At 44.4% G+C, this 70,066-nt stretch overlaps 4 protein-coding genes across 6 annotated transcripts in view; 2 read left to right on the forward strand and 2 right to left on the reverse strand.

The window, feature by feature from the left end:
• Positions 1-16,963: 16,963 nt before the first annotated feature.
• On the reverse strand, positions 16,964-23,978 carry BATF3 (basic leucine zipper ATF-like transcription factor 3). Of its 2 annotated transcripts, none has more exons than XM_074166172.1 (3): positions 23,807-23,978; positions 22,307-22,411; positions 16,964-19,809 (listed from the first exon to the last, which is right to left on the reverse strand). In XM_074166172.1, exons 1-3 carry the CDS (start codon positions 23,840-23,842, stop codon positions 19,624-19,626), a joined length of 327 nt encoding a protein of 108 aa, XP_074022273.1. In that variant the 5' UTR covers positions 23,843-23,978; the 3' UTR covers positions 16,964-19,623. The 2 variants fall into 2 exon arrangements, with proteins under 2 accessions (XP_074022273.1, XP_074022264.1); XM_074166163.1 differs by lacking the exon at positions 23,807-23,978 and adding an exon at positions 23,082-23,156 and having other exon boundaries at positions 19,178-19,809.
• Positions 23,979-27,889: 3,911 nt separating this feature from the next.
• NSL1 (NSL1 component of MIS12 kinetochore complex) lies at positions 27,890-39,939 on the reverse strand. Its single transcript, XM_074166183.1, has 6 exons — positions 39,634-39,939; positions 39,349-39,433; positions 35,157-35,287; positions 32,709-32,763; positions 29,946-30,013; positions 27,890-29,336 (listed from the first exon to the last, which is right to left on the reverse strand). Exons 1-6 carry the CDS (start codon positions 39,937-39,939, stop codon positions 29,058-29,060), a joined length of 924 nt encoding a protein of 307 aa, XP_074022284.1. The 3' UTR covers positions 27,890-29,057.
• On the forward strand, positions 39,930-45,151 carry TATDN3 (TatD DNase domain containing 3). 2 transcript variants are annotated; one of them, XM_074166204.1, is made up of 10 exons: positions 39,930-40,006; positions 40,086-40,118; positions 40,217-40,290; positions 40,490-40,574; positions 41,225-41,287; positions 42,344-42,453; positions 42,852-42,907; positions 43,123-43,235; positions 44,439-44,516; positions 44,929-45,151. In XM_074166204.1, exons 1-10 carry the CDS (start codon positions 39,938-39,940, stop codon positions 45,070-45,072), a joined length of 825 nt encoding a protein of 274 aa, XP_074022305.1. In that variant the 5' UTR covers positions 39,930-39,937; the 3' UTR covers positions 45,073-45,151. The 2 variants fall into 2 exon arrangements, with proteins under 2 accessions (XP_074022305.1, XP_074022296.1); XM_074166195.1 differs by having other exon boundaries at positions 44,436-44,516; positions 44,929-45,121.
• A 20,296-nt stretch (positions 45,152-65,447) lies between these two features.
• The window catches only part of FLVCR1 (FLVCR choline and heme transporter 1), an 11,225-nt gene continuing 6,606 nt past the window's right edge, over positions 65,448-70,066 (forward strand). Inside the window, exons 1-2 of the mRNA XM_074168664.1 lie at positions 65,448-66,107; positions 69,516-69,660. Of these exons, the coding sequence (XP_074024765.1) occupies positions 65,448-66,107; positions 69,516-69,660 (805 nt within the window). The remainder of the gene's footprint in view (positions 66,108-69,515; positions 69,661-70,066) is intronic.

Consider the following 70,066-nt stretch of genomic DNA (forward strand, 5'->3'; position numbering starts at 1 on the left):
TACAAGCTCAGAAACAGCAATGCAATTATTATATTCTGGAAACTGGATTCCCTCAAAAAGCTCATCTATCACAAGCAAAAATAGGAAAAATTAGATTCTTTCATAACTGATCCCTTCACTCAATGTTCCCAGACAGTGAATACACTATAGGATCCTATTCTCTTTGCCAAGCCTCTAGTTCTGCTGCTCACAACATATAATCAGTGTCCCAGCTGCCGAGAGGCTATCCAGTTATGTCTGGCATTTCAGACTGCTCCTTAAGAAGGAAAGCATTAGTGTATTACTCCTGTGCATGCAAATGAAAGGATATGAATGTCGCAAGGACTGGACAACACCTGCGATTAAAAAAAAACCCTGCTAAGATTGATAAAGAAACCTGTGGTTTTAAAGAAAGATTTCAAGCCCACAGCCCAGCCTCTGCTGTGTAACATCTGCATAGTCATTGCGTAAAAACCATTTGAGTGCGAACTCCTTAAGCGAGCTTTCTAAATACACACAGGCTCCCAAATATGTGCTCTCCAAATGAATGCCATATTAGATCCCGATGGTCAGACAGGCAGGCAAATTCCCACTCAGAGCATATTGCTAGAGCTATGCGTCTGTGCAACCACACAGAACAAAGCTGAAGATGATGAATCCTGATGTATGTGCATGCCCAGCTGAACAGAAATTTAGGGTTCGGCAGCAGACATCTGGAATTATAGTGACCATAATGATGCTTAAATTCTTTTGGCGATTTAAGTACCATTAAGGTGCTTTAGTTCTTGAACTAAAATTCAAGCACTAAAGAGTATTTCTAAGTAAGGATAAGCATATGCATTAGTAAGGGAACAGAAGGTAATGCCCAGTTTCCTTTAAAATTGTACTCTGTCTAAAACACTCAGTTAACGTTTTTAGGTCACCCTAGTAACGCAATCAACATTACCATAGTATATGGAATGTCTTTCTTATATGGAAAGACAGATCACTCCAACCTCATGAAAGGTAATTCTACTTCTCTGACTCATGGTAATAAATCCAGACTTGCGGAGTGAAATGGACAGTCACCAACCATCTTGAGCTCCCAGTGATGTCAGGTTAGTTGACTATTCAATATGTGTAAATTTGAAAAAACACAGTAAATGTCATACTTAAATTTATAATCCCCCAAAGTTCAGCATGTTCTGAGCAATTAGCACAAAATTACTGCCAGAGATGTGATATAGTAGAATAAATAACACTTTAAAAAGATACAGATGTTAAATGTGTATGTGCCTTCGAGATTCATGTTAAACATTTAAAAATAACCTCAGTGATTATTGGTGCATTTAGATTTTATAAGATCTAGGAGTGGCAGAGGACCCTGTGGCTCTTGCTCTGTACTGTACCACGTGTGTGATCTGCAAAAAATTTCAGAGAGAGGTCTTTTTTTCTCCCTTCCAGACTTTTACTTAGTAAGAGTGCAGTGAGCTAAATTCAGAAACGGAGTAGGCATATACATCTCCAAAAACTCTGTGGGTCAAATGTAACAGTGACCAAGTAGTGGTACAAGCTATAATCCTGGTGTCTAAGAGAAGCAAATCATTGACTTCAGTGCTTATTCTTCAGAGTCTGTAAGATGAGAATCAACTTAGAGGTAATATAAACTGTTCACAGATAGGTGCTGGGCAGAGTGACCTGCACAAATTTAACATGTACTGGCTTGTAAAATGAATATGGTGTTATCTGCCTTACGGCAGAAAGCAACAACATAGATGGCAGTAGCAGCCTCAGTAACAAACATTGGGACAGTGGGTTAAAAGTTTTCCCTCCAAGCTCTCAATCATACGTATCCACCCTCTGCAGCAGGTAAAGTACAGTTTTAAACTGAAAAACAAATACTCTCTCATTCCAAGAGTGTCACAGAAACTGTTCTGACAGAGGAAGCTGAAGGCCAAAAAGGAAATAAAGCATTTCTCTTGCATTCTGTCTTTCTGGATGAACAGAACTTGGAACTGTTACAATAAAGGGTAAGAGAAGTTAGAAAACTACAGTTTTCCCTCTCTGGCTCTTTTTCAGTCCTTGCCTCCCTTCCTACTCTAGGTCCCCACCTCCCTACTCAAAACACAAATCACCAACACATCTATCAATGGATTCTCTCTCCTGCAGCTTCCAAGACTGCCAGCTCGACCCAGAACATTACCAGTTCCTTCAAACTCAGCTACACTTCCCAATGCTGCTGCACTCAACATGCACCCATAGCTTCTGCAGAGAGGCTGAGTGCATCATTAACGGCAATTATTCCAATAGCACCTAATGCCCAACCTGTGGTGACATGAATAACTAGCAGGGGAGCTTAAGATTAAACAGTTCTTCCCAAATATATAGGTTATCTTCCCACACTTCTTCCTTTAGCCTCTCCATTACACTTGTTTTGCATGCTTGCCGAGTGCTGAATTAGCTCAAGTTACTGCATTTTATCACATACTCCTCTTTTAGGAATAATTTACATACAACGAGAAACTTACACCATGATTTAAGTCATTGTTAAACTCATCTCAGTATACATTGCAATAAGCACTGCTTAGAAACCACACATGAATTTGTGGCTTTCTTATGCCACTAAACAGCAGAAAAATACAAAGTAATGAACCATTCTTTGAAGTGCTGAAATCCTGCCTAGAAGACAGGCAGGGTAGAAAGAGTTGCTTCAATTCTTGTTTTCTGAGTGGGGACCAGGGAGGTTTGATCACAAAGTTTTCTTATTTGACATGGAAGGGAAGTCCAACTCATGAAACTTGCTGGGAGATCTACAGTATTCCACACATTCTCATAAAGTGGACCATTTCATTACTAAGAGTGAGAACTGCTTTGTTTTTAAACAGAAAAAATAAAATCCCTTAATAAAAACAAAACAAAACAGCGCCATAAGCAAAGAGTGTTTCAAACTCGTGGTACTAAAAAACCCACCACCTATTGCTATTGTCTTACGATACCAGCTTTAATTTTCAGTAAACTGTGACCACTATGTAACTGTTCCCGCTGAACATGGGCAAACAAACCCCTGTAATGTAGGGCTTCGGAAGGAGCAAGCAGCTCACTGAGCTCGAGGTCAGCTTCTTAAGCCTTAGAACAGAGAGAAAGCTTCATCTTTCATCAGTCTGCTAAGAAACAAACTAAGGCAAAGTTATGCCCCTCAGCCTTCAAACAAATTCTCACCAAATTGGACTTTAATCTGGAGAGTCTTTGGTTCAGTTCATTTCCCATAGGTAGGTATAATTCTCTTGCTAATATATATCAGAAACTTTTTCCTGCCTGTAAGTTTTTAGATGGTTACACAGGTAACTAGAGAGCCAAAATCATAGACTGAAAGTGAACAGTCATTTCAGAAAATCTGGATTCATTTTCCATAAAAAGCTCAGAGGTAGACATTTCTTCATAAAGAGAGGTAAGAGGATTCTCTTTGCCATGAATCTCCGTTTACTTAATAGAGCAAAACACAGAAAATTATTTTACCAGAGTAAAAAACAGGGTAAATGATTGCAAACATCCCTTGCAGGGCGCGTGCCAGCAATACTTACTGGGTAGAATGATACAAAAATCCTGAAATTTGGCTCTGGGGTTTATATCCTACAACCCCAAGCTGGTAAACATAGGAAACTGCCAAAAAGCAATGAGACTATTTAAGGCAGAGGAAAATATATCCATCTGTTTTTTTAAATAGGAACAGAGAGAAACAGCAACATAATCTGCAGACAAAATGCAAGGTAAAAATATAAAAAGAAAGAAAAATTATTTCAGCTCTCTCTCAGAAATTAACATTCCCAGAAGATGATTCTGAGAGAGGATTTCCCTGCAATACGCTCACTTCTGATAAATCATAAATCAGCAAACGCATCCTGTGGAAGATGACAGTTTCTTGCATCTCGACATCTAAGGAAAAGAGTCACCATCCACAGGAAGGAAGATAATGAAAATAAATATTAGGGACTGTGGACAATTAGGGGGGAAGAACATAACCTGCAAATGGTTCTTTTCATAGGAAACATGAATAATGATGGTTTCTGCCCCTAGTAACACAGACTTCAGCATGAATGAAACTGATGGCCAATTCCAACAGGTACAACAAAAGGCAAAATTCAATTCTTGCAATCTCGTCTTACTAGTTCTCTAATGAGCTGCCTTATTCTTGTACATAATTTGATCACTCAAACCCAGAAATGCCTAGCTCATACAGAGAGCATTTAATTCACACACATGCATAGCACTTCCACTGCTTCAACATGAACTGCGAGCATGCTATGAGTAGCACAACACTGACTCACAAAGCTGTGGAACATTTCATTTCTAGTACAGATAGCGAGAAATATGATAGAGCTCAAACGCAGGGTTTCTATTCACCGTTTCCTTCTATGAAATGTGGTATTTCCAGTATGTGTTTCTCAATCAAACCATCCCCAGACCAGCTCCTGCGAACAGCTCAAAGGCAGTAACCAGATACTTGCTGTCTGAATAGAAGGCAACACCAAGCAGAAGTGAAACAAGCCTTCAAATGCACTTTGCTCGGAGCAGCTCCATTCCTTCTCCCCCACTGACTGAAGGTAAGACAGTGAGTCAACACTTAATATCCAAGTGTATCCTTTCCGTTTTCTGTCCCATCCTCCAAACAACCAGCGTAATTCTTTGGAACATTAGTGTTTTGCTTCTTAGATTAACTCAGCACTGTGTCAGCAAATGAGACGTACACATACCGGTGCCAAAGAGATGCAGTTATCATGCATGGCTTGTGCAAGACCTTTACATATTTCTTGCATTAAAATATGAGTCCATCTTGCATCATCTTGATGTGATTCTTCTATTTCGGTTAATTTGAAACAGCATTGCATGTAGTAAGCTATACAGAGTTTGGCTCTTTAATGGCAAGCCAACATTAAGCAGATACTCAGACTTGTCACTCCAAGGCTGCTGGAATTTCTGTGGGAACGATGATTATTCTCTTAGAACAGTGCTGGTTTTGGCAGCTTTCGGCAGGCTGGGAGGCATCGTCAGAAGCAGATCGTTAAAGCTCAACACATTCCCAAAAGTCATAAACTGAACTGTGCAGGCTGGAAAGTGGTTTATATACTTTCTATTTTTATCTAACGATAAAAAAAAACCAAAAACACTTAAGCTGCTTTGGCCCAAATCCCGCACCTCAGGGAGGTGCCGAGCCCCCTCCACTGAGGGGTCCAGGCGGTTGGCCTGCGGGGCCGGGGCCTCCCCGGAGCTCTCCTCCCCTGCCGCACCGGGAAGGGACGCCTGGGCGAGCATCGGGTTCTTCATCGTAATCCCGAAACTCTCGACTTTAATTGAAAGGCTTTCACTTTCTGCCGGCCGCCGGGCCCGGGCGGGGGAGTCGCCGCTAGGGGACGCTGCGGCCCCGGTTAACCTCGGCCGGGCGGCTTCTCCGGCGGCGGAACGGAGAGGCGCACAGGGCCGCCGAGCGGCCAGGCCGGGCCCTACCGCCGCGGGGGTGCTGGAAAGGCCCTCTCCCCCGCCTCTGAGGCACGTTCGGCGGGGCTCACGCCACCTCTCCGGTGGGTCCCTTCCCCGCCCGCCGGTCGCTGAGGGGAAGGGGCGGCCCCCGCAGCGGGGCGGCCGTTGGGAGGGCAGGGCGGCCGTTGGGAGCGCGGGCGGCCCTGAGGGGCGAGCGGCGTTGGAGGCGCGGTGGCGGCTGCCCGCCCGCCCGCCTGCCGCGGGGTAGGCCGGCCCGGTGACCCGGGACAGCGTTCGGCTGTGCTTTCCCCGAGGCCCGTGTCCAAATCCCGGCCCGGGGAAGGCTGGTGGGAGTGGGTCGGTGTCAGCAGCCGCAGGGAGCGTGTCACTTCCAGGCACCTCCAGCCCGCGCGGGCTGATGGTACGAGCAGGGACTTCCCCGCCTTTCGGCAAGCCCAGATCCTGTAAATGAAAATTCAGGCCCTGCTGGTTGGCTGGATGGAGAGTCCCTGAAGGCAATTTATAGACCGTATTTCGTGACTAACGAAATTCAGTCACTGGGATTTTCTGCTGGCTTTCAGGTATAGCTGCCTTTAGGAGAGAGCAGAACATAAAGATGAGGGCGGCGACAGAGTTAACATTTATGTCCACTGAGCCTGTTCCACCACACGGGTAAGATACCATAGCCTTTTGTGCCATACCGAGCATTTCAGATCATATACACGCAGCTACTGCTCTGTTCAAACACCTCAGAAAAGCAGTGGACACAGTTACAGACAGCTGTTGAAGAACCCTGAGCCGACACCGTTGACATGCATCCTCGGAGCGCACGCAGAAGCGCTAACTCAAATCCCCCAAATGGGATGGCCATTTTAGCAAGCATTGGCTTTTATAGCACAAGAGGATTGCGGCACAGTAGTCTTGCTGAAGTCACGCAAAGGTGAAAATGCTGCAAAGTCACACGGTTTCCCCATCAGCACTGTGCCAATGTAGCCTGGAATAACAAGAACCCGAACAATTAGTTCTGCTACTCAGCAAAGCCAACTATCCCATCCCGCCAATCCATCTGCATTGCTTCCCATCCTGAGTTATGTCATTTATTGCACACTGTGTTGTACCACATACATATGCTCTCAGGTATATAGAGAGCAAGAAGTTACAGTGATCTAAAAAGTAAATAACCCAGAAGAGAATACGTATAACAAATCAGGTAAGCTCTCTAGCCACTTCAATACAAAGACAGGGAGGGACCTCAAGGAATAGTTTGATCATTAGTGAACAAGAATAATCTGCTTTCCTGATTTTGCTATAGAACTGCTAACTGCTGGCACAAAGGTGGTAACAGACATTTCCAAGGTCATCTTGACAGGAATGGCCCCCACAACTTAAGCCACACTGTCTTTGAAATGCTAAGCAAAGGAATGTGTAACTGCTTTTTAAAAGCAGGTATGTAAACTCACTAACACAATGGGTAAGCACTTTTGGAAAAACATTACCCCAAATCATTCTCTCTCAACTGGAAGCAGAGCATATTTTATATCAGGTGCAATTTCTCTTTTAATCAGCTTTATCTTAAGGCTTGCTTTTAGTATTTTACAGCTGCTTGTCCAATCTAGCCAGCACTGCATTCACTGCTCCTGCAGTCAATGCTTGGAGTCATCTTAGAGAGCTACATAAATCCTGGACAGTACTGATCATGCCTACTCAGCAACAATAACTGGCATTCAGGAGCTGACCACCCAAAGCCTTCTCCCCCAAGGCAGTGAGTTTCGTGTAAATTCAGGAAGGATTCCTGGGCACCACTTTTCATGTGATTGTTCCAAACCCTTAACCAATACTATGAAGGGCAAGTCGTAAAGGAATCGATACTAGCCAACTGCTTTAATTTGTTACATGATTATCACTGGGAAAATCAGAAAGAACTGAACTATGGGATATGTAGGAGAAAAGTACACGATTCAGTAAGAATGCGTAGTGTTCTGAGTGGCCTTTTGGGGAGCTAAACCTCACCTAAGAAAATGGTTAATGTTTTGTAGCTCCCACGGGAGTCCTGGGGAGCATATTCCTGCACGTCATAGACTCACATCTCGTCTGGGAGTCCTGCTTCATTGCTTGGGAGCCACTGTTATGTACATCAGATGCTGTGTAAGGCATTTTTCCGCTACTGTATATTTTTCAACTCTTTCTGTAATAAAAACAGTATGAGGAAACTACAAGAACTACATTCACTTCCAAATGACCTTATTCCATTTTATTGGTGATGGCAAACCTTTTCACAGAATGAACTGATGTATGGATGGACTGCCTATCTTGCCTGATTCATGGGATTCAAACTGGGCATATCGTGCTCATATTGCTGCGAAGGCTTAGTTTAGGGTTTTGAAATGCTAAGACCAATTATGACAAGTAATCTCTTACTGGGTATCAACCAGTACTGCTTTAGCAAGTATCAGGATAGAGATGAAAATGATTTATCACTTAAGTCCTTCTCTTGAAGGCATGAATTTCTTAAAAAAATAAAGACAAGCATGACACTACAGGTTCACAAAATACCAAAGAAGATACTACCAGAAAGAATACCTCCATATACAAAATCAAAACCTCATCATTCTCATCACAGAAAACTTTGAACACAGTCATTAATTCTTCCAATGTTGTTTGGTCCCAAAGGACAGTGGAGAAGGAGAGGAATATTTTCAGATTATTACATCTGAATCACTAAAGTTCCAGAGAAATTATGACCATTAAGAACATAGTTCTGAGTAACCAGCTTGTCTTCTTCATCTGCATGAAAGTGGTCAATGCAGGAAATGAGTGATAGCATCACAAAAGCCTATTAATGTCCGAGTTCAGCTATTACTAAAGCATGTTAACAAGCCAGCTATGTATGCAGCTACCAAATGGCAGATAATCTGTGCTGTTTATGTATACAAATGTTGGATGCCAAATGAGGGTGAAAGGGTTCATGTCACAAGTGTTTGGTAGCGTTACGTCCAGTTTCTCACAGGTAGCAAGCACAACCTACAAATCCAAGGCATTCCCCTGCCTTTACTTCTGTCTCTCTGTCATGGCAAGCTCCCCTCTTTCAGCTGTGCCATTCCTGCTGTTTGTCAAGCCATTCTGTGACCAGGATCAGGCAACTGACGCTCATAAAAAAAGGGCCCTTTTTCAAACAAGATTACTTTTCAACCAGCTACAGTAAACTGACCGGGTTTATTATGCAGCCCATAAGCGATGTGCTGGTACCACAGAGAGGGCAGCAGTACAGGAGATGGGTGGGCGTGAGCAGGTATAAGACCTACTTCAGCTGATGTTGCCACCCAGAAAACCGTGTACCTAATCTTCCTGTTACTGCTTTTACACATCCATACATCCTGCAAATATACTCAAACAGTGCTAATATGGCATGAAATTCTAGCCTATGTGGATTTCAGAAGCAACCAAAGTTCATTTTTTCCTCTGGATGTCTGAATTCTCTACCCTTTCCCTTGATCAGTAGGATCCTTTCCCTTCCCACGCTCAGTAGGAACTGAGCACCTTGGTTCTGAAACCCTGGCAGAAAGGCAGTCCCTGATGACAAATCCCACTGACTTCAGGGTGGGGAAGAGCAGGTTTCACACCATCACTTCTCACAAGTTTAAAACCAAAACTTCTCACTCTTTGACTCCATCAGTAGTAAAACACAAATAAGCATACTGCAATGTCTTACCTTAAAGCATCAGTGGCCTTTCAAAGGAACCAAGGCATTTGAGTGAGAACTGAAGTAGGTTAAGCAGGGGCATGTCTCCTTCTCTCAGTTCTGGTAAGCAATGGCAGAGGAACAGAGTGATATCCATGCAGTAAAAACTGTGGCTGCTAAATTTACCAGAGCCGATTTACCAGTGCTCTTACTCAGCTGGAATGTACCCACATGAACACCCCTACTGAAATCAGCTTGTAAATTAGAGAAATGTCATCCACACCGATTTTAAAATTCCTTTGTATTGCCAAGATGGCATAAAGGGTGGGTGTAGGGAAAGAAACAAGTGTGATGTTTTATCATATTAGTTAAGTTGTTGGGACTACGCGTTTGAAGCCAGTAAGGAAAATCGTCCAAGGGCTTGGCAACATATGCAGCGCATTTCCCATAAGATTTTGAGAAAATCTAGACTGTAACATGCAAGTTCAGAACCTGAATATGGATCCGTGCATGCAAAGCTCTTGTACTCTCACTGGGAGTATCAGCACACAATTAAATGAAAATATTTAGATTTACTAACTACAGTGCTGAAACTGTAATGCAAGTCTTGGTTTGCAATCTTAGAAGATCCACTTTCATGCCAAATATACATGAATTAACCTCACCTCATACCATTCCCTGAGAGGACTGAAGATTAAAAAGAAATCTGCTCCATTAAACTCCAGAGAATAACCTCAGAGAACTAACCCTTGGTTGCTAATTGAATGACATCAGAAAGCAACCATCAGCAGTATTCTGCCAATTTCCTAGACACTGGAGAGTTTTGGTAAGAGTTGCATTAAATGATCTGTCATCAACTGAATATTAATCTCTCAGTATTTTATTACTCAGTCTTAAACAGGGCCTTCTGGAGGGCATGAATTATTTGGCAATGGGAGGCAGTAATTACGAAGTGAGGTATAGTGTAGAAAACATGACAAGTGAGTTAAAACAGTGGCTGGGGACCATTTAATATTGTGCTGGCAAACAGAGCGTGTTATCAAACCATTTTAGAGAGAACAGATATAATGCAGGAATCTAGCTGCTAAACTACAAAAAGGAACCCTGAAGCAGAAAATTCTGTTTTTCATTTCTCACATTAAGGCATAACCACTCAGGCTACGCTCCTTTCATGGAGCAGTAGATTCTGCCTATACAGACCACCATGTGGATGCTCAGAGTTTCTTGAATGTGCTGCAAAACCGCCACGTTTTTTAAACAGGTAGTAATCACTGTACGTGGTCTGCCATGTTCCATGGTCTGCCTTTTGGGTGCCGTGTGGCTGATGGCAGTCTCACCAAACTTAGTGGTGAAGGGGCCCCAAGTAAGAGCAGAGTTAAACTGAGGAGATATTCACTATACACGTGTGTAACACTGACATAGTTCTAGTGTAGATAAGAAAATATTTCAGTAAAGTAAAAGCAAAATCACACTGAATGATTACGGTTCAAACGTCCCAACTGAGCCAAGTATGAACAGATTCTATGCATTGTGAGGGGCCGGTAAGAAAAACTAAAATCAAAGTGTACAAGAGATTAGCAGTCACAGGGCAGGGCATATGGCTGATGAAAATATAAGTGGCTTTGGAAAGCATCACTGAATTATTAGGAAGCCTCAACCCATGAGGCACGGAACCGACCATTTCAGGCCACATGATACAGCCTGATGTTCCCACAACTGACATTATTGCATAACAAAGCATGAGTAATAGTAGAGGAGTTTTGTTCAAGTGTATCAGTGCATGGAAAGACTGGGAAAGTACTGGAACATTTCCCTGAATTGGCTACTCATTGCAACAAATCCTTTGCCTTGAAGAACTCATATTCTTAGTAGGTAAAATGGGCAGATGGCGCTGGAAAGAGATAAATTTTACCTGATAAATGATCAACAGCAACGTACCTTGCAAAGCATGATGGCCCTGAAAGAAGAGCATTTCTTAATTAAACAATATTTTGAAAATGTATAGAATAATGCAAAAAAAATAAAAAAAAAGAAAGAAAAAAGTCATTATTACTATTATAATATTATTATTAGGGAAATTGGAATGTTTCTAAGCAAAGAAGTAGAGACTGTATTGACTTGGGATAGATTATTGCTTTCTCACTCATTTTTAATATGCATTCATTAACTGAATTACTGCTCTTGAAACTCTACTGTTTAGGTATTAAACAAGTATGCAGACTACGTAACAGGATTTTTATTAAGAAATAAGGCAACGGTTTAATATCCTTGTGTTGTCATTTGTAACAGTATGTTCTTGAAGTTTGCATCTGATGTCACATATTGCGATAAAAGCGAAATTGAAAACACATAATCTATTTTTTCTTTTGAATGTAGATAGCTGGTACATAAAAGTAAAATAATTTCATTTTTCCCCAGTAGTTATAAAGTCTATAACTTAAATTCAAAGTAGTTATCCACAATTGTACATTGTTTCCTGAATTTGTAGTTGGAAATGTAGGGAAAATAAATGGAAACAAATAATGATGGAAAACCAATTAATGAAAACCGTAGGAATTGGTTTTCATATGAATTAAATAGAATATTTTGAATTTTGTAATATATCAATCAAATTGACATAAAAAGATGATAATCTAATAATTTATGGGGGAAAAGTCTTGATCACATAGTTTCTTAACATGATGGTAAAAATACAGATGTGTTCACACGTGAGCATCATTTAGAATTGGTCATAAAAAGCCTGAGTAGTCATGTAACTTTATATTACAGCTCTCAATCACCCATATCCCCGTTCATACTCTTCTGCTTGAATTGTATTCTGTCCCTGCTGCAAGCTGCTCTGCGTGGGCTGATCTCACAGACTGCTCAAGACTCCCTGAGTTATCTGAAACTCCAGACAGGAGAAGTGCTGGTAGACACAGGAGTGCCTACCAGCGGGACAAAGGTTCAAACCAAAGCAAGCTCCCTCAGCATTTTATTCACCTGGAAAAAGGGACTTCTGTGCTTACATAAACAATACATAAGTTGTTGTCATCAATGTCTTCACCTGTATGATCAAAAGTCTCTTTCAAATTTGATGACTCTTGGCCATTAATCAAGTCCTTAAACACAGCAGATGGATCACCTACCCCTAGAAAGGCATGAGCAAGGGTGCGTAACCTCTCAGTGCACTGACAGAATAGGTCCTGAGTCCATACTGGAACTTAGCAAACAAATGGGATGACCAGAATTTACAAGGGAAATTTCTAGCCTATGTACTATTGTCATTTACAGTAAAAAAGAAAGAAAAAATATTCATCTCTAGAGATTATTTACCTCGCAACCCAATAGTGCACTTGGAAATTACTGTACCCTAAAACAGCTCTGATAAGCAAAGATGAAACTCAAATAGCTAAAAGGGAACTAGCAGATCTCTTGCTTAGTATCAAATCCTGTTTTAAAACCTTCTGCTCTTAAAGACATCCTGTTTATATATTTAATCAATGAACTGCGTGTAAGAGAAACAAAAATTGCCTGCAATCCTCTGTAAAATGCGTATTTGCAAAGTTGGAGTAACTCAGCTTTTAAAATAAACAACTAAACAGTTTGGGAAATTCCCCAAATTCCTGATAGATTTTGTTTCTGTTTCTCTGAACAGTTTTCTGATTTTTCTGGGAACGTACCATGGTTCAATGGCAGGCATTTAGAAAAAAAAGAAATCCCTTTGTTTTCTGCTCTTTCCTTACCTGGATGTTATCAAAGCTTTCAGTCTGATAAGAGACTCTGCCTCTCACAAAATGTTACAGCTGTGTTAGCTCTCCTGCCCAAATGAGCTTCTGATAATAGTGTGAGATTCAAGGACTTCAGAAGGTTGCTTTTATTTGTTTTGATTTGCTTGTTTTAAGACCATCTTGCTTTTAAAGATGAATTGCAAGCCTCCCCCAAAGAGAATAAGGACATAGGACAGGAGGAAATATTTTGGATCACCAGTATATTCAATTTGTCTCACATCAAATAATCAAGCTTCATCCTAAAACTAAGCAGGTTGCGTGCATGCATGCCTACCTACAAAATTGCTCACATAGTACCATTCCTGTTGAAAGGCTATTCCCAAGCATCTTCCTTCTGACAGGTAGAAACTTCTTCACATATATAGCTCAAAAATACATACAAATTATACTTATTTACTTTCCTACTAACATTATTTCTTATCTACGATAGCTCTTTCCCTTGCATGGTCTTTACTCCACTGCAATTACATAGACAGTGATCCTACCACTTCTCAGCCTTTATTTGTCCAAAATGAAGTCTCAAAAAACCAGATATCTCATTCCCCTAATCTTCTTAGTAGCCCTTCCATGTACCTGTACTAGCTTTGGTTCATCTTTCTTTATCATGGTTGAGCAGAAATGCATGCAGAATTCCAGATGAGGTTTTGCCAGGCCCTTGCATAATTACATTGAGGCTTCTCTCTTTAAGAACAGAAATACACAAATAAAGAAATAACCCCATTTCTACACATCGAAGTTCCTATTTAACGTCTTTTTTTCCCCACTGCATTGGTGCCTCAGCATCAGTTACTGAGTAATATGCCTTTGCTTGTTCAGTCCATTGTAATTTCCGATTGATGAGTCTTCACCTTGTGACAGAAATTCTTGTTAATAGTTTTTCAAGTTTGTGATTGTATACTTTGCATTGTGACAGGGTGCTAGATAATCTCATCTAGGTCCCCTTTCCCACAAAACGTAGGACCAGATGATCTTTTAAGGTCCCTTCCAACCTAGGCTGTTCTATGATTCTATGATTAATTATCATGGCATTTCTATTCTCTTCTGCAAGCTCATGCAGTTTCATGATATTTCAATCTCCTTCTGTACTAACAGTTCCTTTATATCCAAAGTCCTTACCAAAGATACCAAACGAGTGGTCTACAACCAATCCTCCATGACCTCCAATTATAAACATTTCTTTAGCCTGATGGCTCCGTTTTCAAAACAAACTATTGCCATTTTCATTCAGCTATTTATCTGTTTATTTTTCAATTCTTGGACTATTTCACGTCATCTCCAGATGAAGAAATTGTATCTTGTATGGCATTACATCAAATATTTAAGCAGAGTCTTGTTGCTTATTGCTTATCCTCAATTATTTTATCTAAGACAGATAACAGTTAGTATTCTCAAAATTTGCTTTACAATGGGAAGACGAATCCTAAGAGTTTGCTTATCCCAAGACAGATTACTTATGACCCTTGCTTAGAATCTCAAGAGTTTTGACATTTAAATAATTTAGAGTAATGAAAACGTGACAACAAGTTCATTGGAAGTCAGTTAAAAGGAGAAAGTTCTTCTATTGATTGGAGACATCTATCTAGAACTGAGTTCTGAGGGCAGTGGTCTGTGGTAGACTTAAATGGACAGTACCTGGGTAAGTGCAGCAAGCTGTATCGGCAGTCTATAAAGCTTACTAAGCACATACAATAAAACCTCTTCTAATGCAGATTTAAAACAAACACACCTATTAGAGATATCATTTTCTATTTGGCTACATGAAGAAGATGCTTGAGGATGAGATAAGGTGTGAAATTGAAGCACAGTAGTCATTCAGTACTAACTCCTCAAATGAATGCTTTCATTCTATACCAAGACAGTCCTTTGTGGTTTAGCTTATCCACTTCTAAAGAGAGCTATAATGATTCTCCTAGAGCAGACCAAACACATAACTAGTAGAGAACAGATTATTTGCAAAAACTATGCCAGCTATTTCCAGAGTAGTCAAGCCCTTACATTTGACGCCATGGTTTACAAATTCTATAGTGGGAGAAGAAATTCCTACTCTATTCTTATGGATTTTTTCCATAGGAGCTATCTAGGAAAAAACCTGAATGAGTACTAGAAAAGGAGCACGCAATCCCAGGGATGATTGTTACTGGGGTTTCCTTATTTAGAACTACCCACTTCAAGTTAGTCTGTAGTTACTCTTGGGTTAAATATTACTCAAGTTAGTGAGCATAGTGCTACATGTCCTCTGAGGCGGCTGTAGGACTGTTTCTGCTTCTAGTGAAATCAATGTAAAATCCATGTTTCTGCAAAGAATTAATCCAAATTCTTCCACTCCCTTGTGGCTGTGTGCCCAAACCACATGCCGTATGTACTTGCAAAATGTTTCTCCAGTGACCACTTGACAGTAACCCAGGGTTTACAAACAGAAAACTCCTACCCTCCTATAAAGAGAGAAACAGTAGTCTTTGTAACAGTAAATAAGCCCACCTATTCTCCTCCTTATCAGACATGCTTCCTTCCTGTGACAGGAATTATATCACTGCACTTATGGGAAGAAGAGAAAAGGGATTTTTTTAAAATGGTTGTTTTATCTATCACTTTCACTGAGGCAGAAATTCTAGACTGATTCACAGATGGAAACCCCAAATGCCATGCAGCAAAGCGTTCATCTATGGACAGGAAACAGTATGGGTTTTATAGGCTAGAGTAAAGGTTACGTCACTTTTAAGTACATTTTAAAAGATTGCACAGACACTTTCCTCAATATTCAACTGACAAAACCAGCCACACATGAAAGCCTTTAATCATATACAGGGTGTACCAGTGAAGTTCAATTTCTATATGCTCCTACAGATTAGCCTTGGTCCTCTAATACCAATAACATCAAGTGATGTTGTCACCAAGCTACATAGGAACAGAAGGAAACAGGAAGATGGAAAGTGGCATTTGAAGTAGAACGGTGAGAATACAAAACACCAAATGTGGATGATATCAGCAGGTATTACAGAAGGAGCAGTAGACGACAGCAAAAGGTACCAGGGAAAAGAACAGAAAGTCTGTAAACAGGCTGTTTAAAATATGTTTTTTAAAAGGTGTCTTTTCAGCAAGATGCTGGATGAGTACATGAAGACTTACAAATGCTCACAGACATGAATGTAAAACATCTGTGGGAAGGAGCAAGACTTTCTATCAGCTCTCTTGAGGTATAATAGTTGATCTCTGTTATACTCACACTAGCAGTTTTGGGAAGCTTGACTTTGTCTTTCGGTTAATTTTTTTACCTTTGAAGGTTAAAATTATCTTTTCAAAATATGATCAATTTAAATCTGGACTAACAACAACTGAAAGAAATGAATAGACAAATAGCTGAATTGGACCCTGTCTGCTCCCGGAATGAATACTTTTATCTGTGGGTAAATTTGCACTGAGCATTTTGCTTCTTCATTAAAGTCACAGAAAATACAAAAAGGAAACCCACACTGACCAAATCTAGCCAAACTGTAACCTTCATTGTGAACCTAAGAGGCAAAATCCAGCTTTCTTGGCAACCCTCATCTACATTACGCATCCACGAACAAGACTGCAATTCACAGTGCTCCTCACAGGAACCACCAACCGAACATAGAAAAGATCTTCCCTATATACCTGCATCTGAAAATCATGTGGATCTAACACAGACCACATTTGTAGGGAACAAGTCAAAGTAACTGGAAGCTTTCTGAAGCTAGAATACATCAAGTGGTGGTTAGCAATTCTTATGTAGGAAACATTTTTTGTGATGGTGTAATACCCTGCAGCAAAAGGAGAGGTTTGGATTTGAAAAAGAACTTTCTGTTGCTTCCTTAACAAATGGGCCTTTTCCTTTCTGTTCTCCTTTCTGGTTCCCTATTCATGTAACAATTATCCCAGGCTCCAGAACACACTTTGGGTTTTGAAACTCTCTGTAAATCAATATCCTTATTAACAGCTCCTGCAAAGAGAGCAATCAGTCTCTATGTGTACCATTTGCTTAGGGATACATAAGCCTGTGCTTTAACAGTTCATTGTCCCTTTTGACCCATGATTCAGCTATGACATTAATTCTATAAATGTATCAGAATGTTGGGTTTATTTGGCTTACGACACTCATTTTGCTCACTTCTTTTGCTTAGGGTTCCCAGCTGCCGTTGAACATTAAGCACACAATATGCTGTTTGTGAGAGATGCCTCGGTTAATCTGTTAAACGGAAGAATGATGCCCTTTGGAGATAGCGCTGGGAAAAAAAAAGAAAAGGTGATGCAAGAGATGAAGGAGGAAGAAGCAGCCTAGGCGCCAGAGTGTTCCAAGCCCTCTGTTACTCATGGACATGATGCACAGGCTGGAGCTACATCCTGTGGTTGTGGGAAGGAACTGGTGGCAGTGAGGGCCCCTGCAGGGCTCCCAGCCCTTCCAAGGAATAGCAGCATAACCTTGGACTTAGGCTGGTGTTGCCAGCACACAACATTGCTGTGAATTCAGCTGTCTTCCCCTCTACACTCTGCATAGGCATTATACAGTTAATAAACCACTAAACTCCAGTGCAGAAACGATGGACTAAAGCTTGCATTGCAGAACAAGAATTGTGCTTACTCATGAAGAGTGTACAATAGAACTTGGACTACCAAGTATTAAGCTGGAGCCAGTTTCTAGACAGATGTTTAGAAGAATAACTATGTAAGGAGAAGGATTTTACACAGGGAACTAGATCTCTACTTTTTTGAAGCATCTGCAAGACAAAAATCTTTAGAAGGATTCTGCTGGGATGGATTTTCTTGGACAGGGTGGTTGTTCTTTCCTCTCATTTTTGAGGGTCTACAGGGCTCTGTGGGAGAGACCACACTTTTGCACCAGCCCTGACCTCAACTAGCTGCTTTCCATTCCAAGCCTCAGCTCAGTTGCACGTACCTTGTTAAGAGATGGGAGACATCCTCTTTCGCTCTCCCTCTGACTTAAGGTATAATGAATTTTCCCAGAGTGAATGTTGTTCATTTCCACTATGCTTCTCCTTCTCCATTACACCTCTACCCTGCCCAAATTACACAGTGGCATCCGCGGCCTGAAGGAATGCAGGTGAGTGGATGAAGATGCTTAAGATAGCTTCCTTTCTTAAGGGTGACACAGGGAATTGTATCAAGGACATTATCCCAAATGCATATTTTGAAGTGTCCTGAAACTTGCATTTTCATTGGCACCAGATTTTCTTTGCGGGATGACTCAGTTCCTACCGGATCATAAGAAATTTTGAAGTTTGAATTTAGGCCATAGATAGCTTCTGCAAATGCTGAAAATTCTCTTGGGGACAACCGAATAAAAAATTTTAAAGAAGCCAACAGCTCATGCCTGTTATCTTGAGTTTCCAGCCTGAGACGATGGCATGAGAGGGCCTTTTAGAAGGCAAAGTTGACTACACAGTTTCCCCCAATCTATCTTGGCAGTGATCATTCTACTAAAGAAGTTAAAACAGAAAAAAAAAATCCTTCAGACATTTCAGATCATATTCTGCTGATACCTACTACAATCCTGGTGAGGGGAAAAATTAATCCCAGAGTTGAACTGAAAAAAAATCCAAATGCTGACATGAGAGAGTTGGCAAAGGAGTGGAGCTTTTTACTATCTAAAGGTGCTCTTTGACTGGGAAATACTGGGAGAAAAATACTCTTTGCTGGATCCCAGGCTACAGCATACACATTCCTAGAGCTTGACACTACTAAGAATCTTCAGAGAAAGTAAACGCTTTTTCTTTTGCATGTTTCTCACTAACATTGTCTTAATTGTTCCTTTTTGTGGAAAAAAAAAAAATTAAAGAAAACATTATGTTCTTCAGTGTGGACGTAGAACAAAATGCTTAGCTGAACTCAATTTGTTCTATCCATGGATATCATTTACCAGAAGCAATATGCAAGATGAAGGATCAAGATTTGTTAATTTCCAGTGGGTGTATTAAAACAGTAAGTTTAAAATCTGCTTTTTAAAACATGTAGAACCAGTAGAACTCTGTTTTGCTTTTCTTCCACCCAGAGCAGACAATCATCATTAGAAATTGGCTGAGCCATATTTTAGGATATGAAACACTTCAAGAATCAGTAGGGCTGACAATCTGGGTTATTAAAGAAATAAAGACTGGGAAAACTCATTTGTTACACACTTCCAAAGAGGAACCAACAAAGAGGAGATAAGCAAATAAAACTGACGAGAGGATTAGCATTAGAGTTTGGATTTTGCCAGTAATGAAAAAGTAGAGATGTTATAAAGGCATCGATTGTTGAAGAAGGTGGAGAACATGGTAAACATAGAACATCGCTTTTATTAACCAAACCTGCTTAGATTAAAAAACCCCAGCAGCTAGAATGCGATACAGATGGATGACAAGTGACAAAGGGTTACTGGCAGTGGATGTGTGGGAGAAAGGCATCCCAGCCCAAGGTTGGTACTTTTCCCTGTCTACATTCCATCGCGCGATGGTGGGCTGCACCGCGCTTTGACATTTCTGAATGCAAAGACGTGGCTCAAAGATTCTACCAAACAAGAAGTCGCATTTCAAATTGTCTATTTTCTGTACTGGTGTTTTCCTGAGATTCAGAAGACTATAACACTTCAACACGGAGAAGAACTGTGTGGTCAAGTCCAGCCCTCTTCAATGGAAGACCTGCACCATAAGTAGGCAGTTCTTCAAATCTCCGCTGTTAATGGCACTTTCACACATCACATTTAAAGGCGATCAAGGAGAGCTCTCATCTTGGCAGGCAGCTGGTGAGTGCATCGGGCCGTGGTACGGTCACAAAGTTCATGGTGCAGTGCAATAGTGGACAGATCTTTTCATGATCCTTCAACACTTCACTCAAGTGTTTCATTTCATCTGTTAGCTTTCCAATTTCTCTTTTCAGGGAGGTATTTTCTTGCTCAAGAGACTCATATTCCTGGAAGGAGGCAGGAAAAAACAAAAGCAGCCTAGTCATAGTCAAAACATTCTTTTCAGTGCTTCCACCTTGAGTATATTCATGTAACTGTAGAAAAGCTGTGCAGTTTCTTATTATAATGTGCAAAATTCTAAGGAAAGACAGACACAGCCTGGGTGCTGGACCAGAGCAAGTGCTTTACAACCTGTACCCTGACCACACTATGACTCCTTTTGTGGCCCTGAAGACCAGAAGGTGCTGCTGGCCCTCGGGGGGTCCCCAGTAGCCCAGGGGGTGGGGCTGTGGGGAGGTTGTGTCCTTGTGGTGGCCTCTTCCAGCCCGAGGCCACCTCTGCTAGGAAGGGTCAAGCAGGGCAGCTGTCAGCAGAGCAAATTAAAGCACTGAGCTCAGGTAGGTGCTGGGAAAACCAGGTGCCTGGCATTGCTGGTGAGGAAAGGGCAGCCCCAGCCCCAGGCCAGTGCGGGAAAAGGCCATTTACTCAGGTGCTGGCCGAGACGGACACCTAGCACAACACTCCTGGTGCCAGCTGGGCTCCTCCAGCCCAGCCAGGGCTTGTAGCCACCTGCTCAGATGCCTGGGAACTCAAGAGCAGGAGGAGGGGAGCATCATGCCAGCTTGTTCCTAACCTGACTTTGTCACCAGAAGGCCTGACCACTGCCTTGGTTATCTCTGACCCAAGCTGCTTTTGAGCTAAGGGTTTTCTGGCAATGAATAAGCTGCTATTAACTGCAGGGGAGTTTTGAGATGCTCTGCAGCGTACGTCTGTGACGGATGTGAGACTCGCGTGTCACGTTTTTTGATAACTGCATGTTTCAAGTGTCCCTTCTGTCAAGATTTCTCATCCCAAAGAGAAGAAAGTTAGAGGTTCAGAGCCAGCCCACAGACAAGCTGCAGGTGTCTGCACCTCGCTGCTGGCCTAGGGCTCAACACTCACCCACTCAATCTCACCTCCCTGGGAAAGCTTCAGACCAAACTTCAAAGCCTACTCATGCCTTAAAAGGCCTGTTTACCAGGCAGCAGGGAGAGTCTCTCATGCAATGCTCCTCTGGGCAGCCTGGCACTGCCTCTGCTGCACGAGTTTGGATCCCCTTGCTCTCCCTCACACCCTTCCACGACCCACCACCTCTCAACCACAGAGCAGAACAGGCACAGTCCTTTTACCATATTGTTGTAGCCAACTCCAGCAAAGTTGTCCACCCCTGACTCTGGCTCTGCTCACCTCTTGTTGCCCCAGGCCCCATGGGGTTTTGTTTTGGAGCAAGTGTTACTCTCCCATTTCTCTGTCCGATTTTCAGGGATGAGACTCTCAAATTGTTCTTGCTAAGAATGAATGACTATTCACCCAGATCTGCCTGCACCTGGGAAAACCTGCATGCCCGAGAATGAAGATTCCCAGCATGAGGAAGATCAAGTCCAGAAGGAACATCAAAGAGGCTGCAGAACGAAACGATTCCACAAAATCATTTCTGCCCAGAAATGAGTCCACAAAAGCCAGCGGTTACCCCTTTCCAGAAGTACCCTGCACCTGGCTTTCTCAGGCGCTGACTCAGATGAGATCTGGGAAAAACCAAACCCAAAACTCCCCACGCTGTCCCTCTTGGCCTCTGCTGACTATCGGCAGATCCTTCCACACTGAGAAAGAGTAGAGCCTGTGATGAACCTCCAGAACTGAACAACTGACTCAGCCACAATTGCAGCAGAAGAACTAACACTTACCCCAACAGCCCCAGCTGCAACAAGAGCGCTGTTGTGTGAGGTAACATCCAAAACCAGAGAAAGGGGATTCCTGTCCTCCAGCCTTTGCACTGGGGACACGAGAAAACTACACCACATTGTGATATTGAGAAGAAGTATTAAGAGTTTCTGGAATAATAAGTTACTTTCATGTTTTTTTTGGAAACACCCACTGTTACTTATCAGAGCATACAAGTATAACAGCTAACTGAACTGAGCTCTCACACTTGGAGGTTTTGAAGTTCCTAAGAAACCTTTTCAACTGGGTATTTCTTTCTCACACCACAGTTTTAGAATTGACTTAAGCCAGCGCTGCCACTAAGCAGCACGGTCCCCTCCTCCTCCATCGCCTTCTTTCTCGTAAGGCAGCGAGCATTCATCTACTGCCACAGCGAACGTGACAAGCTTAACACTAACCCAGAAGAAAACAGGTTTTTTTTAGCCCAGAGGAGCCCTGTGATCCAGTTCACTGGGTGGTCACGGGAACAGCAGAAGAGGGCAGGTGAGGCGAGGACAGGACCACGTCTCTCTATCCCTGGCAGTGTTACCGATGGCAGAGCTGCACCATCCAACATTAGCATCAGATGTCCGGCAGTTCCCGACCAGGCACCCCACAGCACGCCTGTCTCTGCCTCACACCCACAGCTCTCTGAGCTGGATTAGCGTGAGGACAAGCCCACATCTGCTTAACAAGTCCCATTTATTGTAAAGTCCCACGCTCGGTACCCAAGCCATGCCTGTAAAACATCAAGTACCCATTCACCTCGTGAAGTTTATCTGCCTTCTGAGTTTGCTTCTTCCGGCTCCTCTGTGCAGCAACTCGATTTTTTTCTCTCCTCCTTACCTTCCTGTCATCTTCTTCATGACTCTGGAAGAGACATAAGTCAGAAACACCTCGCTGATTTTTAAGGGGCACACAGAGACACCCGAAGTCAGGTGTATAAGGGTTGCTGAGCACATACTCCCAATTCCACAGCAGCTGCCCCACAGACCGCAAGGTGCCTGCAAAGGGCAGCGCATCTCCCTGCCCTGCTGCACAGGTGGGGCCCGAGGCAGAGGGGTGGGAGCCGGCAGAGATGCTGCAGAGCCCCGCGGGCCCTCGCTATACCGCTGATGGGAGAACCTGGCGCACCCCAGCCACCCACGGAGGGGACCTGCGCTCCCGCTCTGCCCGACGGGCAGCGTTTTACACCTGCCTGGCCCCAGCGCGAACGGGGAGACGGAGGTGCGAGGAGGAAAGCCGGGCTCCCGCTGTGCCCGCACCGGCTGCCGGCAGAGCAGCCCCGCTCCACTCCCGCCTGCCGGCGGCGGGGCTTTTCAGCCGCTGACCGCGGCGTGTGCCGGAGAAGCGCAACTTTCCGCGCACCGCCCGCTCTCCTACCTGGAAGAACCGGCACCCTCCGCTCCCGGGAAGGGAAGGGAAGGGAAGGGAAGGGAAGGGAAGGGAAGGGCCGATGCCCGGGGGAGGGGGGGGAGAAGCGGGAACCGGCGCTGCCCGGCGTGACTCAGCCCCATGTGCCCGCCCGCCCTGCCCTTACCTGCTGGCTGCCCTCGGCCGCCGCGCTCCGAGGCAGCGCGCTGCCCCCCGCCGCCGCCGGGACGGCGCACGACATCCCGCCGGCTGCGGAGCCGCCCCGGGGCGCCGCTGGGCTCCCCCGGCCCGCCGGGGGGTGGGAAGGGAAGAGAGGGCGGGGCGGGGCGGAGCGGGGCAGGGGGACGCACCGCCCCGGGACTCCCCGGCACCTGGCGCCCCTCGGCCCGGGGGCGGAGCCGCCGTCCCACCGCGGGAGCCCCGCTCCGGGCCGCCGCGCCGCCCGCATGGCCGGCACATGGCGCCCGGCGGCAGCCGCGCCGCGCCCGGGGAACAGGGAGCCCCGGGACCGGCCGGACCCCCGGTCCGCACTGCACCCCCCCCCCAGGCCGGCCGCCCCGGCTCTGAGCCCCCCGCGCCGGCGAGGGTGCCCCGTCCCCCGGGACGGCGGGGTCTGCTCAGCCCCCGGGAGCCGGGGGAAAGCCCGCACCCCCGGGGCACGGCACTACCGGGCAGGAGCCGCCTGAAAATCCCCCGGAGAGCCCCAGCCCCCGGCGCCCCTCCGGGCGGCCTGACTCCTCTGCTTTCGCCTGCAGAAATAATCGCCCCGCGCTTTCTCTTCTCCCCAAATTTCCTGCCGGCGGCAGGGCGGGGAGGCCAGGCTGCCCCCGGGAGCCGGCCCACCCCTCCAGCGGCGACCCCCGCTCCCCCCGGTGCTCGGGATGGGCTCACCCCCGGCCGCTCCTGCCCACCGCGCTGCTGCGACATCGGCTCTCAAAAGCGGCGTGATCTCCAGCGAAGTGACAGCCGGCTCGGCCGGGGGTTCACGGGCGTGAGGACACGGCATGGGTGCTGGGATACAGCCATTTTCACTTTCGCTACTCGCCCTGTTCCTTTAAATAATAAGGAAATACCACAGGCTTCTTGTAAAGGCGAAGCCAGACGAGGATCGCGGAGAACACAGCTGCTGCAGACAAAAATCTCTCTGTGCAACTATTCCGAGGGACTGAACAATGTTTCTTTTACCACTCCAAAACGCTTTCCTGACATTTTAATTGAAGCATTACCTTGGCCCCTCCGCTCTGAAGGAAGGGAAGGTGTCTGCACCTCCAGGTACTTCAACAACATCCTTGCTGTACTGTAGGTGCATTGTGTATGGTAACTAACGAGCACTCCTGGCTGTGCTCAACTCACAGGGGCAAATCCATGCCAGGAGGGTGAAGCGCCACCAAACTGCAGGGCAGTCAGTCATAAAGCCCCAGGTATCTTAATAAATCGGATACTTCCCTATTTTTCTGGTTTCCCCAGAAGTTTGAGTCATCCAGCTGAGATGAAGATGAGGTTACAAAGTTTGTAAACTGAGTAAATATAGACTGTCCTTTCAGGAAGGTCTGGCTCACGGTTCATGCTGAAGGCGAGAGAACCACGCTGCCCGGGAATCCAAAAGTCAAACCAAAGTCTGTGTTCTGCCACAGCTTTCCCGGCAGGCTCCGGGACCATCAGCATTACTGGAAAACCTGAGCAGGACTTCCCTGTCATTCCACCTCCAAGCAGCTTGTGTCTCCATCTTCCAGGCTACCCACACCTTTGCTTTTGCACTTTCTCAGAGCACCTCCAACCCCTCAGGACTAAGTACCTGAGAGCCTTCCCCACCCTAATGGCCACAGGGACTCAACTTGGATGGACACCTTTGCCAAGGTGGCCTGACCTGCATCCCCAGACTGCACTGGGTCTCTCAAGCATCTTACAGGATGTTCCCAGCCCCCTGGTTTCTTTAAAAGCAGTCTTTGCTTCTCCCTTCCTCCATCATCCAATGTGCTGACACAAGGATGCTCACCAAGGGGGTGCTCGTGGAGGTGGCAGAAGGTGTGGGTTCAGTGCCGTTCTCCAGCCAAGGGGGAATCTCATCTCCTGGAAGGCAGCCCTAGCCACCTGGCGGCAAGTGATTAAAGGATGAATTGCTCTCAACCGCTCCTTTGAAACAGTCCGACCTTGTGTTAACTGCACATCACGCAGTTAAAGAAAAGGAGTAGAAGGATGGACGTGAGCAGAGACTTAGTTGGGGGGTAGTTGCTTAAAAACACAGCACAGTTGCTTAAAAACACAGCACTGGGCTCCTTGCTGCCTTTGTAGCTTAAGCACAGCTGAAATAAACACGACCGGAAGCCGGTATTTTCATCAACTCAGGGCACAGGTATATTCTCTTGCAATAAAATCTATGAACCATGCGGACAAAATACCTCAGCAGCCCTTTGGAGCGATACGTGGGGAAAAAAAGCCCCCTTCCACAGAGGGGCTTCGAACTGACCCCACACAAAGCTCTTGTGCTTTTCCGGGAATGATGCAGCCGTTAATGGCACCTGCACAAGCAGGCCATCTAACAGCATCCTCTGAGCAGCTTACCAAGAATTTATTAGCATTGAATAAATATCTACTTCATCAAATAACTCATGGCAGCTGTAAAGTATGGTTTCCAGGATCCCATGAGTACAGGACAAGTCATGGGACGGTCCCCTTGAGCCTGGGTACAGTCTGCTCTTGTTCAAAGTGGCAAAGGAAATGAAAAGTCAAAATTTGCTTGTGGGAAAAAGTTTTTGCTCAGTATTAAAGCTATCTCTGGTACATCTGCAGAAATGCCTACACAGTAATTCCAGGTAACGCAGCAGTAGAGGCAGTGTGTTTCTATGCAGGAGAGAAAACAAGCCCAGAAAGCTGTCTACTCAGCTGAGTCTACATTTTATAATGGCAGTTTATCAGTGACTTTTGTCTGCGCTGAAGCAGCCTACACACACTCAGACTGAACGCAGCACAGCACAGCCCGGCTCTTCTGAAGAACGGCACGTATCAGAACCGGGTTTCAGAGCACCAGCACTCCCAAGCTTCCAAACAGATGTCAGTGTCCACATGAAGATTTCTGGAAGAGGAGCCTCCCGGCATGCTGTTTGTAGTCCCTTTTGTTCAGAAATTACACGCATCAAAAGCGTGCGTGGATCCCGCTCCAATTTGCAAGTTTTTTTCGGGTAGGGATGGCCCACCCTCACAAGCAACAGCACACGCTAACGAACACTGAGATGTTCCACCTCACCCCAAAAAGCCAAGAAATCCAAACTCAGTTTGCAAACGTTCCCAAGCATCCATCACCATTGAGCTGTCTTGCAAAATTCAGAGGCTATATAAAGAAAAACTACCAGACATTTCTTGATGCAATACTAATTCGCCTGGAGTTAAAAATAAGAAGTTTGGATGTTGTGACATTTCAGTAGAAGCTCGATTAGACGCCTGTCTTGCACAACACCGCTGATTTCTATGAAAAGTTAACTGAAGGACAAAAGGCTACTGGAATGGGAAAAAAATGAAGTATTTTATATCTTTCTGCTAGTGGGAAGAACAGATCCCATGCACAGTTAGTTGCAGGTATTACTTGTTATAGAAATTTTTACTGGTAACTTGAAAAACAGTTGAACATTCAAGCGCCGAGTTTAGCTCATGACAGAACTTGCATTTAAAGGGAGGTCCTCCGACACCTTCCATTGCTGCTTGGTAAAAAGTAGCCAAAGATTTGTAAATTCACAGTTTATACGCTGCAAGTGGAACCTTGATTGTTTTATCCTTCTTTACACTATTTATTTGGCCAGCATTTCCAGATGTATTCATTGGTTTTCTTTTTTGACCCAGCGGCAGTTGAAACCAGGGCCAAGGAACAAGGCCCCCCTGCCCTTGTTCTGGGCATAGAATCATAGAATTGTCTAGGTTGGAAGGGACCTGTAAGATCATCTAGTCCAACCATCAACCTAACTCCAATAAAAAACCATCACTAAACCACGTCTCTAAGCTCTATGTCAACTCGCCTTGTAATTGCCTCCAGGGATGGTGCCTCAACCACTTCCCTGGGCAGCCCATTCCAATGCTTAATAACCCTTTCACCGTAAAAATTTTTCCTTATATCCAATCTGAACCTCCTCTGGTGCAACTTGAGGCCATTTCCTCTTGTCCTATTGCCTGTGACTTGGGAGAAGAGACCGACCCCCGCCTCTCTACAACCCCCTTTCAGGCAGTTGCAGAGAGCAATAAGGTCTCCCCTCAGCCTCCTTTTCTCCAGGCTGAACAACCCCAGCTTCCTCAGCCGCTCCTCATAGGACTTATTCTCCAGACCCCAAATCCCATGCACACCAACCGTCCTGCAGTCTAACGCTAACATGCACTGTGGGGTGAATTAATTAATTCGCTTATTAAGTCTTAATCCACGGTGCTCTCCCTCCTTATTTCTTAAGGCATTTGTCCTACCTTGGCCATTTTTGATGGGACCTCTTCCAAGAGATGTGCCTATTCCTAGGTATTTTCTGGACTTGCCCATCGTTATTTGCAGAGAATAGCAGAGAATCTTCCTATTAAGACAAGAAACATTTAAATACTAAATGGTAGCCATGCAAAATCTTGCAGGGGTCATCTTAGTCTAGGAACACTCAGACTAAAGAGCATCTGTGAATCTTGGTGAAGAAAGCCATAATGGGCATTTTCAACGCAGCACGGAGCACGCGTACTCAAAGCCACTAGAATAGCAAGTCACTGTGTGAAAAACCATCCCAGTCACACGTTCCACAGCTTCGCTGCTCCCGTCCCTCTCACATCCTGTCCTCTCTCACATTAGATGCTTTGTAGCCCTGAGATTATCAACAGTTGTGAGTTCAAAGGCGGTAAATGAAACTACTTTAGTTACTCGAGCCAAAATTTAACACAGATGTCTTCTGAAGTACACTCACTGTTCAGTCACCATCTATTCCAGGATTAGAATAGACAACATTATCTGAAACTTTGATCTTCCTTAATTGATTTAATTTATTTTGTATAAAAATACACATTTGTATATACAAGAGCAACGGGAAACAAATATTTACCAAATGATGCTAAAATCTATCATGTTTTCTTGAAAATTTTCAGTCTCTTAGACGTTAAGTTAGACCTATCTTTTTACCACAGTACATTTCATTAATAAAACTTCTAAAAAACCCCTCCATTTACTGTGTGAGAAATACGTTACATACTATACACGAGTATTTACTGCAAGCACATGCAATCATAAAACAGAAAAAGTTAGGAATGGTTAAGGCACAACACTCAATTTAGTACTTTGTGCAGTCCTCTAGGTACTAATGTGTAAAGAAAAAAAAAAAAGTAGTAAGCTAGCTCAACTTAATACCATTTACTGGTAGCCTATACTGCTCTTTAAAGCTCAGTCAAACATCACAAATGCGTACGTGACCCAAGTCAAGATCCTGTAATGTGTAGAAATATTGTCCAGGAAACCCCCAGACTGCATAATTGCATTACGTGAAATGAAATACCAGATGGTAAGATGTGGATGGTCGAATCCTTGTTCAGAAGAGCACAGTGCAAGTAAACACATCCAATTACTAAAAATCCAAGTTTAAAGAAACATAAAGCCCAGTTGACCTAAATTCAGGCAAGGTGGAATAGCAGGGACCAATCTCACATGTGTGTGCGGATTTTCTAAGAACTGTAACATTGTATCAAATTCGGTGTTTTCAATATACTCCAGTATGAATTTTTTTCCTTTATTTATAAAAAGATAGCCACCCAACTCAATAATAAGTGAAGGTGTACACTTCATGTAAATGAGCATTTAGTGGTTTACTAAAAGATTGCCCACATACATAAAGCATGCACACAGCTCTGAGAAGCACGAGGACTCCAGCTAAATGCTATAATAAAAGAGCAAAAAATGAGTTGATCAGCAAACATACTTGTTGGATATCAGATGCTACTGCTCCGCATAGGCTTTCATATACCATCAGCATGACAGTAAAAATAGAAATATTTAAGAGGATCAAAGACTAGATAATTAAGGGAGCTCCCGTGTATAGCACTAAAATTAGAGGAGAGATGAAGGTTTAAGAAAAAAAGACTGAGCACACTGAACAAGAGTACAACTGAGTTTCCAGTCTGAAAATACTATATGAGAAATTCATGCGCTGAGAACAATTTTCCTCCGCCGCAGTGGGTAGCGTCTTCTTTCTGGTGAACCTGCAGCTTGCTTTCTTTTTAGCAAAACACAAGGATTTTTACTGGTACCAGCGTCTGTTGGTGTGACTTCTCCCGGTGCTATGAAATTTTGGACATTATTTTCCTCCTTTGCCTTGCACCCAGCAAAGACTTCTTGCCGCAGCCTGCTGAGTTCCAGGGTTGGTTGCCAAGTTAACGCTTGGGAAAAACCTTCTGCTCTTTCTATTAGCGCTGGGAGAGACTGCAAAAACAAACCCAAGTACCTCAAGTTACAGGGGAAAAGTCACGGTTACAATGAATGAAAATATGTTAATTAGATCTGACAAGCACAACAGCTTCAGTGTAGCAGAGGTGATCCTTAGGAAGGCAGGTGAAGGTTGGGAACTCAGAGCTACCAGCCTAACAGTGACCAGGGTCCGCACTCAGAAGCCATGCAAAGAGTATACCAAGTTTGAATGTTCCTTCATTACATCTCTAAGCTGAATAAATATCACGGGAACACCACAGTTCATGTCTAAGCTGGTACTGAAGTAATAAATGTCATGTGCTATATGAAGTTGTACAGGTCTCCAAAAGATGTTTTATTTTTCAGATGCCGCAGGTTCTAAAAATCTCTGTAAAAAATAGTTCCTACAGCCACAGGGTAATCTTCCTGACTACCATGTGAGGATGAATGCTTTACAGATACAACTTCAGCAGTCCAAACCTAAAGACGTACTTGCTTCCAAGCTACACACGCAGGCTTTTTTGTACAAAGCTATAACCAAGATAAGCTAGAACTCCTGTTTCATGACATATTATCAGATCAAGAAAATAAAAAGTATCCTCTTGCAGCTCACAGAGATCTCACCTTCATTGCCCCGCTGATCTCTTTGGATGCCATTTCTGTCACCTGCTTCAGATCTGCGATGTAAGCGTCTACAGAAAAACATAAAGCCCAAATAAACTTCTGAAATGTAACTCTCTCCCCCCAAGACTTGCCATTGACTTCTTATACAGGGACTCTACTGCTTTTCTGTCCAATTTCTGACACTTAAACCTACAACACATCCCTTTCATTACAGCACTGAGGATAACAGTTTGTATATTTCATCTTACTATTGTTACTCTTTACCACTCAAAACGCAGTAGCCTCAACTACAGCAAGCCACAAAGTTCTTCACTAGAAAACCTACAGCTTATACAAAACATGAGACACAAAGACAGCATCTGACATAAAGGAAGAAAACACTTATAAAGAAAAAAAAAACAGAGAAAATATCTGTTTTCAAACCTTTCAAGCTCATATTACATTTGATGATAACACAGAAGAAGTAGAATAAACACAACTGTGGACAAAATGAGATGAAAGAAACTCATTTTGGGGGGTGGAGAGAAATAATCTTACAGCTCCAACCAGTCAGCTTTTACAATAAAGGCTACATTTTTCTCCTGGCTTAATTTACCAAGCATTAACACCAAGAATAAAAAAGAACAAAGTGGAAATAACATGAACTGCATTCTTTGGGATTAATAAGAAAAGAAAGAAAAAGAAGCCTTCAGGAACAGTGAAGCAGGCAGGAGGTACAGAATACTAGGGGGAAATGGCATGTATTTGATTGCAGTAGCAATATGGTAAGATCTTCAACACAATATAATTTTTTGATGATCAATTCTGTACTCAAGAGTTAAACTCTAAGTTATTATAAAACTGTTTTGCATGTTTTCCACCATTATTGTATCTGCAATGGACTAGATGATCTCTAGAGGTCCCTTCCAACTCTGAAAATTCTGTGATTCCGTAATTCAGCAGATAAGTAAGCCTGCTCCTGGGAACTGAGCAGCCTCACCTCCACTACTGTTATTTTCCTGCAGGATTTCACCAGTGCCCGCAGTAGGGTACAATGTCAGTCAATCACTGTATTCTAGCACAGGGTGACAGTGATCCCCTGCTGAAACATAGTAAGCAACAAGAGATGGTGTTCTGTTAAATTGTCTCTCCGCACGTCCAATGTGCTGATCAGACATGGTTTAGGAACGCATAATCCGTGTATGAATGTGAATCCTAAAATGCAACATCACTCAAAGTTTGGAAGGAAAAACAGTCCAAAAGCAGCCTCTTTGACCACACCACAGAGGCCTATGAATGGACATGCTCTAAAAGAAGGATATGTCTATAATGAAGCATTCTTAAGAGTATTGAGATTAGAAGACCGGTGACCCTATGAAACGGCAGGGAAGGAGTTTAGTAAAAGTAAAAATAATTAGTTGGATTATTCCAGTTATACATAAAGACTGACACACAGTTAAATAAAATTTGCCTGCAGTTCAGCTTGACATGGACAGCATTATATTCCTCAGTGTTCAAGGCTTTCCAAAACATAGGGAAATGAAAAAAGGAAACGAAAGGTATTGAGTAATCTAAACATTTTTGGTTTCTGGCCACTGTACTTGCTAAACTGGGATACATAAACTTCCCAAAGACTACATAATACTAAAAATTCAGCACAAACTCTATGCTATCTCGGCTAGGACTTTGCTGGTACCAAACCTAAAAAGACAATACCATGGTGTAAGCTGTTACTATCTTACAAGAAGCAGTTAATTCACATCAGGAAAACATGGATCCGAACACTAGAAACCAAAAGAAACACAGATATGAAGTGACACTGTTTACTGCTCCCGTTAGCTGCTTTGCTGCACAGGCTGGCATTTCTGGAAGCAATGTCTTCTGTTTACAAAGAGGAAATGATGCCTAGGGTGAAGTCAGATCAGCAGGGTGAGAAATGGAAGATTAAGCTCAGCTTCTCTAACACCTCTGCTCATTACACCAGCTTTACAGCATGTGCAGTAATCCATAGTGAGGGTTCTGCAACCATGCTTCTCAACTTAGAACAGCATTGATAAATTCTGTCTTTTTTCAATACTTGAGAACAGGGAAGACATAACTTTCAATTTCTTAAGGCCAGCCTCAAAAAAAAGCACATCCCAATCACCAACTGCAAAATACACCACCTTGTTCCAAGGAGTTTGTATATGGAATCTTTCGAAAGCATGTAGCAAACTTACAATGTTGTTTGCAGTTTTGTTTCTTCATCAACCCTTACAAATGACACTGGCAGGACAAAACCTGATGCCTACTTTGCAAGTTAGGAGTGTCAACACTGCCATCACTAAGTACTACACAACTGCTTTCAATTCCCTGAAGAAACTGGCTGATTGGGAAGAGAGACTGCAGCATTTCTAGTATTCATGTAAAAGGAACACATGAATGGTCAAAGTATAATGTCAGCGATCCATCCAGTTCCCCATCTGGCCTCCACTAGTGGTGATTAAAAAAGTAAGAAAACCTATTGAGGGTAGCTCTGTGACAATTTCTACTCAGCATCACACAGCGGCCAGCTTTTGCCTTTAAGTGCAGTGCCTAACAGCAGACAGCACTTAGAAGAAAAACAGGTAGAACAAACTGATGCCACAATACATTCAGTTATGACAAACTTCTAGCTGTTTTACTTAATTATTCAAACAGTCAATAATTTTAAACAAGTTTAAAGCGAGCTTCTTAAACATTTACAGCTAGGCAGTAATGTAGGCAGTTTCCTCAGTATAGTTGCCCTCCCCGCGAAATCTTTACCTTGAGAAGGCTGTGATCGTATCTCTTCTGGTGCTACAAAAGGCTGGTAGAGCTTCTGCATGTTCAAAAAAAAAAAAAAAAAAAAAAAAAAAAAGGAAAATTCTGAAATAGCCTCTTGGTTTAATAGATATCTAATATACACACATCAGTCAGAACAATGGAGAAAGGCTAATACAATGAGATGGCAGCGGAATTATTTAGATAAAGAATGTATTAGAGGTACAGTTATAGATACTCAATTACTGGAAATAGTGTTCTGGTTAATACAGTTAAAGTTCACTGCAAGCACGTCTCCAAAATCAGCTTTAGTTTGCAGAACTGTGATTATTAAAGCATGAGAACTAAACTGAAATCCAGGCATTTTGGAAGAAGCATTGCCACCTGCTGCATCACTGAGGAAAAAGATCTGCTCTGGCTTCTAAGGAGCCATTCAGAGAAACAGTACACTTTCACGCAGGGGCAAACGCAAACAGAGGGTACATTAAGACAAAAAGCTAAGAAAAAGAAAACTATTTAAATGACTGCATTCTAGCCCTGCAATTATTTATGCACGAATAAGAACACTCTCCTTCACAGACTGGGCTCTCTGGCTCTTTGGTCCTACTGTGAGTCTTGTGACTTGACATCAGTTAATTGTCACGTGAAGTTAACTAATAATAAATAACGAATACAACTAAGATTTAGTTATATGAAAGGTGGAATTAGAAGTAACTCCTGTGGAAGGAGAAAATACAGCAAAGACATGGAAACCTAAATTGTATCATCTGCAAGTTAGTATTTTTCTCCACTTCAAGAGCTGTCCCTCACCTTCTTCAACCAAAAACAAGTAGGAGGAAAGTTAAATTATTCCTCCCTGCAGTTTTTACCAGAGTAATTTTTTCACAGTTCACACATCTTCTTAGCAAGTTTACAGTAACTGCTCCAAGCAGAAGAACAAACATTGCTTGCATTATCCTCAAACATAACAAAACATACTGACTGAAAAGCTACAGGATGATCTCTTGCTTTGGCAATTGTAGTGAGATGACCACACTAAATGAGTGGTTGTCTCCAGGTAAACTGCAGTTAATTACCGTATCTTCATAGCTGCTCTTTATGCCTCAAAAAAGATGTATCACAAGAGTAGCTAGGGTCAAAAAAGAAAATTAAAATTCCTCAAGCAAAAGTAGAGAAACCGCTAGTACCTCTGCAGAAGTAGCTGAGAGAGGAAAAAATAAAGCCACTTCATTGACAGAGATAAACTAAAAACTTTCTAATTTTGCAGACATATTTAGTTAAAATAATCACCTAGCTGTGGTGGTGTAAAATTTGAAGAGATCGGCAACAGAAGAAAGGAAGCGTGAGAGGCATTCTAAATACCTAATCCACTTTGGGACTCAGGTAGAACATAGTTTTCCTTTTGCAGAAAGATTAAAAGGTTTTGTTATATCTTGGTGTTATGTAATAGTGTATTTTATTTTAGTTGATTTTTTGTTTGTTTGTTTTCCATACTTGATATATTGACAAAACAGAGAGATCACAAAAAGCCATATATGTTAGAAAACATCTGAGGTTTAAGACAAATACTACACTCATGCACTTTTACTTACTGTAAATCATCTATGCTTGGCTAACCTAGGGAGTTACTTTTGTCAATTTTAGTCCTCAGAAATACAATGCAGTCTCTTAAACGACTTTGTAAAAAAAAAAAATTCCTCATCTTCTTTAGTATGGAATCATAGAATAGCTGGGAATGGAATTTCCTGTATTTCCACTTGTGCCCATTGTCTCTTGTCCTCCCCCCCTCAAAGAAAATTGACTCATAATTAATCAGCAAGTAAGCAAAAGGCAGGCCTAACGTAACTGCAGGAGAGACATTTAGCAACCAAGGACATGACTGTGTTGTTTAATGCCAGTAACTACTTCACATTCAGTGTCAAAAAAACCAGAGAAATTACCACACCTATTCATTAATCCCCCCCTTTTTTTTTTCTTTCATCACTGAAAGAAAGTACTTACTCAATGTAGTCATTAGCTCAACAAAAGTGCTTAGGAAAACACAGACATCTTTTTAACAGTCATCTACTGTACGTGATATTATCTCTCTGTATGTATCATAACATTTAGTATTTCAAGAAGCCTTCAGCCAAGGATTTCAGAAACCTGGATTTGACAAGATAAATATACTGGCTTGCAAACCAGGAGTCATCATGCTGAAGCAATATGCTTAAGCAACTTGCTGAACTGTGCCACAGGTCCAATTCGCTCACAGTCACAACACTTTGTAGTAACACTCATTTTGCTGAAGAGCAAATTAATGCAAAGAAACAATTTCATTAGATGACAAAGAATCAAAAGCAACTATGGTTAAAGCTTGAAGATCAACATTTGAAAATTTACTTCTCTCGAGTTACACATAGCCAGCAGCTCCTATATGCAAAGGTCTTCTGAAAAACTTAGGTTACTCACCAACATCTCTTGCTCTGCTTTCATGGCGTGGACAGCATGCACCAGTATCTTTCTAGGCCACTGCTTACGCTTTGTTGTTGTCTCTACTATTAGTTCATCAAACTGATCTTCAAGAATTTTGATGCTGGAACCTAGAAATGACAAATACACCAAGTTATTGTAGGATTTCTCCTAAATTTGGTTGTTTGGTTTTTGTTTTTTTAATTTGAGACAAAGGTATAAGGAAAAGGACAGCTTTAGATATGAAAGGAGAAACCATGCATGATTATCAACAAAGAAATAAATACATCTGCCTTGGATCTCCTTGTTAAGGCAATATAGAAACTGGAGTGCAACTCAGTAATGGCCAGTTACTTTTGAAGTAAATGAGGTAGGGGTGGGGGAGGCAGGGAACCATCTGGGGAAAAAAATCCAAAACTTATTTCTCTATGAGCTCTGAATCTACGAAGAAAGTCTTACAAATAAATAGTTTTTCTTTTGCAATAATTTGTGTTTCAACTGACAAGAAGCAGTGCAAGATACAGCAGGTTTAATCTGTGTAATTCATAACCCTTCAACAAACACCAACTGTCCCAACAGTGATTTGAAGCCTAACTGATTTCATATCATGGAGAGCACATATCTGCAGTTTAATTTTAAAATCCATCTATGAATTTTTGAGAATACATAATGCCACCTTAATGAAACCCGGTTCCTGGAAATATGCTGCATCCTGAGGACATCTGCAATTACTAGTCATATGGAGTTTGCAAAAAAACCAAAACATGTCTGCTTTCAACATGAGGCCCGAGAGACTGTATGTGGTAAGAGATAACTTTCATAGCTTGCTTTTCCAACTACAAGATCAAACTAAATACCTGGAACGTATTTTCAGCTCCTTACTGAAGTGTTTTGACTACTGCTACCCTACTACAGGTATACAGCTTCTCCAAGATTGCAATCAAACTTAACAATTTTAAAAGCTTGAGATAGTAATTTAAAACTGGTTTCAAAGTTTATACAAGTAAATGCCTGCACTGTCCTGACATCACATGCCATCATTACAAATTATAAAAATTCAGAGTTACAGAAGAAAACAGAATTAACCACTCAATCTTACATCCTAACTGTGTGTACCTGAAAGGTAGTACATATCTCTATATTCTTCCATCTGCACAGTTCTGTAATTTTTCTCCCCTGGTGGAGGTTTGAAATGCTGCCTTTTGATTTTTTAATTTAATTTTGCAAACTCATTAGCATTTAAGTTCACTCTCCCCACTAAGGTGTTGAACACAATTTACAAACCCTGTAATGTTTTCAATCTAGTGGTAAAGAATGGATTTTGAGCACCCTCTCTTGGTCAATCTGTGCAGAATCAGGTGACTGTGAACCTCAGAAAGGTTTTACGAGTCTGTGGGTCTGTTTTGTTTGTTTGCTTTAGGATCACTATAAAATCATTTAAGTACAGAGATGAAAGACTTGAGCCACTAGTCAACCTAAACACCAAAGGCACGAAATCCTACATCAGTTGGTGATTCAAACTGGATCAGAGATAGGCAAATGAGTAAATTAATCTCAAATTAAAAAGCATGATACAGTCCCTACACCCCTTTATACCAGCTGCATGCAGGTGACAGTATCTCAGTTAGCATAAAGTTAGACTTGTACAGACAAAGGCTAACTTACTGAAAATAATATCTACCTAGACTACCTAGACAAAGTTTTCCTGTTAAGAAATCCTCTCCAGAATTTTTGAGCAAATTGGAACTAGTGAAGTAAGTCTGAATTAGGTCGCATTTTGCATCACAAGACCAGTGCATTTTTGATTTTGTAGTCAAAGGAGCTGGAGTTTCATCATTCTAGAACAACAACTACAGAATCCTCCTGACCAAAAAACAGCTCAAAGAGCTCTTTCTCCACCGCTAGTTCAATGTACTTGTATTTTTGGCTTTGTACAACCGCAAAAACCATCAAGTTACAGGCAAAGAATAATGAATTGCGCTGAAATTTTCTTTGAACACCCAAGACTACCAAGAATCTCCACTACTATTGTTCAAAAGACAGTAATTATAATAAAAATATTGTATATATTACATATAAATAAATGACTACATAGAAATAATTATAAACATTTAGTTAATTTCTATATTAAATAGTAGTAAGAGATATACCACTAGGGTCTCTTGATAGGAAGATACCTTGGCCAATGTCCCTGGCTAAAAATCACTCAGGCTGGGAGGGCCCTCAGGAGGTCTCTCCTGACCCAAGACTCCTGCTCACAGCAGGGTCAACACCCAGTCCAAACCAGATTGCTCAGGACTTTCATCCACTTGGTTCTTGGAAGCCTCTAGCGCTGGAGACTACACAAGCTCTCTGGGCAACCTTTTCCAGTGCTAAGTTACCCCAATAGCGAACCATTACTTCCTTACATCAAGTCAGAACCTCCCCTTTTAATTTATGACCCTTGCCTCCATGCATCTCAATAAATAGCCTGGTTCCATATTCTCAGTAACCTCTTCATAGGTACTGGAAGGCTGGCTTGTCTTCTCTGGGCTGAACAAGCCCAGTTCCTTCAGTCTCAACTCACAGGGCAAGTGCTCCACACCCCTGACCATCTTGGCAGCCTCTGATGAACTCACTCCAGTTTATCAACAATTTCCCTATACTGGAAAGTCTAAAAATGCATGCACTACTCCAGATGTGCTCTAGTAAGTGCAGAGTAAAGGCAAATAATCACTTCCTTGGATCAAGTGACTACACTCCTGTTAACACAACATACTAGGCTGGCTCCCGGTTAGCCTGCCAAGACCTCCAGGTCCTTTTCATCCTGTACCCCTGCAGGTGGTTATCTATTCCAAGACTTAGGGCTTCTCTTTTTGTCCTTGTTGAATTTCATGAGATATCCATAGGTGCGCTTCTCCAGCCTGTTTACGTTCCCCGGAATGGGCCTGCTCTTGAGTGTATTCACCGCACACCAGCCTGGTTGATGTTAGCTGCAAACTAGGAGAAGGCACCTTCCATCTCCTCCTCAGTCATGGATAAAGACATTAAAAAGAACGGGTCCCAGAATAGACACCTGAGGAACTTTGCTTGGAATCAGCCCTGAGGCAAAAGGATGAACCATTAAATGCTACCCTCTGAGTTCAATGATCCAGCCAGGATTCTCACCTACCTGGACCATACCACTTCGGCTTGGATGCTCTGGAAAACTGTCATTGAATACTGGAGCAATTCCAAGGAAGAACACCAAGAGGGTTGGCATCTGGAGTACATGATGTATTAAAAGCAGCTGAGGAAGCTGGGCTTGTTCAGCCTAAAGAGAAGGCTAGGCGGTAATTTAACTGCTACTCTCAGCTATCTAAAGCGTGGCTCTAGAGAGGACAGAGGCAGGCTTCTCTCAGAGGTATGCAGCAAAAGGATGAGAGACAACAGGTATGCTGCAGTACATGAAATTCCAACAGGCCACAGGGAAGAAAATTATCAGCAACACGGCAGTCAAACACTGAAAATGACTGCCCTGAGAGGTTATGAAGCCTCCAAATATAGATCCCGTTGCAGTGTTCTAGCTTTAAAAATAGACCAACTTATCCTACTCCATTAAATTTTGAATACTCCCTTTTTTCTAATAAAAGAAACTGATTAAACATAACACGGTCTTTTTCTAACCTCCCAAATGAAAAATCTTGCTTTGCAATACCAACTTTCTAAAAGCTTGCAGTAGACTTTCTGGCAAAACAGATGCTATTAAACTTAATGGAACCTTTATTTTTCCTGTGTTAATACCAGATTCTTCAGGAGTCTAAGCTACTTTTCTCTGGTAGTTAAAAGCAGATTCGTTAAGCTTGGCAGGAACCATACTAGTGATAGCTGGACCTTGTGCCTCAAGATCTGTAAGGACCTTGACAGAAGTGTCCAACAAGCACCAGTCCTTCAGATAGAGCACTTTCCCCTTTTCTCCTGGATACAGGTCCCTACACGTCTTGGTTACCCTTCTTTTCCTTTATGAACACTGCTCTGTAAGAATTGTGGTCCTGCAGCGCAGCACTTCAGATCTTTATGTAGACATATCTGAGCTGGAGTGAGACATTACCTGCTCTGTGAGCATCTTTACCACCACTTACAGCTGAGGGGAAAAAACAGCCAGTTAAAAATACCACACGCAGAAACCAAAACAAAACCACCCGGCAGGAAAGGAATGGAAACCAACGCGTACTGCTCTGCAGCTCGGCGTCGTCCGAGGTCTCCTCCCAGGGCTGCCCGTTAATGGTAACGTTCTCCCGCACCGCTGTTTCGAAGTTCTGCAAGACACGGGAGAGCTTGAGCCGCCATCCCTCAGCCAGAGGCACAACACAGCTACACCTGGAGAGGCCCCTCCTGCCTCAGGGAAAACAGGGCCGACACCACGGGACGCCTCAGCTTTGGGCCGGGCCTATGGCCACAAGAGCCCAGAGACGAGTCCCGGCGGCACCGCGCCTCCCCGCTCCCCCCTCAGCCTCACCCAGAGCGCGTCTCCCTCGGCGGCGGGCCCGCCCGGCTGCCCCTGGGCCAGGGCTCGCACGAAGGGGGCGCAGAGCGCCATCACCTCGCTTAGGCCGCGCCGCGAGCAGCACCGCACCCGCGGGTCCCGCCGGCCGGCGGCGGGGCTCAGCGGCGGCGGCGGCTCCGCGCCCGCCTCCCCTGACAGCGGCAACAACAGTGGTGCCGGGCCAGCAGCCATTTCCCGCCTCGGACGAAGGGAAAATGCCGGCCCGGAAGCAGAACGCGCCGTATCCCCGCCTCTTCCCCTCTGGCCGCAGCGCGGCATGGCGGCGGCGATGGCGATGGGGCCGGTGGACTGTCACTGCCACCTCGCCGCGCCCTGCTTCCAGGCGGTGAGGGGCGGAGGGGTGGGAGGGGGCAGCGGCTCGGCTCGCTGCGGCCCGGCGCTTAGGCGGTGCGTGTCTCTTGCAGGACGTGGCGGCCGTGGTGCGGGCGGCAGAACAGGTGAGGCGGCCGGCGGCGACCCTCTCCCCCGCTCCTTCCCGGCCCCACCGCCCGGCCCGGCTCGGCCTCAGCGGGGCGGGGGTTTCTGTCTGCCGCAGGCGGCGGTGTCGGCGCTGGTGGTGGTGTCGGAGCGGGCCGGGGAGTTCCGCAGCGTCGTGGCGCTCTCTGAGAGGTACGAGGACGGCGCGGGGGGGGGTGGGGGGGGTGTGACCCGGCGCCCACCCGTGTCCCGGCCGCAGGGTCCGGGCCTTGGCGGGAGCTGGTGGGGGGACGCGCCGCCCTCTTCCTTGGTCGGGCCGGCCATTCTTTGTGAGTTTAAACTCGTTTTCTCTATGGTTTCTGCCATTCCCGATAACCTGTTCCGTGTCCAGATTCCCAGGGTATGTTTTGCCCTGCCTGGGAGTTCACCCCGTTCAAGAGGTTTCGCCGGAGGAGCAGCGCAGCGTTACTTTGAAGGTAAAACACGGGAAAGTTAGATGAGCACAGCTATAAAACACGGCTGGGGGGCGGGCCACGGGATGCTCTGCTCTGCCTGGTTGAACTTCAGATCTGCCCAATGATTTTTGTGCGCTCCTGTAATGCAGGGCACCCAGCGGACCAAATCCCAGGGTCTCTTAGCACATCCATTTGTCCGCATTAGTCCTAAAGCAGAATTGCTCACTGGAGTCATCTGGTAGCATTGCAGTGAAATGGTTTTAAGAATCCCAAGCGAGTGCTTTGCTTACAGCAAGCAGCCCAGGTGTGTGTCTGCAGATGTCCCTTTGTTAGCATGGGAAATGGAAGGTGACCCTTCGTGTCCTTAGCCTGAAAAACTTGGAGAGCTGTCTGCGGCCGTTCAACGTTACCAGGCTTTTTATGGACCTTGTTTTAATTACCTCTTCTGCTCCCATGGAAAGATAACTTGAAATGAAGGGTCAGTAAGCAAAAAAGGGAAATCCTGCAGGTTTCTATAATCTGCCTGACTGCACAGCTCACAGTAATGGCAAGTTTTAAGGTACAGCATTCAAGAACGATGAAGGAAACTCCAATTTAATCATAATGCTGAGTTCATACCTGTTCCATTTTGTAAGGGAAGTGAGAGTTGTATCTTTAATTTGTTCTTCCAGGACCTGGATGCTGCGTTGCCGCTTATAGAACTCTACAAAGATAAATTGGTGGGGATAGGAGAAGTAAGTGGAATTCTGTAACTTGTTTAAATGTCTATGGCTTCGGCAGTATATGTCACCAGAATTACAAAAACTTAGTGAATAAATCTAGTGAACTCTTAATGTGCTTTCCTTCACAGATTTGCCTGATTCTCTCTTTTTCTTCATTATCATAATTAGGAAATAGATGGCATTTATGCTGGTGGATTTAGTAGGAAGAATGGCATAATTATGCTATATTGTCTTATACTCCAACATCTTTTGACCTATTCTCTGGCACAGTGAAGTGTCAAGTCACATTGTTATCCTCATTCAGATCCTTCTTGCCTTCTTCCCTGACAAAGTTAGGCCAAGTTACGATTTCAGTAGACTTCATCGACTTCTACAGTCCTTTTTTCGTGTGATGTCTCATCTGTCTGTATTCATGTGTTGTCTCCTATCTAATATTTGTTTAAAAACTAATTGAAGCTTGGAAGCCTTAGGGTAGAGTCTGCCTCTTTTGTGTGTTTGTACCGGAGGGGCTTACGGCTGGTTCTGTTCTGGCCGCAGAAAAAGCGGTTATTGGCAGAGCTTTGTAGCTAAACTTGCTATGTTGTTCTTGCACTGCATATCAAGGACTTTGGTTGGTGTAACTGTGAATGGGGCTGCTTTAACAACTTTAAATTTTGCCTGCGCATGTTTAAATCAAAAAAGTATAGAATTAATGGGTAATTTTTGCTAGAGATAGAACTAAAGCTACAGGTTCAGGTCTTTTATTAGAAATCCAGAGTTGAGATTTACTCTGAAATAATAGTCAATAGAATATAAAACCCCAGAAAAGCAGTTCCAGATTAAAATGTTAAATACACTTGTTAGTAACTATGTGCCCATAAATGTTTTCGTAGTTGAAAAGCTTATGGTTGAGAATGGATTCCTTCTGAGTTAAGCTACAGTTGAGCTCATTTTAATTGCAGTCTCTAGTATATATATTTCAAAATGCCTTGCAATTTTGAAGCATTTTTTTGTCTTTATGTATGGTATCGTGGTTTAATCAAACGTTAGTTCTGTAAATTTTTTTTCACTTCTCTTCTTGTACTGTAGGTTGGACTAGATTTCACTCCCAGGTTTGCTGGCACGAATGAACAGAAGGAAGGACAAAGACAGGTTTTGATCAAGCAGATTGAGTTAGCAAGAAGACTGGATTTGCCTTTGTAGGTTTTGTTTATGCTAGTAGGAGAATTTGCCAGATCTCAGTAATACGTGGAAATACTCCCCAGGATTTACAGTTACTAAGAGTCCACAGAACTTTTCTTAATATGGATTAAATGGGCATTAGTGTCCCGACAGTCTCCAGTCTGCGATTTAATTATGGAATTTTCTCTATGTTTGCACTTGAATACAGTGGTCTTCTGTGTCCTGTCCTTGCTATGTTGTTGCTATATCTTCACTGTAGCTAAAATGATTCATACATATGTCTCTAGATTATTTTTTTTCTGATAAAAGGTGTAATACAGATTAACTGTTTTCTTCCCATGCTTCTGTTAGACTGCACAAAAAAAAAAAGTATTTTGCTGAATTTCCTAATGTTGGGCCTCTCCTTGCTGTGCAGAAATGTTCATTCCCGCTCAGCTGGAAGACCAACAATTAATCTCTTAAAGGAACAAGGTATGTTATTAATGCATTTGCTGTGTCATGGCTTTTGTCAACAGAATTTCTTCAGTTGTTCAGTGTCCTCACATCAGTTTGTGTACATGAAACTTAGGAGGAATAGTGCAGAGATTCTGTATTCATTCTTTATGGGACCGAGGTCTCATTGGAAGCTGACACCACAGACCTACTGTAAGCACTGCTAATGATTTGGTTTGCTTCTTTTCTCTGAGGTGCTACAAAGGTGTTGCTCCATGCATTTGATGGGAAGCCATCTGTAGCGATGGAAGGGGTGAAAGCTGGGTACTTCTTCTCCATTCCTCCTTCCATTATAAGGAGTGAACAGGTAACCTTTAAAGGCATTTGCTCCTTCTTGGTGCTTGTGGGTTGCAGATGATAGCTGGCAGCTTATCGTGATAGCAAACATGACTGTTTTTACTGTGCAGCTCAAGAATATGCTGGTGTTCTAATCTGTACAGTTTGAAGTGGGACTAGCAGTACTCATGTATGGTTGCTGTCACCTGACGCTTCTTGATAGAAGTTTCAGTTGCTTATAGCATTGCACATTTTTATTTTGGCTAAATTTCTGCCTGGGCCTTTTGCCTTAGCTAGACTTTTTGAGGGAAATTTTGGCTAAAACAGTTCGTCTGTTCCTGAGAAACAAGCATTAAGAAAATATGCCTTTTTTTTTCTCATTTTAATGTGATTTCTGGTGAACTCTTCTGTGGAAACTTCTCTCACTGTACTGTCTTAGAGTAGGGACAAGACACGTGGAAAAGTACTAGTTTCTATCTTGCTGCTATGGTACTTTCTGTGTAAAATGGAATCTGCTCACAATTAGTTACGTTACAGACCTTTGAAAAATTGTGATTATCACAAGGTATGCCCAGCAGAGAACCAGCTAAATTGCTTAAAGACAGCATTGTTTGGGTTCAGTCATCAATTCGATGAGACTGCTCTCTCATTTTCTACCCTGGGCTGCCACAAGCTATGCTAACTTCTTATTTTGGGGTAGCATCCTGTTTCCAGGATGCACCATCATCACTTTCTCTGATAAGCTCAGGAAATGTAAGAAAGGAAAAGGCATGATTGAAGTGGAGGTGTGAGGGATGGATATAGATGGGGATGAGGTTACGAACTTGGGGAAAGGAAAGCAAACTGGAGTTGAGGGGTAAAAGCAGAGGTGGGAAAAAGGTAGGCAAATATATATACACAGAAAAATAGCCAATTAAAATTGCATTGGCAACTCTAAATATAGGGTATTTTGTGCAATATAACTACATGATTTAATAAATAACAATGGATTCAGCGTTTAGATAATAGTACTTCAGATATTTAGAAAACAGGATAATCCTAATTTGAAGGGACTTCTTGAGCAGCTCCTGGTACTCTTGCTTCCATTCTGAAATTGTTGATAAAATGCAGACAGTAGCAGCAAAGTCTTTCAACATTGCTTTTAAATGCAAGGGGTATCATCCCTTCATACATTTCTTTCCCACAGATCTAAGTGCATAAAGCGTTTAATGGCTGTCTTATTTTCTTCAAGAAGCAGAAGCTTGTGAAACTGTTACCTCTGGAAAGTATGTGCTTAGAAACTGACTCTCCTGCTCTGGGGCCCGAAAAACAGGTAAATGTTGGGGGAGAGGGACTACTGTGAATGTATATCCAAACCCAGCCCTTACAGAGGTTAGTCATTGGCACGGGAGAGTGGAGTAGTGTAAGCACGGGCAAGGGACGAATGAGGTTGCCAAGTGAAAACTTCGAGATGAACCATGTTCTGAAGGCTGGGAAAGGAGAAGAAATTGCAGGAATGGGTGTGTAAAAGGGAACATAGTCCAAGAATCATAGAATCATTTAGGTTGGAAAAGACCCTTAAGATCGTTGAGTCCAACTGTAAACCAAGAAGAATAGATACATGTAATTTCTCTGTCAGGGATGCCACTATCTGACTGAAGTTGTGTCAGTATGTACTGAGTCTGAAACACTTGTCGTCTGCAGGCATCTGTAATTTGGTCTGATGTTTTGGTTTTTTTTTTCAGGTGAGAAATGAACCAAAAAATATTTACGTTGCTGCAGAATATATTGCCAAAATTAAAGGAATTCCAGTTGAAGAAGTTATAGAAGTGACTACACAGAATGCACTGAAAGTGTTTCCCAAACTTCGGAACTTTCTTCGGCTATAGACTTAGAAACTGAAATTTATAACACTGTAGAAACTATTATTTATAGTATAATAAACAAAACCAACACACGTCTTGTCTTAAGGTGGAGTTTTGCTGTGGAATCTGTAAACCAGCAATGAATGAGGTGAGTTGTATATGACACTCAGTTGTTCTCAGGGCCACTAGGGAAGCGGACGCTTTGTCTCTTTAGGGGGAGTTCTACTATCTCAGTGAAGAAAATACACAAGTATTAACTTAATCCTCAGGTTCAAAATCGCACATCATACCAGTCCATGGTGTGAGCATTTGGCTTTAAGATTTGGGCACGTCTTCTATGTCTCAGATGCCTATGTGATTTTTCAGATTAGAATCCTTCCTGTCTTCTCAGTTAAAGCATCTTACCAGTTGCGCCTTTGGAAAATGGTTTGTAATGCCCTAGTCTGAATTTATCTGATGTCAGCCTTTTGGGGTGTGGGACTGTAAGGCAAGGGTTTGGGTTTTTTTCCTGTCTTCAGGAGGATGTAGATGGAGAAGGTATCAGCTCCCAGACAGGGGTAGGGAGGGAATTGGGGGAGCAAAAGCTTGTAATGTAAACGACACCCATCTTAAACTCTTGGTTTCCTCTATATTTTCTTCCTCAGTTTCTTAAAACCACATTGTCAGGAGTTTTTGGGGGGTTGTTCTGCTGTCTTTAGCAGAACAGCTATGGTGCTCTGCTTTTTGCCTAGAGTTAGCTTTTTAAGTTTAAACATGTTCCTAAACAGTTTTTGGCCTGCAGAAAACAACCAAACTTGAGTGTTTTGTCTCTCTTACAAGGTGTATTCGGAACAGCAAACACCTGAATCTTTGCTGAATGTGTGACCCAGAGTAGTTAGAGCCATTTGTTATCCTCAATCTATAGGCACCGTTTCCACTAAATTGGGTGAAGGACAGAGTTTGCCTCCAGGTGGTGCTAGGGAACAGGTGTGCAATGGTCTTGGAATATTAATTTGGTTGACATTAGCGATTAATAATCATGTGGTCATTGGAGGTGCTAAAGAGGTGATACCAGGCAGCCTTACCCGAGCTTCCTGCTGCCTGTGTGACAGGAAGGCTCCCAGGCTGGCATGGGAATGCAATTATGTATGGAGATGCTCCTGGTAAAAAGTCAGGCAGCGTCCAAATGTTTGCAAAGTTTTTGCCTTATTATTACTCTCTATGAAATTCTTAGCCTTGGATGAAAACGCCAGTCTTGCAAAAAGGGGAATATCAAGTATTTAGTCTGCTCAAATTCCCTCTCCCTGCAGGGGGGTAGCATTGCTCTGGTTCAGGCTCAGCCTCCCAGTCAGATGATACCTGGCCTGAGCTCCTGAATCCCTTTTTTCTGCTGCAGTCCTGCAGAAACCTGTAGTGTGCTGTTGTCCTGCGGCTCCCAGCTGGGCAGGGCACTGCTGAGGGCGGCCAGCCCCGGGTGGGCCCTGGGGGACACAGCCTGTCCCCTCTGTCCCTGCAGCAGCAAAGCCCAGAGGTGCTTGCGGTGGGGTGGGAGTGGGGTTGGGGCTGGGGAAGGAAGCATGGGGTTGCTTCATCCCCCTGGGCAAGAGAAGCCTGGCATTGCAGCAGCCGTGGGCAGGATGAGCCTGGCAGGGCGCCCACCACAAAACAGACTGACTTTGTCCTCTCCTTAGACCTGTGGCGCCTGAGCTAAGTCATGGTCGCTCCAGAAAAGGAAAATGCAGTGTCATTCCCACCCCATCTTGGCATCCCTGAAAGCAAACAAGGGTCAGAAGTAGCACCCTTTCCCTGGTGATGTTGGTTTGCTGGGTGAGCTGTGCCCAGCCCCCTGCAGTCAGTGCCGTGGGGGGAGGTCAACAGGCTCCGAGAGATAAAGTGGTCACTTTGCACAGGAAACCCAAATTTTTAAGGTGTTCACTGGGGAATGGTGGTAATGTCCCTAATGTGCAGGGACAGGAAGTGTGGTTTCCGAGCTGGAAAACATTGTTCACCCCTAAGCAGTCATCCTGTGTCTTTACCTTGAAAGGGGAATTTAGCAGAGAGTTTGCATTTCTGCCTGCAGTCTTGGGCTGATGCCTGGTCTGGAGGGGCTCAGGAAAGCAGGATGGCTTGTGGGGGAGCTGTGCGGCTGCACTCCGTGAAACCCTTCATCCCCACAAAGGCCATCCTTAGCAATACCGGTGTGTGTGCTGAACCCTGTTGCAGCCTCTCAGGTTGTCTGGACAAGCCGTGTCCTCTCCTACATAGCACAGGACCCAGGGATGTACTGGGGGAAAGACCCAGAACAAATTTAGCTGGCTGCCCTGTTTAGCTTTCAGGAAACCTGAGGGGAAATGAGAGAGAAAGCACAGAGTTAGTGGAGACCCGTCTTCTTTTCAGTCATGTCATTAATTTTGGAGGACACTAACAACCCTGGTGACCTCCCTCTCACAGAGGTGGAATGGCACAGATGGTCCGCAGCAGTATGGAAAGCAGTAGGTCCCAAGCTCCGTCTGATACTTTTAGCCATCACCTTTCCCTGGATGCTACAAACAGCAGATCTGATTGCACTCTGTATGACTCCTCATGTCTCTCTACCTTGCAGGGTGTACATGATGTGATAGAAAAATCAAGAAAAGTTTGTGATTTCTTTGACATAACTAGTGCCTTCAGAGTGCCTCGCTCATTAGTCAGTGCTCTGTTAATGATGCAGCTCTGGCTGGTACAGCTTCCGCCAGAAAAAAAAAGGCCCATGTCACTCGGTTCTTTCCAGGCCTAAAATAATGCATACAGATGCACTGGGCGCACTAGGGACTCCCACACCTGCAAAGGCTTATAGTGAGTGCATAGCATACCACCAGGCGTAAATAATGAGGGGGATGCAGGGTGATGGTAATAACGTGAAGGTACTTTCCATAGGCAGAGATGCAGAGCTTGTAGATCTAGAGAGCTTCTAAAGTGGATTTGTCTGTCGATAGAGACAAAATAGTGGACCGGTGTATGCTGTCAATGGCTACCAAATCACACAGAGGTACTTTGCACCTTCATTGTTGAACGAGCACCTTGAATCAGTAGCAGGAGCTGGAAGGACGCTGAAATTGCAATTCCTCAGCTGGCTGGTGTCGTTGCCCTTTCACCAGCCATGCCAAGCTGTTTGCAGGACTTGCATGGAACAAGACCAAAGTGATAGGGAGGGTGTCAAGAGGATGGGGCCAGTCTTTTTTCAGTGGTGCCCGGTGACAGGACAAGAGAAAATGGGCACAAACTTGAATGTAAGAAGTTCCACCTTAACATGAGGAGGAACTTCTTTACTTTGAGGGTGGCAGAGCACTGGAACAGGCTGCCCAGAGAGGTGGTGGAGTCTCCTTCTCTGGAGACATTCAAAACCTGCCTGGATATGTTCCTGCGCAACCTGCTTTAGGTGGACCTGCTTTGGCAGGGGGGTTGGACTAGATGATCTCCAGAGGTCCCTTCCAGCCCCATGTGATTCTGTCATTCTGTGATTCTGATTTTGCCTGAAGGCTAAGTGACTTGCAAGAGTGGAGTAGGTATCAAAGAACTGAAAGGTTCAGCGTTTAAGTCACTTGAACGCCTCAGATCCTGGAAATCCCCTGTGAGTTCAGGACTAACAGCCAAGAGTAGGTCTAAGGGCGGTATCTGTGCTCACTCAAATAGTTTTTGGAGGGCTGCAGGTGGATCATCCTTCTGCGGCCTTTGTTCTGAAACTTGTTTTTAGTCACGGACTAACAGGCCGTGAATCTGCTGAACTCTGGGACGAACTGCAAGGGTGATGAGTTTCTCCGGATTTCAGCATGGGAACAAGGGAGGAGATGGTGATGAGGCCAAGTGGATGATATGCTGTTTAATCCTGCTGTTTGTTGTGATAAGAGTTTAAACAAATTGACCAAGGACTTTTACTGGAGGTGCTTCCAACAGGCTCCTATGCAATGCATAGATAGGCTCTTTAGAGGCAAAAGCAAATAAATAATTGGTGGGAAATGCAACTTTCATCACTAATGAACTCCTGCTTTTGTTTGTTTTTTCATTAACGCGGGCTGGGGTTCAATCCTCTGTTCCCATTACAGAGCAGGAAAGTGAATTTGAGAGAGTCACTGGCTTAGCAGAAAGGCTTATTGTTCTTCTCTTTGCTTTCTATACGCAGTAAAAAGATACAGCTGAGATCAAAGAAAGGATACGAATTGCCAATAGCACCTAGTTGTCTCAGCATTTTCCTCTTCAGCAGGTGGTTATCCATCCGTTCATTTCCCCTGCTGGGGCTGGATTTTCTGCCAGTGTGAATGGGTTGGGGTATGATAACCCTCACTGCCCTGTGCGGTGGCCCCACCGCAGTGAGTACAAAGTACCCCCTCCAGGGCCTGGCAAATTTTTATGCCCTTCCTTGGGCTGTTGCAAATGATAAAACAGTGAGAAAACATAGTGAGGATCACGGCCCTGATGAACCCCTGCCTGGGGCAGGAACTGACACCCGTCTCCCCAAATGCTCGGTGCTGTGCACGGGGAGATGCTGCCAAGGGTGTGCTTAATGCAAACACAGGAGACTACTACTGTGCCTGGGTCTGCTGATGAAAATGGGGATGTGGTTCACCTGAAAAAGCAGAAACAATGAGGCACTGCATCCAGGAGTCTGTAGAAGCGAGGTGTAGCCCCTCTCTGCCCTAGAAAACAGCATAACGAGCAGTGCCGGCGTTTGGCTTGGCTGCCGCAGAGGGCTTTGGTGCACAGAGCCGCTGGCGCACAGAGTGCTTGTCACGTAACGAGTGCGCAGGTGGCATCAAGGAACTTAAGGCAAAGCTGAAAAAAAGTGAAGTGGCATACACACAGAACAGGAAGATCTGGCCTGTTTTCAAAGGCCTGTGGTCTGAAGAGCAAGCTACTTCTGCTTGGGGATGGTGCTTGGGGACATGTCTGATATCCTACCAAAGCGACAGTTGACATCAAAATATATGGATTTTGTCTGCAGTGCCTCGGTGAGGTAACATGTCTATGTATCCTGCCTTCAAGGGCAGGTGAGGCGGCTGCGTGGTGTCCACAGTTGGTGGCTGCGTAGAGATGAGGCCAGCCTGCCATGGCAGAGCACCGGCGCCGCAGCATGGCTGGGCAAACCTTCAGCCTCCCAGCCCGGGAGTGAGTACATCTGCCTGAAAGACCACGAAGCAGCACCATCATGGGGGGAAGCAGGGCCACATCCCCCTGTTTTGGAAGTGGAGGGGGTGAGACATGGAAAAGTCAGAACGTTGGCAGTGTGATCGAACCCCTGATGCCCCAGAGGTGTCACCTGGCAGGCAGGCTGGGCCAGCGCGTGGGCTGGGGCTGGGGCTGGCTGTTATAGCCTGCCTGCAGGGGCAGGAGAGCTGTTTGTGCCCCTCACCCTGCTTAGTCCCCATTGACAAAGCCTGTAATGCTAAAACAGCAGCAGAGCTCTGCCCCGTGGTGAGTGTCGTCTCCATCTGTTGCAAGGTCCCCACAGCTGCTGGTACTTACAGCACCTGGGCCATTCTTGCTGCTGCAGAATAAGAGCTGACATGTCCCCACCTCCTCCCAGCCCCAAAGGCATCCTGACTCCGTCACTGTGTTTTGGGGTTTGTCCGATTCGGAGCAGAGCAGATGGGCAGGGCGGCATTGTGGTCCAGGTGAGGTGCCTGGCTCCTTCCCACGTGTATTTTGTATTTCTGTGACAGGGTGTGGACACTGGGTTTAACTTCTTTAATACGCACATTCAGATTTTGCATCTGCTATTTCGGCTGTGCCGGGGCTGTGTGCTCCGTCACCAAAGAGTACAAACAGACTCTTGCCTCCTTGTCAGTGCCCAACTGTAGCCGACATAAGTGCATGCATCCCACGTTGATAGAAGCCGTTATCTCACAAGCGGCACAACCGATACAGCTTTGTTTCCCCCAGGGATTTATGACTTCCTCGCCACAGCAATCCCAGTCTCTTACCCATGTCTTGTGATGCTCCCATTATGGCCCAGTACTCCCATTTCCAGCTCCCTGTGTGTCTCCCTGGTCCCTGCCATGGTACCACCAGTTGCTCTGCTCACCACAGGACCTCGGCTTTCTTCTGTGGCCCCCCTGTAATTCCCCAGCTCTCTCCCATGTTGCTTACCTGCACTTGTTGGATGGCCATTTAGGCAAGAAATAGCACATGCTGAGATTAGCCCAGAGCTGGGTAGCTCATGTTTGGATAGCTGCTGGTGTCAGACTAGGCAGCTGGGTGTGTGCCTCCTCCTGGTAACCTCAAGGGGAATGGAGAGGGTCAGTGTCATTTACCTGGCCGCCAACTCTCACAAACTGTATAGGAGCTTTGCATCTCCAAGAGCTCTGTCTGTTTGCCAAATTTTGTTGACTGTTGTCAAAAACTGTGAGTTGTGGATGTGGACTAGGAGACAGCATGACCATGTTAACTGATTTCTATAGGAATGTGTGTATGTCAGATGCTGCATTTCCCAGGTGGATTTGGACCTGCTGCTTGGGGTCTTCTAGGTCTGCACAGTACATGACCACCGGTGAACCTGTGAAATGGAAAAGACCTGGGATTATCTAGCAGGAAAGTCTGTCTTTGTGAAGTGCACTGCCTGAGAGGGCAGCTTTGAAGTCCTGATTGGCACCAGCTTACTGCTATAAATACATATAGAGAGCATTTTTTGTGCTCAGAACATTTCTGGACACACAACAAAGCGGGAGGAAGCGAACAAATGGAGCACTGTGGGAAGAAGTTGAATGGAGCAATATGTGGGGAGCTCCATTCAAAGCATCGCTGGATAACTTCCCTTCTCTTTAGGGATCATTATTCCTGCCTGGAAAATTCAGGGTGGAAACTCAGCTCTGTACTACACGGGACCTCTGTGCTGAGTCAAGGCAACGGCAAGTGCAGTGGGCTAATGTGGTATATAATATGCATGAGCAGATGTCAGCACTCTCTGAAATAATCCCTTCTGCACTCCCAGTGAGTGTGTGGCAGGGGGTGACCATTTATCCAAAGAGGTTGTTTCTTGACCAGCATGTGGACGCTGCTGTGGTATCAGGATGATCAGAGCTTCCTCTTGGAAGGAAGACTAGATTGCCCTTGTTTTGGAGAGGTGCAGCTACATACAGTGGTCTTGCTTCATCCCTGCTGTTTTAGTGGATGCAGACTGTTGCAGAGGAGGGTGAATGCTCGGGCACAGCTCGAGGAGGGTAAGTGCTGACCCTGTTGCCACAAGTGGCAGATAGAGTTGAGGTTCAGCAGGAGTCCTGCTGGTAGAGGCTGTCTTGCCTGCATCTGGCAGGGATGGGGAGAAGTCTTCCTCCCTCCTAGCCTCTGTCCCACTTGGCATTGGATGGGAGTCTCATTGCTGTAAACCCACAGTGAAGTTTTACCAAAGCTGAGGACAGAGTGCTTGGGAAATTGTTGTGTCTTTGTGCTGTTTTCTGGTACAACACAACCCTGTACTCTTGAATAGCCCAGAGTAATGAAGGGCTTGGCTGAAAAGGTAGAGATTCGTGGGACTGGTCTGGTAGGTTCGTTCAATGAGACCTGTTCCCTGGCACTGACAACTGCCTTTTCTCTGGGAAGGACAACACCCAGGACCAGGCTCCCAGGGACCTATTAAGTTGCCAAGATGTCTTTCTCGAGGTTTCCCTGCTTTTAGAAGATGAGATTCAGTTCAGCCAAAATAGGAAGAATGGAGGCTTTCTTCCTCTGCTCATTAGCAAAGTTACCTGGACTAGCATCCCTCCAACCCTCTTTTCATTTTCTTCTCAAAGGGCTGAGTAATTAGGTTATTCAGAAGCTGTTAGTAACACAGTAGACTGATCCTCTCTGTCCCAAACTGTCATTTTCATGATTTGCATTTCAAGATGCACAATAATACAGTTGCACATGGTTTTGTTTGCCATGGCTCAGGTTGGCATGGTTTATAACAGGATGTGGAATCTGTCCTTTTGCTCTTTGAGAAATACAAAGATAAGCTGGTGGCCATTGGCAAGGTAATCTGCTCCGATTTCTGCATAACTGGAGTTTGCTTGATTTGACTATGTGCAAACTGTGTTAAAGTGCACATAACTCATTGTAACCTCTGGCTGCTTACATTCCTCTGCTTGGATAGACATGAAATAAGTTGGGATTAAACCCCAAAACTTTATTTTCCTGGCTAACCATCTGTGCAGGAGTAAAATGAAAATTGCAAAATCCTGCAAGGGTAGTGTATTGATAGATGTCTGAAATGTTGGTTTCCTGCAATGAAGAAGCTAGGGAAGCTGTAGGGAAGCTAGAGAAGCTACTTTAGCTCTTTACCAGGAGTATTTTCATAGCTGATACCACATTTTCTTTATTTTTATTATACATATGTTACTATATTTCCACGTATGTTGCCTTTTTGAGGGTGCTATTCCTTCATTGCTAAGAACTTCCATCACTCTCCTGAGAAAATTAAGCTAGCGAAGGCATTAAATCCCCACAATTTGAAGTTCATTGCATTTTGTGAAGTCTTAACTGGCTCTTTGTGCGGGTTGGGCTGGACTTCACTCCATGGCTCATGTCCACACCTCAGCAATGTGGGGAGCAGCAGTTCTTGCGCTGCAGCTGGCCAGAGCAAAACAACTGGACTTGCCGGTGTGGGCCAGAAACTTTTCACACAGTGTCTCCTTCATACACCGGACTTTAACTAGGCTCGACATCTGTTTCCTGCACCACAGCTCCACAGGCATCCTCTAAAGAACACTACTGGTTGTTTTGAAGTTTGAGTTTATCCAAGTGTTCAATGGCTTGGGATGAAAAAATAACAATACTTGCAAGCACTTACATCTAGGAGTGTGGTGTCTTTGCCAAACATGAACTAGAAAAACGTTCCTTTCCAGCTGTGCTTCTGCTGAGGATGTGGGAGACTTCCTAGCCTTTCTCCCAAAGGAGACTTGTTTTTACTGTTCTACACATTTTTCTATTAGTACCTACATCATCCTTTCAGTGATAACTGGGTTATGCTGCCCTAAAAGGACCACTCAGGATTTAGACTTCTGATAATTACTCTCAAGGCTTCGTTTTCTCTCCCACGCTACGTAACGTAGCAGAGGAAAGGTTCTCATTGAAACAAGGGGAGAAAAATGAAAGAGGGCCTGTTTTCACCTCCAGGGAACTAGGCTGGTGATTTGCCCAGGAGCAGCAGATATGCCTCCTGTCAAGTTATTCTCAAAAACTGCTTCTTGACTCAAGTTCAGGATTCAGCACTTGATATATGTAACTTGCAATGGAGGAGGGAGGACGGGACAAAGAAGCTTATCTTCTTATTGATATAAATAAGCATGCTGCATGCAGTTTATATACACGGGCAAGCTGTATTCGCATAGGTGCTCAGGGCACTGACAGGATAAAAATGAGTTAAATTTAATGCAACACTTGCAAAAGACTCTCTTAAACTTCAGATGGATGCAAATAGCCACAAAAATGAAATAACATAAGGCCAGCAGTGATTGCTGGGAAACAAACATTTGGAGGAAATCAAAGATCAGATTTTCTGGAGCACTACTGCTTTGCTGTGCACTGTCCATGTAATCTGGCCATAAGCCAGTTCGAGTGATCAGGAGAGGGTGTTTTGGGTATAGTCCATTGCCAGCTATTCCGCTTACACCCTTTGGAACCGGCATAGCAGATACAAAGGTATGGCTGGAAAAAAAAGTGTTGAGTGTTTATCCCAGCCTGCTGCATTTGGTCTCTGTCCGCTCCAGGGCGAGTCAGAGCAGCCCCTGCTCATTCTGTGCCCTCTGGCTGTAAGAACCTGTTCAAAACAGCATCAGGAGAGAGTCAGTGTAAAGGCAGGCTCGAAACTACTTATGCATGTGACTTCTGACATGTCTTAAGCTGCTATATCCACAGAAAATAGGGATCTGGATCCACGGAAAGGGAGATCTGCCTATGTTTGGTTTGGGAAATTGTTGTAGGACACTACTCTTCCCCCAGACTGCCTGCTCTGGTGAGGTCCTTTCCCTTGCACTTCTAATAGCAAAATGATGCAGATCAAGCAGTGCCCTCCACGGTAACTGTTCAGTGCCATCAACTTCGTGTGTGTTTGTAGACGTGCACCGCCGCCAAAACTGGTGGAAGTTGAAGGAAAGCTATCAGGAAAAAGAATAGGTCTGTCTTTCTTTATGACAGCTGTCGTGGCTGCACGCAGCGAGTGGGTGCAAAGCCTTCCTCTGACCCACACGTGGCTGTCTTCTCGAGTGACCTGTGCTCCGAGTGCTGAGTGCTCTGCTCACCTCCACAGCTGCTCTTCATTGCTAATGGAGAGCTACTGCTTTCTAAAAGTAAACAAACTAATATTTAAGATAAACCCGATGAACTCACTCAGTGTCACTCTGCTTTTCTGAGGCATGTGTTTGCATTGAGCAGAAATGCGCGTCCTTGCTCAGCTCCCAGACAAGCAATTGCCTTCCTGAAGGAGAAAGGTAGAGGTTGCTCCTGGTTTGTTTGTTTTTTTGGGGGTTTTCTTTTGTTTGTTTGTTTGTTTTTTGTTTTTTGTTTTTAACAGTGGGTACAGGACCCAGGCTTAGAAATAATTTATTTTTTAGAAGTGAGATGATTCTGCCGGGTCCTGCATTTTGGTCACAACAACCCCAGGCAACGCTACAGGCTTGGGGAAGAGTGACTGGAAAGCTGCCCAGCAGAAAAGGACCTGGGGGTGTTGGTGGACAGCCGGCTTAACACGAGCCAGCAGTGTGCCCAGGTGGCCAAGAAGGCCAACGGCATCCTGGCTTGTATCAGGAATAGCGTGGCCAGCAGGAGTAGGGAAGCGATCGTGCCTCTCTCTCGGCCCTGGTGAGGCCTCACCTCGAGTGCTGTGTTCAGTTCTGGGCCCCTCACTACAGGAAGGACATTGAGCTGCTGGAGCGTGTCCAGAGGAGAGCCACCAAGCTGGTGAGGGGTCTAGAGAACAAGTCACATGAGGAGCGGCTGAGGGAACTGGGCATGTTTAGTTTGGAGAAGAGGAGGCTGAGGGGAGACCTCATTGCCCTCTACAACTACCTGAAAGGAGGCTGTAGAGAGGTGGGTGTTGGCCTCTTCTCCCAAGCGAATAATGACAGGACCAGAGGAAATGGTCTAAAGTTGCGGCAGGGGAGGTTTAGATTAGATATCAAGAAGAATTACTTTACTGAGAGGGTGGTCAGGCACTGGAAGGGCCTGCCCAGGGAGGTGGTGGAGTCGCCATCCCTGGAGGTATTTAAGAAACATGTAGACATGGCACTTCAGGGCATGCTCTAGTGCCCGAGATTGTTGGTTTGTGTCTGTTTGTGGGTGGGTGTGGTGTGTGGTTGTGGGTGTTTGTTTTTTGTGGTTTTTGTTTTTGTTTTGTTGTTGGTGTTTGGTGGGGTTTTGGGGTTTTTTTTTTTGTTGTTGGACTCGATCTCAAAGGTCCCTTCCAACCAAGAAGATTCTGTGATTCTGCTCACGTAGAAGAACTGCACCCATTGCCTCTGCTTACACAGAGGTGATGGTAATGCATCTCTGCCTGGAATGTACATCTCAAGACTCAGTAATTCAGGAGAGCTGAGTGGAAAGCACAGGGGTGCTACTTGCTACTGACATAGTAACTTACGTAATCACAAAGTACATCCAAGCAGGTATGTCAGATGATAGAAAATTAGTAAAACAGAGACCAAGGAAAGCACTGTAAGTTTTTGGGGAATGGTGAAGGTAGTGGACCAAAACAGCTACTGCCTCAGCATTACCCACTATAGTGGGTTCTTTTGAATTAGGGTAAGAAAGTATAATTTTAGGAGGTTTTTTCCTCCCTATGGACAATTTTAGGCACATGTTTATGTTCCAAATGTTACTTACCTAATGAGGAAAAAATGTATATCCCTTTCACTCATTTAAAAGCAATTAGGCCTTTATGCATACCTTAAAATATAAGCATAGCAGAAGACAACAGGAACTAAAAAGGGGCTGTGGACCTGGAAGAGAGATAGCTGAGAAATTACATGAAATATTTTTCCTGTATTTGCAAGTCCCAGTATGGACCAGGCAGGTGCTAACTGAAAAATGTGTGCATTACCAGTCCTCTGGTGACTGATAACAAGTTAATTTGGTGGTACTTGCCTACCTACCCGTGGGCTGAGGGAATCTCAGCTGCCATGTCACCATATGGAGGGCAGGGTTAACAAATCCAAACTTTGTATTTTTCAGTGACTGTAATCTTGGAGTCGTCTTGTCCTGCCATAAGAAAACCTGATACACAGTGTTTGGGTTGCTCAACTCCGCAGCCTGATCCCAGCTCCCTGGATTTCTTACGTACATTGTAGGTGTTCAGGACGTACTGCTCCCTAACTTTGCTGAGAGACAGTCTGTCCCTCTGGAAGGGGTACAAGCTGGCCATTATTTTTCTTTTCCTCCAGCTGTTACAAGGCATGATCAGGTTAGTCCTTGCGGAGTTCCTGGAAGCCATTTCAGCAGGGTTATAATTGGATTGCACAAGCCTTGGCCCTTTGCCTTCTCTTCCAGCTATCATTTTCCAGTACCTGAATCAATGCAGAAGGAAAAGTGATACGAGCAGGGATGAGGGGTTGGCTGTGGCTGGCTGGGGGGTGACTTCCACACCATGAAAAATATTAATGCCCCTGTAAACTTGTTTTCCTTTAGAGTGAAAATGAGATATGGATTTTTTGGATTGTGGAAAAAAACATGAGAAAGAGACTTCATGTAGCAGTTTGAAGCTGAGCCTCCCACTGTTGTTTTCAAACAAAACTGCCCATTTTGAAATGAGACTGATTTTTTTTTTAGTATTTCCCAGGTAAAACTAAGCATTTCAACACTTCTTCACTGAAAGCTCAGTATGAAGTTCACATCGAAATGTTTTGGTGTTTATAAATGAAAGAAAGTTTCCCAAATGTGTAAGTAACTGGTTCCTCAAAATGCAGCTTCTCCCAAGCCAACCCCTTGTCAGGGAGTGATGGGAGCTTCACCTTCACCACCACCCATCCAAACATTGTCCAGCTCTGCTTTTGCCTCAAGCTCTGGCTGCTCCATCACCTCCCTCTGGCCTGATAGAGGCACAAAGTCTTTTGCTTCCAGCACTCAGACATTTACCCTGGGAGAGCTGAGCTGATAGGAGAGTCATCGAGAGTGCTATATCTGCCTAGGTAGAAGGAGGCAATAATGAGGTCTCCCTCTCCGTTCACTTAGGCTGGGAGGAGGGATGCTGGGACGCTTCTGAGCATGGTGCTCTGAGCTGCCAGCAGAGTTGTGGCTGTGCTCTTCTTTCACCAGCGTGTTAAACTGATCCATACCTTTTCAGCAGCTTTGTGAGTCTGCTTTCTGGCATCCAACGTCACTTCTGTAGCTCCTAGGAGCCCAAGGTTGTTGTAGAACCAGTGGAGAGAAGTAAGTACCCAAAGCAGAGTTATTCTCAGGACCCAAGTTACTTCCTCCTCATTCCTCTCCTAAGGTTTCTAAATGCTATAAGCTGTTGGTACTGTCTGAGGTCTTAAGGGACATAAATACTCTGTTCAGCCTGTGTTTGCAGTTCATTGGAAATATAGGATTATCTCCAATGGCTTAAACAGTTTGCCATTCTGGCAGAGCTGGTACTTACTTTGCATGTTGCTATATCGATTGCTGTAGTGAGCCTGACCTTCTTATGGGCTACTTTGTCTTTTTAATTTTCCTGGCTGCACCAGTGAGAGAAGTTTAATTAAGCAGATTTCACTGGAGAACATTTGCTTGGAGACTGATTCCCTTTCCCTTGCTCTAAACAAAGAGGTATAGTCAAAAGCATGTAGATTAGTCCCTGCATTTAAGCTCCTTTAAAATCCTTTTCCTATATTCTCTCTAAAGTTTATGCACTTTGAGAGCCTTAGTGCTATGTAACATTTACATATGTTCTTTTTTACTGGCTTGGTCTTATTATTAAAAAAAATAATATGCATATATATGTATGGGTGGGTGTCGTGGGTGTTGGTCTCTTTTCCCATGTAACAAGTGATAGGATGAGAGTAAGCAGCCTCAAGTTGTGCCAGGGGAGGTTTAGACTGGATATTAGGAAAAATTTCTTCACTGCAATAGGCTGCCCAGGGAACAGTGGAGTCACCATCCCTGGAGGTTTTTAAAGTGTAGGTGTGGTGCTGAGGGACATGGTTTAGCGGTGTACTTGGCAGTTTTATGTTAACGGTTAGACTCAATGATGTTAAGTGTCTTTTCAAGCCTAAATGATTCTATGATTCTATATATATGTAAGAGCCACAGGGATCTCACAAGATCGAGAAACAATTTGTAAGTCAACACTTCGGCTGTAGGGCCGACATTATATGACTGCCGCTCCAGTAAAACACACTGAGGAATGTATTCGTGGACACCTCAGGGATGTCAGGTGTTGGGTGAGTCCCAGAGGTGCTGAGCGTCCTCTGTTCCCAGCAGTGCCATCAGCAGCTGCATGCACTGTGCAGGCAGGAGATGGAAGCAGAAGGCCAGGCTCTCCCCTGCTCTCTAAACGTCTGGATGATGTAGATGTTGTCCGTCACATGCAAAAAGCTCTGGATGCTCTGAGGTTGTCCTAGCAGAGGAGATGCCCACTGGCTGGCAGCTGTGGCAGTAACAGCGTGGCTGATAGGGGTAGTAGGTTCATCTCCCCGATGATAAAAGGGAGGGAATTTTCTGTGAGAGATTCTGGCTTTTCAGCTAATCTGAAATAGTTTGTGTCTTGCTACGTGTGCTGCAAAATATAACTTTTCAAAAGGGTCATTGGAGAACACTGGGGGTGCTTTCCTGACACAGGAGCTCCAACAAGGAGAGTCCCTCTTGGTGTCTGTCTGTCTGAGTTCCTGTTGAAATGATTAATGCTGCTGGAATGTTAATGCATTTTTAATAATGCACTGTCACAGCCAGAGGCTTGGGCAGGCATCTTTTATTGTTATTCAGTCTAAACAAAAAAAAAATTCCTGCTGATTTTTAGTTAACCTGAGGTCAGCCAGCATCTTCCCTATCGAATAGATGTAGACCTTTAAAGAACATGGTTCTCTTCCTGCTGATAACCTCTTCAGAGAGAAATTGGGAACTTCCAGCTGTTACTAAATATTTGATTTTCCTTAATAGTAAAAGTAGCAACATTTCTCAAGCTTGGGTGAGCAATCTGTCTTTAAAATACAAGCACATTTCCATACAAGGCTCTTAATGGCTCCAAATTCACATGTCCCTTCCATTTAATTTTCAAAGGATGTGTGTGCATGGACCAGGCAGGTAAGTTGTAATGAATCAGGTAGTGAGAGTGAGTTGGAAAATTTAAGTTACGTTATGGTGTTTTTTCATGAGTATAGTGCTTTAAATTGTTGTAACTCTTAAGTTATCTGACACCTCCTAGAAGTGGAGAGGATATTTTATCCTTGTTGCTCTGAACGGTGGTTTCACCAACTAATTGCTTCAACATTGCTGTATATTCCTATTGTAGACGGGGCAGGGAGTGGGAGCTCTCAGTGGATATTCTGCATCCACAGAAGGCTGTACCTGAGATAGTCACTTGGGATCCTGCTACAGCCAGTAGAGAAAACTCTTAGGGAGCAATTCCTCTCACATTACTGGATTCTTATATGCTTATATGAGTTGATAAATGAGTTGTGATAGTGGAAACCTGCAATATCTCTCTGGTGTACTCTTTAGATGGGATGAACTGCAGCCTAGCTGACCCTCTGGCTATAGGCGAACCAAAACAACCCGCTCAGACGCAGCTGGCTGCATCTGCGTGGCTTCTCTAGTCACTTCTGTCCCCCGGCTCTTTGATGGGTACGGTTGATGTCACTTCATCTCTCGCACAGAAGAGCTTTGTCGATTATCTTTTAGGAAAGGCATGGACCAGAGAAGATCGGGATTGTCTACCAGCACATTGTTGCAGTGAAAGGCAAGTATCAGTGGAAAGAGTTTGTGAAGTAACAACAAAAAACGCCTCAAAGCTTTTCCCCAAAGTTAACCAGTGTTTGAGTGACTGAGTGCTTGTCAAAAATGAGAATGTTCATCCAAGATAACCCTTCTCCAGATCATGCTTTTTCTTAATTTTTTGTGGGCATATACACTTGTCTTACTACGTATAAAGGATTCAGATGCAGGTTACACTTTTTGTAATATATGAAGAGTCTGTTAACCTCAGTGACTAAGAACCCAATAAATTTTACCAACTGGATTTGTTCACATGCTTATTTTATTGTACACAGAACTTATTTTGTGTACATATTTTTTTTCCCCTGCTTGCTTTGATAGCAAACTCAGGGGTAAAATTCCATTACGTATATGAAATTGATAGCTAACTACAAGAGGAAAACCAGATGGCAGCCTGACAGAAGTACCAGATGTACATCTCTGCATCTTTTATATGGATTGAGACACCCAGAAATGAAAATTTATATTGTTTACAGTAGAGGAGTTCATTACTCATATTTTAAAATTCATAATTTTTCTCTGATATTTATACATAGAGTATATATAGATACTTATATATTCCTGTCGGTACATCAAAAATTGAATCTAGATCATTGGAAAACATGTCTACTGTGAGCAGTCATATTCCAAAATTGAGGTGGACAAACATTTGGAGCTACAAACAGATTTCAGTTAAGTGCCTTATGTTGCAAACGCTCATTCTCTGGCTGGGATTATAGCTTTATCTTGTGGGAAAAGTGGGCAAATGTTGCTGGAATGAGGAGTGCATAGGAGGAAGAGGATGTTTACATCTTCCCCTGTAATCACTAATAGCTTTCAATCAAGAAATTTAAACGTGATCCTGGCTATTTTGTTTTCAAGTCCAGCTTATTGAGGTTTGTTTAATATCCTGCTAAAACAGTTCATTTCTAGCTCAGTTGGAGCTTCAGATCTTTTGTTCTGAAAACTCTTTCTTAAGCTGCTGTTAATTTTCTTGTTTTAACAACTTGCCTGGAAGACAAGTACCTGCTGCACTCCTGCCATGTAGGTTTTCTCTGCATCGAGGGATCAACTTTTGCACTGAAAATCACAACCAACAGTTAAATGCGTTATAAAATAATGTTTAATTTTTTTTCCTTTTAGAGACTGAAATACATGGTAGAAACTTCAAAGGAGGAAAATCTGGAAGTCTTAAATGTGTGCCTGCTGTACATAAAAAATTCTAGTTTTATTTGTTGTTATTTTGGCAACATTCTACATTGTTTATTTCAGAGTCCTAACCTTGGTCTCAGGTTTTACAAAGATGGATTGACTTGTGTGGATTTTTTTGGGGATGGCTTAGCTACCATTTTGAGGCTTGGAAAGCCATAACTAGGAATTGGTATCACTGAGATAATCCAGCTAGGAGTGTCCAAAAGCTAATCACACCGTGAAAGCACCACTCTGTAGCTTGGTTTCTTTTATTTTGTGAAATGCCGTGGACTGAAACAAAAAGGCACCTTCTGAGCCCATTTTTTTTTGTACAAAGATGGAATTATCTGCAAGATAAAATTAAAGTTTGGAAATAGTTATGAAAAGACATAATTCTTTCAACAGAACATATGCTACAAGAGGAACAATAACACTACTACAAATAAGGATACTGCATTTCTAATCGCTTTTTAACTTTCTCCAGTCTGAAAATTTGAGTGCTTGGCCTCTGCCTGACTTCCAGAATTTGGGCACAGAAAAATAATTGCTGTGAGTAAATTAGTATCAGCTACTTCCCAGTGACTCCCTGATACAAAAGACATATTTTAGCCTTTTCACAACATTCAGGAAAACAACTTTGTTAGTATTTGGGTGTACATGAGCAATTTGTGGCTCTATCACTAATAGGAATATTCAGGAGAGCCTAAATTTTCAGTTAGAGAGGGTAGATTGAAAAAGGATAGCAGCGGTTTTAATCTAAACTTGTGCTGTAAACCTTGACATCAGTGTTCTGTTTTTAGCTTGATAAATTGTCCATGAAATGTAGAAATCCAAGGACGCACATTTTAAGTGAACTCCCACAATGGCTGTTTCTAACGGGATAACTTTCTCTCGCTGAGCAACTGCGTCCTTGGCCCTGCTTCTCATACATATGGGTGTAAATCAGAAGTAATGGTTGCGAAGCCTATGAAATACAGCAGTGTAAAAAGTCAGGAGATAAGCATCAAAGTTCTTCCTTGATGCTGACAATTTGGTTTGCCTTTTCCTTTCTTTTTTAGGAGGTTACTTCTGGAGATAAATGTCCCCAAAGATGGAATTGTATTGACCCTACCTCGTCAGAATCAGCCTAGTTTTACTTCACCAAGGTCAGTGCAGCTGTAGCAGAGGTGGATTTGGCTTCGTGTTGATATGTCGCAAATAAACTTCTTTCTGGAAAAAGCCTCCTCTCCTTATGGGAGGTAGTTTTCATCCGGGTGCTCCTTCCACTGCCAGGCTTTGTCTCTTTTTCTCTGCAGTTCCCTGATATTTAGTTATTTCTTCCGTGCGGGATCCCTGTGCAGGAAGCAGGGGACGCTTTGTGTGCTGAACCGTCAGGAGGACAGAGGAGACGATGCTCTGCGGGCACTGTGGCAGTGAAACCCAAGGTGTGCCGGCCATTCTAGAACAGGCTGAATTCCGACCTTACCCTGAGGGTACTCGGTGGCAGCAGCTCTGCCTGCTGTTGGAGACAAGGCTGTAAGAGTAGGAAAAGGAAGAATGAGAGAAGAACAAAGGCTATTTCCCTCTGTCTTTAAGGAGTAAGCGTTATCTTTGGATGGACTTTAAGGTCATCCAAAATTCAATGGGAAAAAATGTTGCATGCAATCAGCTGTAGATTAATGTTCACACCCTCTTCCAAGAGTTGTTTAGGACGCTAACGCCACATCTACATGACCCAACCAAAGTGTCACGGTCCTCTCCCCGGCCCCAAGGCCAGTCCATAGCCTGTGCCAGGGATTGCTGTGGCAGTTCAGCAGTGTGGATGACTGGGATGACCCAGCGACCATGAACGAGCACTGCTGGAGGTACCCACCTGGACGTAGTCTCAGCTGTGTTTTCAGCATATTTCTACCAAGGTGTAACATGAACGTACATTCCTAAAGTGAAAGCTGGCTATCCTGTTGCTTTGATATGTTAGTTTCAGTTCCCACTACACTTCTTCCTATTGAAGTCCTGTTTTAAAAAAGGCTTTGTTGCTACAGCACGTAGCACTTGAGCTGCAAAGTCAGACAGAGGAATTCAGAAGAACTTAAGAATTTACCCAGCACCTGATCTTACACAGGAAAAGTAAAAATAAATCAGGCTTTTTCTTGGTAAGAATGAAAGAGGCAAGAAGAGTCCGAATCTGACATAGGTAACTATTTTTAAAAACACGTTCTCTAAGGCATAGCTGTGATCTGCAAATTCAGGATTCGCTTCCAGTAGTCTCCGAAAATCCGTGGTGCCTGCAATCACTGCTGTTGCTCAGCTAAGTGCTCAGAAAAAGCAAACACAGCCAAATTAATTTTCTGAAGCATGTGCACATATTAATATTCACGCTGTAAATAAGATCAGGAACTGTGGCTTACATAGATCACCTGATCTTGAGTGAAATACCAATTCATAATTAGTGAAGGGGCTTAAGGCTGGTGGCTCAGCGCATCTAGCACACAGACGCACACCTGGTTAGGCTCTGACACACGTGTGAGCAACGTGCAGGGTGTTACCTGCTGCACGCGCATACCCCAGATGATTTCCCACAGAGGCCAGTAAAATACTTCTAACATCGCTAACAAACTTGAATATTTTCCCATGGCCCTTTGGAGAACCACCTGTCTTTTTACTGCGGTACGGCGTCCCCAGCAGCAGAACTGCGAGCGCTGATGGGGTGCAGGCGTGCAGCGAGCGGGGTCTGAGGGACCATTGCTTACTGCAGCGATGCCTAACCGCCTCCCCACGGGAGCCGGAGGGCCGGTTCCCTGGGATACGTGTCAAATCAGGCTTCAGAGGCCGGCTGGAAAGAAGGGACGCTTTGCCGGCGGCAGCGGAAGGGCGGGGATGGCCGCACGACGCCCTGGGCCACCCTGCGCCGCGGTTCGGGCCTACGCCTGGGCCCATCCGTCTCCCATCACCTCAGCACGTTTCCCCGCGCCGCCGCAGCGGAGGGACAAGCCCGCCACGGCAGGGGAAGCCCAGTGACTGTCCCCGAACGTGGCGAGTGCGGCGCGGCCCGTGTGCCCCCGCCGCGGCCAGCGGGAGGCAGGCGAGGGACGAGCCGCCCACACCCACCCTCCGACCCCTCAGCCTCGCCTGAGTGGAACACACCGGCCATGTCACTACCGCCCCGCCCGGCCAGACACCACCCGCTCCCCGGTCCCGCCTCCCGCTCCGCCCCGCCGGGCCGGGCCGGCCGAGGCGGGGCGCTGGTGGCGGCGGCGTGTGCTGGGTAGCGGAGCCGGAGGCTAGTGACCTTGGCAAGCGGAGCCGGGCTGCGCTCGCCGCCGCTACAGCCGGGGAAGCTGGGTGGAGAGACGACCGAGATGGTGGAGGACGGCGGCGGCGGCGGCGAGGAGGAGGAGGAGGCGGCGGAGGGGGAGATGCCGGCGACCGCCGGCGTGCCTGCCCTGCAGCGCTGCAACGGCTTCCTCCCCGGCAAGGAGGCGGAGGACGGCGGCGGGCGGGCGGCCCCGGCGGGCGGCGGGGAGCGGGCGGCCCCAGCGGAGGCCGAGGCCATGCTGTCGGCGGGCGGCGGGCGGCTGGAGACGCGGCTGTCGCGGCGGCGGCTGGCGGTGCTGGCCGTCTTCAGCTGCTACTCCCTGGTGAACGCTTTCCAGTGGATCCAGTACAGCATCCTCAGCAACGTCTTCGCCGGCTTCTACGGCGTCTCCTTCACGCAGATAGACTGGCTCTCCATGGTCTACATGGTGGCCTACGTGCCGCTCATCCTGCCCGCCACCTGGCTGCTGGACGCCCGTGGCCTGCGGCTCACCGCCCTGCTGGGAGCTGGCCTCAACGGCCTGGGCGCCTGGCTGAAGTGTGCCAGCCTGGCCCCCGACCGCTACCCCATCACCTTCGCCGCCCAGGCCGTCTGCGCCGTCGCCCAGGTCTTCATCCTGGGGCTGCCCTCGCGCATCGCCTCCGTCTGGTTCGGCCCCACCGAGGTCTCCACCGCCTGCGCCGTGGCCGTGCTGGGCAACCAGGTAAGGGCGGCGGGGAAGGGGGTCAAGGGAGGCTTCGGAGCAGTGAGCTTCCTTAGAGCTTGGCATGGCATTGATTTAAAAATAAGTTGTTTTAAGTGGGAAAAAACATTCCCCAAGAAATGATTATGGGCAGCAGCGGAGAGACGAAAAGTGACGGAAAGGGGACAAGTACAGAGGTGATCTTACATCCCACCCTCCCTGACCAGCCTGGCTTTGCAGGACCCTGGTTGCATACCAATGTGTAGCAGCTTGTACACTTCTGCCAGCTGCCTGGTGTACATCAGTCAAGACCCTTTTCAGAAGCTCTCCTGCTCCTCTTTCTTTTCCTCTTGTGTTTGGCATCGTTCATCTTACTGAATCTGCCCTCAGCTGGAGGGGCGTGAAGTACCTGAACTTTCATGGAGAGCCCCAATGCCAACGTATGTTACTAGTTCCTGCTTTTTTATGGCCTCAAATCACAAAGTGCCAGTACTTGATGTCCTGGTGACTCATGAAGTTTTCTGTAATGCTATGATAGTTCACATCACTGTGGGGAGCTGACTGATAACTGAGTCATGGATTTCGTCAAGCTCCCTGGTCCTGGTGGGTTTCAGAGAGCTGGAATGGGTGTATCTGAAAGCACAGGTGAAGATATGATGCTGATGGGGTTTTCTTTTCCTCTCATAGCCTTGTTCTCGCCCCTGGCTGCTCTCCCTGCTTTTCTGTGGAAACAGAATGTTAAGATTCCCATCAGCATCACTGGTGCAGGCTAAGGTTATAGGTACAGTTTAATTAAGGTAACGAGGGCTTTGGTTTTCCTCATGTGAGTCTAATAATTTTATGTTCGTGCACTTTGGATTATTACAGCAGTAATATTAGTGTTACATATTTACAGTTAGAGTTGCTCATTAGCTCATACCTGGCTGTGTACAGTTTTCCTAATGCTTTTCCAAAACAATTTTTTTTTTGGCATTGAAGTGTTCAGTGGATAAGTCAGCTGTCCCTTTTGAACTGAAGACTTTAGGAGTTGTTAGTTGATTATTTTAGCAGTTGAGCAAAAAATTTTGCATCCTGGAATCAGGTTAGAGGTTTCTCTGGCAGCTATATTTCTACTCTTCCTGACGTGCACCAGTCCTCCCCAGTAGCAAGGAGTTACTGAGGACTGAGTTCTGCAGTACAGTGCCAAGGATCCAACTTGGGGTCTGAAACTGATGCTTCGTTCAGATGCTGAGATGTAGGTGTTGAAGTGGTGCAGGATGGGAGCAGGAGCGCAGGGATTGCGCGGATAGGAACCATGGGAAAGACAGACAAGGAAAACGGGAGCAGAAGTGTGAACAAAATAAACATTAGTTATTTCTGGAGCGTATTCCCCTCCAGAAGCTAGGACTGATCTTAGTGTGCTGATGTGCTTGATGGTCCTCTGCCAGGGCAACACCTGTGAAAGCCACTGACAATCTGTATTTCGTCTCCTTCTGGCAGTCCTGCCCAAAGGGTAATGGCTTGTTCTGCAGCTATGCTGTGCCCTGCTAGCTCAGAGCTGCGTGCTACAGAAGTCTTAAGATCCCAGTCCTGCTGATACGTTGTCAAACAATAGAATTTCTCTGGTCTCAGTTTTTGGTTTCATAAAAAAAAAAAAAACAACCAACAAACCTCTCAAAAGCTAGATTGAAAGAGTAGCGGGATGACAAATTAGGCACTTGCGAGTTAGAAGTAATGTTGTCTGTATATCCCAATGCAGTTCATTCTGCATATGCATTGTGATACAACCTCACTATACTTCTTTAATTGCAGAGAGTGAACTACGTAACAGAATCGGGTAGCTATAAACAAATGGGCTGTTCGTCATCTGATTTCTTATCAGATATTTTGCATAACTTCAGAGCTACAGCAAACAGGGCTGGGGACTGCAGGCAGGGGAGGCACAGAGTTATCAAAAATCAGATCACACCTGTTATCTGTTGAGGTGCTGATCGTTTGCAGTTGAACCACAAATCCCAGGGAATGCAGCAATGTACCTGTCAAGGGTTGTTAGGAGTGCCAGATTTCTGCAAGTTTTAGCGTCTTCAACTGGGCACAGCAGATTCATTGGAACTCTCGAGTCTTCTGACCTTAACCTTTCTAGCTGTAAAAGGCGAAAAATGTTATCGCTTGACTTTCTTGGAATATTGTGGGTACTGTATTGGCTCACATTGGGGGAGGAAAAAAACATACCTTAAGAAAAAGAGTAGTTGTGTATTCAGTTCTTGTTTGTAGAGTTCATATGCTGAAGGGTGAGGATAAAGAGAGACAAATTCTTCAGGTGAGCACTGGATACTGTGTAAATCTGATGGTCTGCGGGGGGAAAAAAAAAAAAAGGCAGCAAAACCCTCGTTGGGCATACGCACAAAGGGCGCTTTGTAAACGCATTGGCACACCTTTAATTTGAGTACTTTCTAAGGGTTGGATTTGCTACTGTAACAGTCTTCAGTGCTCTTTTTTATTTTATTTTTTTACCTGAAATAGATGCAGGGTTTCTTTAGTTTAAAAAAAAAAAAAAATGTTCTGACACTTTAAAAAGTGGGGAGTTGGACAAGATGATATCTATGGTGCCTTCCAACTCTAAAAAAAAATTCAGTGAAAATTCAGTGAAAAAGCAGGTTAGTTTTGGAGGAGCAGCAGAGATAAATTGGAGAGTAGTCCAAGACTGTTCTTCCTTCATGTTTTCAAGCGCTTTATATATATATACACACCCAAAAGTTCAGTCCTTGTTTTTTGTCTCTTTTTAATAGAGAATCAGTTATTATATTGGAATTGACTCTGCATACAAAACCACTACTACTTTACTTTGTGATTTTTCTTTATTTCCTTAGCAGTGATTGCAGATGTAGGTTTTGGGTTTGTGTTTCTTAAGGGAAGATGCTCCTTTTCTCTTGCTCGTCTCTGCTCTATCAGTTCTGTAATAAACCTTGCACGTCAGTCTTTGTTACTGTAGTGGCAGGATTGTGACATCAAGTGGAGCATTTTGATCGAGACAGAGAAGAGCGTTTCTACAAGAGTAGCTGGAGTTTCCTGTCATCTCTAGGCCCTCAGTTGCAGGATGACTGATACAAATTCATGTGCATGCACAGTATTTTCCTGTGAAAGATTCTTCTGCAAGACAACTTCCTTAATGCTTAGTTGTTAAATGTGCTATATATATAGTAGGTGTAGGGTTGTAGTTTAGTTTAGAAATAAAAAGGTTAAAACCTGAGTTACTGAAGATCTGATTGTGAAATGTCATTGAGAGCAAATGGCTCAGAAGTATGATACTATAGGAACACTTTTCCTTCATAGTTTTATTAATACTTATTATGATACAAATTCTGAATTCTACCTGGTAAGGCTTTTCATTTCTGTTAATTTTTATGTTCACAGGAAAATGATTTTTTGTTTTCTTTTCTTGCTTTACAGCTTGGCACTGCAATTGGGTTTTTGTTGCCACCTGTTTTGGTTCCAAATACGCATAATGATCTCGATCTAATGGCACATAACATCAGCATCATGTTCTATGGAACAGCGATAGTGTCCACGCTTTTGTTCTTCTTAACAGGAGTTGGTAAGTGTTCTGTTCATGTAATTTAAATGGCGACTGTAGGGGGTGTTTACAACATCTCTCTTCAAGCATCTGACTTGGCTCCAAGTCGGCAAATTACACTTTCTCAGGTTTACTTGTGTTCCGCTTATCTGTTGTGCCAGGATTAAGCGACAACCAGTGAACTGTGTGTTGTGCTTCACATGGAACAACCTTTCCCAGGATATGCTTAGGCTTTTTGCTATATTACGGTACAATAAAATTTCCCTGTGTTATTCTTACAATTCAGATAGGAAAGTTTAGGCACATTGCAGTTGAAGTCTGTGTTTGACCATGTGTTGGTAGCAATCAGACATGACCAAATAATGAGTTGCATCCATTGTGGCTGTGACTTGATTCTTCCGTGAGGAGCATCTAGAATATTTTTTTT

This window comes from Numenius arquata, chromosome 2 (genome assembly GCF_964106895.1).
Source record: "Numenius arquata chromosome 2, bNumArq3.hap1.1, whole genome shotgun sequence".
NCBI classification, from domain to species: Eukaryota; Metazoa; Chordata; class Aves; order Charadriiformes; family Scolopacidae; genus Numenius; species Numenius arquata.

What these genes read in the sequence shown, in the direction of transcription:
- NSL1 (XM_074166183.1), bottom strand. Translation starts at nt 39,939, where the DNA reads ATGCCGCGCTGCGGCCAGAGGGGAAGAGGCGGGGATACGGCGCGTTCT. An exon ending in CGACGCCGAGCTGCAGAGCA is followed by an intron (nt 35,288 to 39,348) that starts GTACGCGTTGGT and finishes TGTCATTTCTAG; the next exon opens with GTTCCAGCATCAAAATTCTT. An exon ending in AGATCAGCGGGGCAATGAAG is followed by an intron (nt 29,337 to 29,945) that starts GTGAGATCTCTG and finishes TTGTTTTTGCAG; the next exon opens with TCTCTCCCAGCGCTAATAGA.
- BATF3 (XM_074166163.1), bottom strand. Translation starts at nt 23,156, where the DNA reads ATGTCGTGCGCCGTCCCGGCGGCGGCGGGGGGCAGCGCGCTGCCTCGG. An exon ending in CGGCCGAGGGCAGCCAGCAG is followed by an intron (nt 22,412 to 23,081) that starts GTAAGGGCAGGG and finishes TGTCTCTTCCAG; the next exon opens with AGTCATGAAGAAGATGACAG. An exon ending in AGGCAGATAAACTTCACGAG is followed by an intron (nt 19,810 to 22,306) that starts GTGAATGGGTAC and finishes GCCTCCTTCCAG; the next exon opens with GAATATGAGTCTCTTGAGCA.
- TATDN3 (XM_074166195.1), top strand. Translation starts at nt 39,938, where the DNA reads ATGGCGGCGGCGATGGCGATGGGGCCGGTGGACTGTCACTGCCACCTC. An exon ending in TAATCTCTTAAAGGAACAAG is followed by an intron (nt 42,908 to 43,122) that starts GTATGTTATTAA and finishes CTTTTCTCTGAG; the next exon opens with GTGCTACAAAGGTGTTGCTC. An exon ending in CTCTGGGGCCCGAAAAACAG is followed by an intron (nt 44,517 to 44,928) that starts GTAAATGTTGGG and finishes TTTTTTTTTCAG; the next exon opens with GTGAGAAATGAACCAAAAAA.